At 51.9% G+C, this 65,157-nt stretch overlaps 1 protein-coding gene and 1 long non-coding RNA gene across 4 annotated transcripts; one reads left to right on the plus strand and one right to left on the minus strand.

The window, feature by feature from the left end:
- Positions 1-25,383: 25,383 nt before the first annotated feature.
- Positions 25,384-37,670, minus strand: LOC121491136. 2 transcript variants are annotated; one of them, XR_005987885.1, is made up of 5 exons: positions 29,751-29,874; positions 27,926-28,058; positions 27,753-27,833; positions 26,591-26,783; positions 25,384-25,560 (listed from the first exon to the last, which is right to left on the minus strand). It is a non-coding gene; the product is annotated as an uncharacterized LOC121491136 (long non-coding RNA). The 2 variants fall into 2 exon arrangements; XR_005987884.1 differs by lacking the exon at positions 27,926-28,058 and having other exon boundaries at positions 27,753-27,854; positions 29,751-37,670.
- On the plus strand, positions 28,443-60,239 carry ATOH8 (atonal bHLH transcription factor 8). Of its 2 annotated transcripts, XM_041755615.1 has the most exons (4): positions 28,443-29,942; positions 37,677-37,868; positions 51,741-51,815; positions 59,179-60,239. In XM_041755615.1, the coding sequence occupies exons 1-3, from the start codon at positions 29,142-29,144 to the stop codon at positions 51,744-51,746; spliced, it is 999 nt and encodes a 332-aa protein (XP_041611549.1). In that variant the 5' UTR covers positions 28,443-29,141; the 3' UTR covers positions 51,747-51,815; positions 59,179-60,239. The 2 variants fall into 2 exon arrangements, with proteins under 2 accessions (XP_041611549.1, XP_041611548.1); XM_041755614.1 differs by lacking the exon at positions 51,741-51,815 and having other exon boundaries at positions 28,448-29,942.
- Positions 60,240-65,157: the final 4,918 nt, after the last annotated feature.

Genomic DNA, 65,157 nt, shown 5'->3' on the forward strand with positions numbered 1-65,157 from the left:
TGTGGGGATCCCGATGTGGGACTCAATCCCAGGACCCCAGGATCATGTCCTGAGCCAAAGGCAGATGCTCAACCCCTGAGCCACCCAAGTGCCCTGTCCTGAAGCACTTTAGAAATAGAATTAAAGCATAAACATTTTGACTCTTCATCCTGTATTCTTTTCACATTTTGGTGATTTAAAAATACACCCACAAATTTCTTGATATTCCTCTCTCCAAATGAGGAAGCTTAGTTCCCTTCTCTTTGAGTGTGGACTAGACTTAATGATTCATTACCAATGAGTAGAATATGAAGGAAGTGACAGTTGTGATTTCTGAAACTAGATCATAAGTGCTCGGTCTTTTGGATCACTTGCTCCGGGGCAAGTTAGGTGACATATCCATGAGGACACTCAAGCAGCCTCAGGGAAAGGCCATGTGATGACTCTGAGGCCTGTGGTCTCCTGCCAGCAGCCTTCTGAGGGTGCCATCTCAGAATCAGATTTCCTAGCTCCAGGCAAGTCCTTGGATGACCATAGTTCCCCCCAACATCTTGACTGCAACCTCATGGGAATCCCTGAACCAGAACCATCCCACTAAGTCACTCAGTTCCTGACCCATAGAGATGATGAGATAATAAACATTTATTGTTTTAAGCAACTAAGTTTGGGATAATTTGTTATACAGCAGTTGATAACAAATACACACAACCACCCTAAAATATTGTTCAGAGTCAGTTATATACACTTCAAGCACCAACTCTAGTAGAGTGGGGGAAAAGAATTAAGGGTATACAAAGTACACTTGAATTTTCCATCTAAGGGAGGATGACACAGGGGTGGCAGGGAAACCATTCTCTATACCAATCCTTTCTATTTATAGAGGCTAGTGGAAGGTAGAGAAAGCACAGTGGAAACTTCAAGGTGTCTGGCTGGTCTTTGTTCTGCTGATGCTCACAAGCTAGAGTAGATGACCTTCATTTTAGCAGAGCTCACAAAGCAGGGCTGGGACTGAGAAGGGTGGGGAAAGAGCAATAGAGGAACTTTTAAGAATCCCTGTGCCTGACATTTCATCCTATCTGATGTTGGTGTGAGGTGGAACTCCTCTGGTCACCTCTAGGCCTCCTGTGAAGTCTACGGCCTTGGCCTTGGGGGGAATCCGGGGAGGCAGCAGCTGAGTTCTCTGTGTGGGTCAGTGCTGGGCTGGAGAGTAGGAAGAGAGTCAGTGGGAACACAAGGCTGGGGATGAGAGGAGGCTGGAGCTTAGAGCCAGACAGCAGAGAGATCCTGAAGCTAGGGTCAGGGCAGGTCAGGAAACAGAAGCCATTCTGCATCTTGAAGACTTTTTGGCCCGAAGCCCCGGAGTATGAGGGGAGAAAATGACCTGAAGGGGAGTGCTTGGAGGTCTGTGATGCGTCTGCATTTGGTGTTGTGAGTTGTGTACTATTCTCACGGACCCATGTGCATGGGACCTCAACATGCTCTCCACATTTGGGCTGTTCAGGGCCTGCAGGGGGTTGAGGACATTCCAACAGCTTTCACTTGGGCTATTGAATGTCCCAAAAAGGCAAAGCATATTTCTAAAATAATAATCATCATCATCACTCCGTCTTTCATTCTTTCCTAATTCCTGTATCTCCTCTGCCTACTGTCATCTGATTAGTGGGGAGCTACCAGGTGCCCACCCTGTCCTGTCCTATTTAAAAGAACAGCCACTTACCTCTGTCGACTCTTCTCCACCCTCCCCAGGTGCCTGATTTATGTCCTTCCTCCTTCCTCCTAGGCTTCTGAGAAGCTCTGAGAGAAGGGATTCTGGGAGCCCTGCTTGGAGCAAGTGGCCAGTGAAGCTTATAGCTGAATCCACCAGGGTCCTCCCTTATTAGAGGAAGAGGGGGTGTTCGTGGGGTGAGGGCTGCAGTATAGGTGGCCAGACCAGCTGTGAGGTCTGGGGGTGAGCTGGGCAAGCTTGCAGAATACCCAGGACCAGAAGTGACAACAGACATCTCAGATTCAGTCAGAAAAGAGCTGGGCCCTGGGGAAGCCAATGGGGCAGCCAAAGAGGCTAAATTATGCTCCCAAGACCAGAGAATAGGGTCGGAGTCCACAGGCAAAGAGCCCTCCAGAGCAAGTGACAGGGGGTTGAGATCAGTCCCAGGACAGAGGCTGTGGGACTCTTATTAAGAACATCCCCTGTTTGGAAGGTTCTGGTGGACTACGGCATGGAGTCTGAGGTGGGACTCTGAGAGGGAATTTGAATTCCAGTTCATCCATCAACTCACACTATGACTTTGGAAGAGACCTTTGACTTCTCTGGGCCACAGTATCCTTATCTGTGAGATGGGAGAAGGCCCACCCTCCACACTTCTGAAGTGTGCTGGGAGGATAGGGGTTTGGAAGCCTGGGGCTTCTTTGTGAGCAGTGATGAACACAGGGGTCTGTGAAGGGGTAGCTGGAAAATAGGGAGTTCCAGACCAGGATCAGTGATCCCAGTATCGGGTGGAGGGGAATCCAGGACTGGAATCTCCCCAGATTCATGTATCTGTAGAGAATGGAAGCACCCTACCTTGACCCTGGGCTATTTCTAGAACTGGCCAGATCATTCTCCATGATGGCAGCAGCTGGCTGCCTCTTCACTGGTGTTGGCTGCCCACTTGTCGGCCCTTGCTGGACCCTCTCCATGCTGGGCTGTCACTGGGTGAGCTGTCAGAGCTGAGAGGGAGCACAGAACCCCAGCTGGGTCCTCTGGAGAAGCCCTGGTATTCAAGAGGCACTTCTGCTTCTGAGGAGAATAAAAGACCTTGAGAGGAGTTTGAGACCCTGTCACCTGTGAGAGGCCAGCCCCACAGGGCAAGTCTTAATTGGTCAATGATATTTACCTTTGTGTAATACTTACCCTTTGCAAGGGCCTTCTATTCACTCATTCCCTCATTCAACAAATAGTTATTGAGGACTGAGGGCCCCCATAGTGAATAAATAAGTAAATAAATGTGAGAAATGAATACAATACCAGCTGGTGGTAAGAGCTAACGAGGAAAGGAACAAGGTAAAGGGGCAAGGCACCTCCCAGAGGAGGTATCATTCAAGCTGAGGCTTGAAGGAGAAGGAGCCAGCTCTGGGACTAGTGCAGGAAAGTGTTCCAGGCAAAGGGAAGAGCATCTGTGAAAGCTTTGAGGCAGGAAAGGCTCAGTGCCTTAGAGATCGGGAGTCAGGGGGATTGGACCTAATGAGGAAGGGAGTGTAAGAGATTATGTCAGACAGGCAGGCAAGGCTCAAATCTTATGGTCATAGGAAGGAGTTTGGATTATATTCCAAGTACAATGAGAAGCTACCAGAAGGTTTCAAGGAGGGAGTAACGGGGTCTAGTGTACATTGCAAGAAGGTTACTGTGACGGCGTAGAGGGAAAGAGGAGTAGAAGCAGGGGGCTGACATAGTGGTTTGGTGGGATGATGGGACTATATTAGTGTATCAGACAGGATGGGCTAGGCTGTGCTGCAGTAACAAACAGTCCCTAACCTCAATGGCTTAATATAACCAATACTTATTCTCCTTCAGGATCAATATTTTGTGGGTCAGCAGAGGGGCTCCACTCATCTTAATCATTCAGGGATTCAGGCTGACAGGGTCCTCATTTCAACAGGATTTCCATAGTCCCCATGGCAGGAGGAAGGGAAGTGTACTGGCTTTTAAAATTCCCCACCAGAAGCCGCAGATGTCTCTTCCTCTCACATGCTTTGGCCAAGGAAGTCACACGGGCATGCCTCACTTCAGCTGGGGTGGGGAAGGTGCCATCCTATCACGTACCCAGGAGGAGAAAAGCTGGCCCACTATCCAGGCCGTGCCAGTGAAGGTGGACAGTACATGGGTTCAAGGTACATTTTAGAAGTAAAAGTGACAGGTCTTATTGATGAGTTATATGTAGAGTAGGGGAGCAGAGAGAAGAATGATTCCCAGGTTTGTGGTTTAAGCATCCAGGTGCTTGGTGGTCCCGTTTGCCAAGCAGGATACACAGTGTGAAACAAGTTTTGAGTGGAGGACAGGATGAAAGGTTGGGAATTGACACACTCAAGTGTGGCAATTGAATGATACAAAATTTTGGGAGCTCAGAAAAGAGGTTTGGGCTGGAGACAAATCGGGGTGTCATCCAGGATAGATAGCGATTAACACCTTGGGACTGGAATGGCACACCTCAGGAGAAGGTGTGGACAAATAAGAGGGTGCAGGAATGAGCCCTGAGAACTCCAACACGGTGAGGCTGGGGAGGGAATGAGAGCCAGTCAAGCAGAAGTGGAGAGGCTGGAGAAACCATCGGGAAGCTGGGGAGTATGCTTCACACAGCAAGAGAGCGCAGGGTTTCTAACAGAGGGAGAGGTGGCTAAGAGGTGGTTTCTGATGAGGCAGAAAGAAAAGTGCCTCTGGCTGGGACATGAACAGGTTTGTGGGTCGAGAAACAAATGGGAGGAGGCCCAGAAGTGGATATGGTATGTGTGGACAATCGAGTAGAAAGTGCAGCCTCATCGAGGCCCAAATGACGTCCCTAGAACTAATTTTCTTCCCCATTCTTTGACTCTCATCAGACAGGCCTTCCCCCAGGAGGTAAGAGAGTAGCCTCAGCTTCAGCTCCATTTCCCTTGTGCGAGCTAGTAAGAGAGATCCCTAGGAATCTCAGCAGCATTATCATTGCTTGCATTGGGTCATGTTTCTTTCTTTGCCTGAACTAATCCCAGAGCCAGGGAACTGGGGGCTCTGATTGTCCCAGCCTCACGGTACTGCTCATGGCTCCTAGAGCAAAGGGTGGGGTCAGTGACCCCAGAAATTTCATGAGGAGGTTGATCCCAGAGGAAAATTAAGGCCCACATTCCAGAAGAATGAGTTGATACAAGGTGGCAAAAGTAATAGAGGCTCCTGAAATTGAGTTAAATCTGAATTTCCCGTGTCGAAGCTGGTATTTGCTGTTACCATTTATATAAAAGCCGAGAGCTGCCAGGGGAAGGAATTGCCAAATACATTTTGCTTCAGGCCACTCTGCACTTCTGTGCAGAATCATTACATGTCCAGAGAGGCTGTAGCCCTTTCAGAGCCTGGGGTACCTGAGACCCCTGGCATGCCCCGAGGAGGTGCCAACTCAGTGGAAAGTGAAGTATATATCCTGGCCACTGCTCCTAGAGGCAGGAACCCCTGGAATGGATGCCCTACCTAAGTCATAGAATTAACAATTCGGGATTTAGTAAAAAAAAAAAATCCAAAAGGTATGGATCTATGGGGAAATGTAACCTCAGCCCCACCCCAACTCCCATCTGTCATGTCACCTTCCCATAGTCAAACCTTGTCACCTGTCTCTCATGCATCATTTCAGAAATTGTCAGTGTGAAGGTAAGCATATATGAGTATCTTTCCAGCCTCTCTCTTTGTGTCCTTTTTACAAAAATGATTGCATCTTGTATGTACTTTTCTGTACTTGCTTGTTCCTTCTTAATGTTACTTGGCAATTGTTCATCTCAACACGAATATAGTTGCCTTATTCTGTTAAATGACTGCATAGTTCTTCATTGTATGTATGTATTATAATTTATTTTAGTCAGTTCCCTGTTAAATTGGTTGTTTTCAATCTTGTGCTGGTAAAATGATGCTGTAATGATTTATGTGCCTTTGTGCACATGTGTGAGTGTATGCATAGGGTTAATTCTTTAAAAAAAAGTCAGAGTATGTGCATTTACAATTTTTATGGTTGTCAATATTTCCCCTTGATACTTGTTGTTGTTGTTGCTGCTTTATCAGTTTCCCTTTTCATCAATGATATTCAGGACTCCTGTTTCTCTATCCCTCACTGATGCTGACAGTATCTGAATCCTTGTGACTGTTTTAGAGTTTTAGCATAGCAGTAGAAAGTCAGAGCAACAGGCTCATAGGACATGTAGTTGAAGGGGTTCATAGCAACGGGTTCATGGACTTTCCTTGTAAAGAAGGATAGCTCAAACTTTCTGGGTCTGAAGGATCAGGTTTTATAAAATTCCAAACATGATATTCCAGTGTTTTGGAAAATGCAATAAAAGCAAATTACTAGAAAAATGAAATTTAAAAAGACATTCATAATACAAACCCCATTTTAAATTATTGGGCCAGGCTTGGTGCATTCACTTGTCATCAGATTTTGGTTTTGCAGATGTTGAGGCCACCATGGGCATCATAATTATTTCCTTGGGTGCAGATTCTTTGCCAGCACTGGGAGGTGGTGGCAGGCAGGGGATGGGGGTGGGGGAAACAGGCTAATGGAGAGAGGGTCTCTCAGAGAAAGGGGATGGCAGAGAGAAGAAGTGGAGCGAGATGGAGGGCCACGAAGGTTCTGCTATAATAATAGCAACCGTTACTTCTTTGGGTCTTTACTACATGCCAGGCACTGTGCTAAGTGATTTTCATGCATTATCTCTTATAATTAGCACAAAATTCATATGAGGCAGGATCCATATTATTATCCCCATATTACAGATAACGAAACTGAGGCTTGGGTGAAGGCCACTGAGTATCATACCATAAGTTAAACTGCAAAGCTCTTAGTTAAAAACATCCAAGGTCCTGTTCTTAGCTATTCCTGGTGCTATGTTGCAAAGAGGCATTTCCCAGACAGTTGCAAAGTGTGGCTCCGAGGATGGAAACAAACAAACAAACAAACAAACAAACAAACAAACACCTTTTTATTCAGTTTGCAGGGCAGGGGTCCTGCAAGTTTCTCAGAGAGCAGAAGCTGCGGTCCTTAGTCTCTGCTCAGCCGGGGCTCCGGAGGCCACCAGGAGGCAGCAGAGGCCTGCACTGGCGGGACTGCCTTGTCCCCAGCTGACTGCAGGCTCCCAGCAGCTGTCCTGAGTCAAAACCTGAACCGCTAATGGCCAAGAATAGCAAGGGGCTATTCACATGGGTACTCCTTCCCAGGGTTTCGAAAGTCCCTCACGTCATCCCTATCATTTCACAATCCTGCTCACAGAGAGCTTTTTCCATCTTCCTCAAACAGGTCTTATCTTGGCCTGTGAGAAGAAGGGCTTCGGGGACACACACACACTTCCTGCAGATGGCATCTTCCATGCTGGGTTGTGTGCTGGGATTAAAAAACAAACAACCCCCCAAACACTGCAATAGGTCTTGCCCCCAAGGCAGACTGTCATGTAAATAAATAACCAGGGTACACCGTGTACAACGCAATACTAGATATGCATGTGAAATCTGGTGGCAGCACGAAGTGGGAAAAAGAGGAGTGGAATTATAACTTAGCCATTTAGCTCACAGGGAGCGCAGGGGAGCGTGCCTGCCTGCGGAGTCACCTTTCTTGTGATCTGAAGCAGAGGAAAAGGCTGAAAGCACTCTGATCTAGAAGGATGATGGGTAAAGGGTCCCAGGTTGAAAAGTATTAAATGCTAAGAGGATGTCAAATGCTCTACAGATCATAAAGTTTTCATGTTTTAAGTCCTTGGTCAAGGTGTGGGCTGGGGTAGTTGAAGCAGGCCTAACCTGGGCTCAGCAAGACGGCACAGAGGGTAGCGGAGTGTGGCTAGGAGGTTATTACATGGTCCATTGACAAGGTCAGTGAGCTCCAAGACCCAGCAAAGCCAGTCTGGACGATATCCAGCCTTGCCTACCACCTCTTGCTTACCATAGCAGCCACAGTCCTTCATCCCCAAGGATGTTGGGAAAGCCGGGACCAGCCCAAATGCTCCTTACCCTGAGCCAATGGTGCAGGCTCTCAGGCTTATCCAGGGGGATTCCAGGTCTCCATCCAGCCCTGTATCCCTTCCCCCCAAAAAAGCTTGAAATGGGCCTTGGCTGGGTCTTTGACAATCTGGACTCTTTCTTGGTTGATAACCTGGGTGTGGTCGCTGAAGCTCTGTCCTCCTCCAGGATTGTTCCAGAAGGGAGTGGGGGCGCAAGGGGAGATGGGGGGACACTGGAGGCATTGGCACAGCTCTGTCTACCCCCTGCAGCCCAGCAGCTTCCTGTCATGCCCTGTCCCTCTCCATGGACACAGGTGTGCTGCCCCAATGCCACAGGAGTGTCCGTGTCACATGGGACACCCCTGGCTTGCCAATCTTTAATTTTATTCCCAGGCAACTTCCTTCTTGGCAGGCTGATCTCAGAGGGTGGCTTGGGGCAGCCATTCTCAGCACAGCCTGAGGGCCAGGGAGAGGGAAGAGCTCCAGGGCCTAGGGGCCCAGCACACAGTGGCCCCATCACAAGCAAAACATTTTGTTGACCTCTCATGCTTTTTTCTTAAAGTTCACATGACTTGCGCCTTCTACTTTTTAGTGTGTCTTGGCAAGTTTTAACATAAAAGCACGTTTTAAATGACTCACCGTTCAATATAAAGTGAGCTGAATGACTGGCTTGTGCTTTCGGTTCTAAGATGCTGTCAATTGCAAGAGCACCATGGATTTAAGAACATTAAAAAAAAAAATTAGGAGCAAGAAGCATAGTTGAGTTAACACACCTATCAATGTATTCAGAATTTTTAGAAATGTTTATATGAAGAAAAATGCACAACTTACAATTAGGGAAATTCTTGTTGGTAATTTTTAGCCTCAGGGAAAAAAACACAAAAAACTTGAGAGTGAAAATTGGCTCTCCTGGAAGATGTGTGATGTTTGCCCTTGGCTTCATGTCCCCATTATGCGGCAGTGAGGGGCACAGGGTGAGGTCATGCTTGTTCTGAGCTGGCTCCTGGGTTTTTCCAGAGAGAATTTTTTCTGGTCCCCCAGAGTGCTCAGAGGCTAGCATTCAGTTCATCAAACCCTTCCTGTTAAATGAGGGCTACTCTCAACACATTTAAGAATTTTGACTTCTAGTGGCACTTGGGTGGCTCAGTGGTTGAACATCTGCCTTTGGCTCAGGGCATGATCCTACCTAGGGTACTGGAATCAAGTCCCACATCAGGCTCCCTGCAGAGAGCCAGCCTGCTTCTCTCTCTGCCTATGTCTCTGCCTCTCTTGCTGTGTCTCTCATGAATAAATAAATGAAATCTTAAAAACAAGACAGAATTTTGACTTCTAAAGTTAGAAATAGTTCCAAAAGAAAATCTCACCAATAAGCATCTAATGAATACCTAATATGGATCTAGCTCTTTCTCTTTATGTTGACCTCTCTATAATATTAATGGATTCTCACTTCAAAGGCTAATGATTTCATGGAGGTCCTCCTGGCCACCACCAGTGACACAAGTTTTCTAGAATTAGAAATTAAAGAAATGGAAGGGGGGAGTAATGAGAATCTAAGCCATTGGTGTGTCATAGTTTCCAGCCAAAACTTTGTGTGCGTTGTCTCGTGTGATTCTTATAACACCAAGAATCCTATTACCATAAACATTCTCATCGGACCAGGGGAGAAATTGAGTCTCTGACTGAAGAAACTCCTTGCCTGGCACCATGTGGCTAGTGAGTGACAGAACAGGCCTTCCAATGGGCTCTCTGGCATTGGGTCCCCAGGCCTGTCTCTTCCACATGTGGCTTCTGTGGTGTGGGAAACACCTGGGCTGCTTTTGTTTCATTTGTTTGTTCCAACAAAACCAGAATGCTTTTAAAAGAATCTTTCCCCTACACTGAGGACCAACCCTCAAATAACTCTAAGACATTGAAGAGAGAAAGAGAGAGAGAGAGAGAGAGAGAAGTGCTACAGAGCTTGGGGATATATGTGGGTACATGACAAAGGCCTGTTTAAATGCATTTAATTGATAACTATTTGTTCGAGTCCCACCTGTGTGCCCACCAAGGGACACATGAGCACCAAAGTGGGCTCCCTGTTGCCCTCAGCTGTCTCAGTGAGTCCTGAGGCCTGTCTGTAAACCCCCAAGGGCAGACCCTGGTGACCACATGAATGTCAGAGGATGGGGTCACACCTGAGCTCCGCCAGGGTCCAGCCTGCCCTTGAGGCACTGCTTGTCCTTTGGTAATGGGGAAGATGGGCAGGTAGGCTGTGAACATGGCCATCTGCTAACATGGCCGTGTGAGCTCACAATGGTTGAGATGTTAGAGCAGGGGGGAGTTATATCACTGAGGAGGTGACATTTGAGCTGCCTTGTGAAGGATGAAAGAAATTCACCAGGTGGGTGGAGGGCATTCCTGGCAAGAGAACAGCGTGAGCAGAGCTCAAAGGCTTGGGAGTACATAGCACAGAGAGGGTGGTATGGGAATGAAAGTGTTTGTGTGTGTGTGTGTGTGTATGAGAGAGAGACAAAGAGGGACAGAGGCAGAGAGAGGCAGGCTTCTATTTGGGTCCACAGGTCTTTCCTTGGCCTCTGGCTCCCAGGGACACCCTTCCCAGAGCTCTTGGCCTAGCTCTGAACTCTATGGGCCTCTCCCTGCTCCACTCTGGGCTCGGAGCTTCTGCACTTCAGCCCCACAAGTGTTTCCCTGTTCCTGCAGCAGCTCCCCGCCTGGACTTTGTTCTTCCGAAGACTGCCCTAAGCTTGGCCTCCAGAAGGACACTTGATCCCATCCCATGGCTGGCAGTGGCGCGCAGCCCTTGGAGCAGCTGCAAGGATGGTGTTGACTCCAGATGGAAAGTGTTTCGAGAATTCTGACGTGACATCATCACGACATTGCACTGACAGTAACTGATCTGGGAGTGGCCAGGTGAGCTATTCCCAACTTTGCCTCTTGTCAAGGGCTGGCTCAGATCAAGGAGCTCAGCTTGGGGGTGGTAATCTAGAACCAAGGCATAGCACATGGAGAGGCCTTCTGAGACCATTGCTGAGAGCAGCCTGGAGGCTAACAGACATCCTGTATCCATCCTCTGTGATTTGAGCCAAGTGAGGGGCACACACTCATGCCACTGGCTGTGGCTGTGAATTTGGTGTCTCTAGGCTCTCCTACGCCACCCTGGGGCCTAGACCAGCTCTGCTCCCAGAGGCCAGGCCTCCACTCCCAAAAGACTGCCAGGGCGCTGCATGTGGTGTCTTGCAGCTCAGCCCTCCAGCCTCACTAAGCCCCCCTTAGCCAGGTGAAGAGCTGGGGCTACCCCAGCCACACGCTGGAGGATGAAAGGGGAGTGCCCTGCCACAGCTGACATCTGCACCCTGGGCCCACACCCAGGACTTGTCTTCACGGCACCATCTGTTGCCTGCCAGAGCTGAGCAGGGACAGAAGGCTGGCACAGAGGCTCAGGGGACAGAGCTGGGAGGGGAAGTCACAGGGGCCCGTGCTGCAAGTTTTGAGGGCTGCCTGGGAGAGAGCACCTCTTTGCCTCTTCTGCCACCATCATCCACTTATGCAAAGTTTGAAGGTGGGGCTGAAGAGTAAAGGAGCTAGAATTGGTCAGCCCCCATCTCGGGCTGGCTTCAGCTTCCCTGACATCTAAGAGCATTCCCTTCTGGGGAAGCCAGAGGGCACAGCCAGATGGTCTCCAGCCCAGGCAAGCATCCAGTTCCAGGCATCACAGCGGTCACCGTGAAATCATGAGACAGGAGCCGGCACTGGGCATCAGGCCATGGATGGGCTGCTTGGGGTTGGTGCCCTGGCTGGCTCTCTGCCCTTCCCTGGGAGCAGGCCATCCTCAGAGCATAGAGCGGCACAGGGAGAGAGGCTCCCCTGGGTGGGAACAAACCTCTGCTAGTCAGGGCCCTTGGCACCGGGGTCAGGGCATGTCCCAGCGACTGGGGAGAGGAGGGCCACCCACTCCTGCTACTTTGGAAGGGGCCAGTGCGTTGGAAAGAAGACAGAAGGGGAAGGTGAGGGGATTTGAAGATCGGGAAGGAAAGTGAGAGAAAAAATGTGAGAGGGGAGAGGAGGAAGAAGGAGAGGAGAAGTAAAAAGCAGGGTTGGTTGGGCTCCAGGGAACTGAGACCCCAAAATAACAGTGGGTCAAAGAAGATGGCAGCTTCTCTTACGCAAAACTGTAGGTTCAGGACTGGCACCAGAGCCTAGGATCCTTCTCTTTCTACCATTCCCCAGACTACAAGCTGCAGCGTGAAGGAAATGGTGGGCCAAGGGCACTCCCCTCACTTTTGGACCCAAGTGAGAGTCGCACACACGGCTTCCTCTGCCATGGCATGGATCCAAATGTAGTCACAGGACTGCCTCCAGCTGTGTCCAGAGCAGAAAGCTCCATGAGAAAGGAGACAATGGATAATCCCTCCAGAGGGAAATAAAGAGGAAGAGAAAGGAAAGACTCTTAGGAGCAACTTGTACCTCTGGCCAGACCTGACCTCCCAGCACATTTGACCCACTCCCAGGGGTTTGTCACAGGCAGGCTCTGTGGGGGCAGGAGCTCTTGCCTTTCCTCAGAGATGTATTAACCTTGCTCCCTGGGCCCAGACCTGACATGGGTTGGGGACACCTTGGCAAGGGTCTCTGGAGAGGGGTCTGCATCTAACAAAAGGAAACAAGATGAAGTGCAGGGTTTTTACTTCCCTACTTAGCCAAGAAGAGGTTCCAGAGTGTACTTTGGTCACAAAGAAGGATGCAATGTCATACCAAGTAATATTCTTTCAGGATGTGAGGAAAGAACTTGCCCAGTTTTCTTCAAGATACATGAAAGTACGTGAAACTGGGATCATTTCACATTTCAATCAGGTCACTCTGGGCCACAGAAAACCCAACCAAAATGTTGGATAAGAGCACTTATTCTCTCTCAAAACAAGAGTTCCAGAGGAGGGCTCTTCTGAGATTGATTAAGTCAACAGCTCTATGATGTTTGGGCTCTGCTTCCATTTCCTGGAAACTCTCACAGCTCTTTTTGGTTGTAACATGGTAGCTAGACCCCCAAGCATTATAGTCTCCTAAATTTGCTTTTAAAGGAAGGAAGTATTCTCCTCACCAGAGCCATCATACCTGTGAGGGAAACCTTTTCCAGAGCCTCAGCAATTCCAGAGAATTGTTTGGAATTAGAATCCTTCTTAGCTAGGCTAGGTTACATCTCTAGCCTTCAACTAGCCATTGGCAAGCACTGGTGAATAGGGTCACCTCTTTGCATGGGGTGGTTGGTTGAGGCCACTCACAAGTCCTCATCTAGGGCCCACCTTCTCTGAACACATTGCAGCTGGATCCTGAACAAAGACAAATTATCAGAGAAATAGGGAGCTGTGGCTGCTGGTTAGGCTCAAGATAGATGTTAATAATCAATTATAGCTCTTTTTCTTAGATAGTCATGCCAATCAAACGAAGTTGGCACAGAGACAAAGCATATGGGGTTGTCATATATGGTGTCATCTCAGCCTTAGATGAGGGAAAGTAAGGAAGCCATAATTCAGGGCATCATTGGTGACCCAGTCATCTTGTCACTGCTGCTTGTGGGGTCTTTAAATACATCTACGAGTCCTTTTACAGTCCACCTTCAAAGGGTGGCAGGCACTCCCTTTGAGTGTGGTCTTGATCTAGTAATTCATTTCTTGTGAGCAGAAAATGGCAGAAGTGATGATGTGTGGATTTTGAATGGTGTTATAGAAGGCAGTGTAGCTTTCACCTTGCTTTCTCTCAAATCACTTGTTCTGGGGAAGGCCAGTCACCATGCCTGAGGATGCTCCAGCAGCTCTACGGAGAAGTCCGTGTACGGAAGAGCTGAGACCTTCTGCCAATAGCTGTGTGGAAGTCATTTCAGACAGACATGGATCTTCCAGCCCCAGTCAAGTCTCCACATGACTAAAGATCCTGCCAACATCTTGACTGCAACCCGAGGAACCACCCAAGCCAGAACCCCCCAGCTAAGCCACTTTCAAATTCCTGATTTACAGAAGCCATGAGCTAATAAATGTTGATTGTTTGAAGCCACTAAGTTTTGGGGTGATATGCTATGTGGCCAGGGCTGGGACTAGGGTGAACTAGGTGAGGAACCCAGGGCACAAAATTTGAGGCCCAACCCTGAGAGTGAGCTCCTCCTTAAATTGTGTGCTTTAGGTTCCTCGCTCACTTCCCTGTTGTCTCAACCTTGTGTCTGGCACTACATCACCTTCCATGCCTCTTCCCATTTCCCAACATTCTCCAGCTTGCCCTTGGGGATCCTTGGGGTTCTGAAGAAGCTGACCCCATGGCTGGTTCCAAGGGTGGGGTTTGTGACTAAGCCGGTCCACACATTCCAGTAGCCTTAGGTCTCAGCGACTAGATCAGCTGTGGCCTGTGACCTAGTCCTGTCCAACCACAGGAGAGAGCATTTTGTGAAGGATGCTGGGACAGATATGATTCCACTCTTGTCATCAAACAAGTTAAGTGTAACTGTGTCAGAGGGCTTCTGGCAGCCTTTTTGGAACCTGGGAGGAGAAGCCAGTTTTGGGATAAAGCTCCTAGCAGGGTACAAAGGGACTGGATCCTTGGTGACATTGTTTAGCTGCTAGGTTAGTGCTTATCTGAAGCCAGCCTCATCATCTCTGGACTTTTCAGCCCAGTGAGCTAATAATTTCCCTTTAAAAAATTTAAGCCCATTGGAGTGTGGTTTTCTGTTACAGGCAAAGGAGAGCACAAATGTGATGTTAAACACACAGAGGAGACCCCACATCAGTTACTCATACAGATGCTGCCAAGGATCCAGCTGTTTCCCACTGTGCAGAGTGAGTATCCAGATGTTCCGAAAAAGTGTTGTTTCAACCAGATGTTGAGTATCTTGTAGGTGGAAGGTTAACATGATTTAATGCTTAAAGACAAACTTCCTTACCACCCCCTGCTCCACACCCCTTGTCTGGTGCCTGCCCACTCAGAGTCCCTTCAGGTGGCCATGTCCCCTCCCCCCCCAAGTCCTCAAGTAGGTGTCCCATTTTGTATCCTGTGGTACACCCCCCAGTCCATTTGTCCTCTTCTTCCACAGCTATTTGGATTGGGGATTGGGATCCAGCCCAGAAAGCCAGTCTAGAGGCCTGGCATGAAGGACTGAGCTGGGCCAACTGGTCTTTCTTTATCTCTTGGAACTAAGACTTTCTAAAGAAGGAAGCAATTATAGGCAGAGCTGCGAAGTAGAGATGGGGCCGTGGGAGAACAATAAGCAAGCAGAAGTTGTGTGAGGGCAGAAAAGAGGAGCAGGTGAGGCTACAAGGAAAGAACAACCCCAGGTGGCCCAGTGATTGAACGTCTGCCTTCGGCTCAGGGCGTGATCCCAGATCCCAGGACCGGGTCCCACATCAGGCTCTCCGCAAGGAAACTGCTTCTCCCTCTGCTTATATCTCTGCCTCTCTCTCTGTGTGTTTCTCATAAATAAATAAATAAATCTTAAAAAAAAAAAAAAAAAAAAGAGGAGCCCAGAGCCCAGGGCAAGAATAAGCTGGGTAGGAGAAAAGGGTGGGATTGATTCACAGAAAGAATAAACACCCTGAGCAAGGGAGAGCACCACCGAGGAGGCAGGGAGCAATTAGTCAGGATGGGATGGATGCAGCTGTGAAAATGAACAGTCCCAGATGCCGGTGGCTGACCCGGCCAATTTATTCTTGACCACACACTACCTGTCCCCCAAGGCTCAGCAAGGACGTTGCTGCATGCTCTGGTGCCAGAAGAGTTCAGACCTACAGAAGCTTCACATTGGCAGGTGCTTCCATGGTTGCAGAGGCAGGGGAAGGAAATTCAGCCAACTGCTCATCAGCTATTAAGGCTTCTGCCCAGAGGTGACACATGACCCTTCTGCTTACAATTTACATCTGTGCCTGATTTTAAAGGTGGAAGAGTCTTGCCATGCTACTGTGTGCATGAAAAGAGGAGAAACAGGAATGTTTGTGGCCACCGTTACTCATGGCCAGAGAGAGGGCAGCTGCTGGTCCCTAGAGCCACTTCAGGCTCCAGAGGTTTGGAGTTCATGAGGCTCTGCTGCATTGTGTCCTGGTTTGTACTCACACAAGATCTTCATCACCCTTACAGCCCCCATACATGCCTTACAAAGCCCACCAGCCTCTACACACACCTTTGCTTATTTCTTGTAACTTAAGACCTCACTCCAGGGACTTCATATTTCCTTTGAATGCTCCTTTCTCAACTAGGGACTCCCTCTCTCAGAAACCTAAAGCCAGCACAAACCACCTTTGTGTCTCTGTTTTCTAGTAAGGTGGGGATCAACGGGTCTGCCTGCCTCAGGAATGTCAAAGAAGATGCTAGAAACTCTATTTGCACACAGCAAGACTTTGTAGGTTCCCCTGGCAGCTAATAATACAAATCTATTAACATTTTCTAGTGCTTACTGTTAGTTAAGCACTGTGTTAAGAACTTCATCTGAATTCCTTCATTTAAAATATTTTCAACATCACTTTGTGGGTGAAGAAACTGTGGCATAGAGAGGTAAGCAACTCCTGAGACCTCCAAGACTCCAAGACCTCCTTGAGGTCTGATTTTTTAAGAAATCTGTGCTCCTCACATTGTAGGACGTCACAAGAGATGGTGAAGAGGGCTTTTGGGCTGATGAGCCAGTCCTGAGGGACTGAGGCTGATCTTTGGGGAGGGAAGAAAAAGGGTAGAGGCTGCCCCAGGTGGACAGAGAATTTACTTCCAATGAGGAGACAGTCTGGGATCCAGGAGAAACACACTTAATGGAGCAGGGTGTGGTATGCTTCAGATGCCCGTGGGCTCACACTCAGGTCCTTCTTGGAGAAGATTAAGAAACTGGGGTGGGGGGAGGAGCTGTCTTTGAGCATATATAGTGATCACATTGTGGTCTCTAAACATCTTTACTCACTGAAAGGAACCAAGGCTTCTTGGAGGATGGGCTGTTTCCAGGCCTGGAGCAGGAATATACAAACAGAGCCCAGAACAGCTTGTACCAGAAGCCAAGAAAGCTATCAAACACCACTGGGATCATGTCAAAAGGACACAGGTGCAAACTTGAAGTAGTTCCTAATAGATGGAAAGGGATCGTTTGTGCATCAAAATCAAAACTAAATAAATAAAAACCCTGCAATGAATTGCAGCATATCAAATATTTTAAAAATCCATAAATTCAAAATGATAATAATAAAGACATTTGAAGGATGCTTACAGAAAACTAATTCACTATTCTGAGAACTGATAAATAAAGGGAAAGAAGTTTTTTATTTTTTTAAGATTTTATTATTTATTCATGAGAGACACACACACACACACACAGAGGCAGAGACACAGGCAGAGGGAGAAGCAGGCTCCATGCAAGGAACCCAATGTAGGACTTGATCCCAAGACTCCAGGACCACGCCCTGGGCAGAAGGCAGACGCTTAACCACTGAGCCACCCAGGGATCCCCAGGAAAGAAGTTTTTTAAAAGCTAACTTTAGGGCCTCCCAATAATAAAGTGAATTTGAGGCCTAGTTGGAAGGCTTCTCATGTACTCCCAAGACTCTCCCTCTGGCTTTCTCCAGGCCTGAATATCCACCATTAGAGATACATTTCTTTGGGTTAAGAGATGTCATGAATCAAAGCCAAAGTACCCTTGAGAAAGGTTTGTTAACTAATTCCCGCACAGACTGTGATAGAGGAAAAGTGGAAAGTCCTATGATTTCTGGGTCTAGAGAGATAGAAGTACAGCTAGAGAGGAGGATCAGGGAGGATCAAAGACCTTGGCAACATCATGTAAGGCAAGAATTAGTCAACTTGAACGTGCACAAGAACACCTCAAGCTGTCTCTCCAAAGTTTAGCTTCTTGGTAGCCCAACCAGATGGCATCTGTTCCATCAGGTGGAAAGAAAAGCAGAAGTGTTGATTTGGACAGATGTAGTTCCCAAATGATTTGGACACAGGTAGTTCTGTCCCCATTTTCTGGGAGACACTGGGCCAGGGCTCCTGTGTGACATTCTGCTCCAGCAGTGCTTGGACTGTCCCAGCTGTGTGCTTCCAGCTTCTGCAAACCTTCGCAGGCCCCTCTCCCTGGGACCCCTTTACCACTGCCAGGTCCCTTTAAGATGCCAGGCCCTTCCCTGTGTGGGGAAGCTGGCACCATGGAGAGGGGACCTAGTCACATGGGTGTGAGCTCGGAGTTGCTTACTCTTCCCCTCTCCCTTGGGTTCCTGAGCTGTCCTGACATGCCCAGCCTCTCATGTGATGGCCCACTCACTCCTAGCCCCTGACAGTTGACAACACTTGGGCTCTCCTGAGTCTGGGACCTTGCATCTCAGCTGAGGGATTCCTCTTTCCCCCCCTGATGCCCTCACAGTACCCTTGTCCCTGGGCAAGAGGTTCTTTACAGCCTGGCTGATCAGCTCTGTGTCTCAACCAGATTTAGGGTTACTCTGTCCTCACTCTGGAGGTGGCTGACCACCTCCTGCTGTCCTCTTTCCCACTCTATCACCTGACAAGCCCCCTCCTATCCCTTGGACCTCTCCCAATCCCTCCCTCCTGCTTCACCGCCCTCCCCTGCTGAAAGGAGCACCTGTGTTTCAGGCCTGAGCCCATCCCTCAGGTAATGCCCCTCTGCCTACCTCTTCCCCAGGGACTGAGCACCCGATCCAGGCTTGATCTTCCAAATCCCAGCCCCACACACTCGGCCTTTGGCTCACGGCCCGGCTGAGCTATCCTCTTCAGACACCTGGCCTTCGCCTGACCCCATGGGCAGGCCTGGGCACCAGCCCTGGCCCTCCCTGGCTGGCCTGTCCCCCTGCCACCCAAGCCTAGGTATGACATCTTTGCACCAAGAGGCTCTCATTTGAGAAGGCAAACACGGTGGTACTCTCGGGCTATGCTCACGCTAGCATACGCATACACGCACCCCTTCCTCGCACTGACACCTCACCCACTGCCGTGAAAATTTGGCTGGCCCTGTTTATTTTCCTTCCTTTAATTCCCCTTTAGAACAAACGCCAGTCCTGTAACACCGACCACCCTCCCCTCGCAGATCTGTGGCCTCCCCACCCTCACCCTGTCCTCCCTCGCAGCTGTGAATGAGAACAGAGTGAGTCTTTTAGCAGGAGGCAGTGGCCTGAATGAATCGATCACAGCCTCCAAGCCAGGAGGGGAGGGCTCGTGAGCATGTGCCTTTGCTTCTTAGAAACTCTTTGCACATCCGAAGCTCATATTTTTCCATGTGCCTGAGAGCAAATCGCCCCCCCACCTCACCCTCCTCCTTTCAAATTTTATTTTAATTCATTTTTGGTGCCATGTATTTTGTTTTCTGTTTTCTACAAGGGAGCCTGAATCAGGGCCTCAGAAAAACAAGGCTGAGCTGCCAACTGGAAATGTTTGCTCTGGGGGCGAGTTCGGAGGCTGGCGTCAGGCGGGGCAAGATCCGTGCCAGTGGAATGTGATTTGGGGGGGAAGCTGCAGGTCACTCAATTGCTGGCAGCCCGCCCAGGAGCAACTGGATGCTTTCTGGGCTGTGTGTGTGAGTGTGTAGACTTTTTTCCCTCATGCAAACAGAGCCCTGGAGATGTGGAGACAGAAGCATTAGGAAGAAACTAGACAGGGGGTTGGAAAATCAGGGAACTGGGGAGATTAAGTGGGTGGGGTGGGAGGCTGGTGCCAGGATCTGCACAGCCACTTTATCTAGCACCCATTGTGTTCCCAGCCCAGAGCTGGGGGCTCTTGGGAGCGAGGGGAGATACAGATCACCCCGCTCCCAGAGACTCATGGGCTCTTTGGGGAAACAAGGCTCCCAGTACAGAACACAGCCAGGCCAGCCTGGAAGGTCCCCCAGAGCAGGCTGCAGGAATGACCGAAGGTGTTCAAGGAAGGCTTCCCCAAGGAGGTTTGATAGGGTCCCAGCCCTGAAGCATGAAGTATTGCTCTGAAAGGAAAGGAGAGGTGTTCAAGTTAATGTTTGTGGCTACCACGTGCCAAGCCCTTTATGTTGACAATCCTCTTCAGTCCTCCTAGCAGCCCTACAAGGGTCACTGGTCTTTCTACCTGACTTTGCAAACAAGGAAACTGAGGTCTAGAGAGATGAGGGAACTTTGCCAAGCTCCCATCTTGTAAGTGGTAAGCCAGCATTCAACTAAGGGCTGTCCCACTCTAAAGTCCCACTTCTCCCCACCACACCGAGGGTCATTTTCCATTTAGCCAAGTTCCCCCAGGTAACGGCCTATCTTTGCTATTTTGTTTTATTTTTATGTTTATTAATTAATTATCTATCCCCAGAAAGAAAACTGTCCAATTCAAAGTAGGGATCTAAGATGTAGATTTCCAAGAGGCAGCGTGACAAGTACTTGGAAGTCAGAGAGGACCCTGCCTGGCTTCACGATTCCCAGGAGGTGGTGGCTGGGGCCCTTGACAGTCCTGCCAGGTCCCATCCCAAGCCAGGCCTTTCCTGCAGCCTGAATCACCTTACCAATGACACACATCCCCTCCCATAGTCCCCAACATACCCTCTTCACAGGCCAAGTTCTTTCCCACGTCAGGTGTTCACTTTGGGACCATCCACTCTGGGGGTCTTCAGAAGCTATGTATGCTACTCTGAGTGGTGCGTGAAAGTGAGGTGAACCAGACAGGATGGATTTTTCCAGAGCCGTTGCTCTGACTGCAGCATGGCCCTAGAGTCAGAGTCAGGGGACTAAGATGTCTAACAAGTCCTTTCTCTGTTCAGGTCTCCATTTTTCTCAGTTCTACAGTGAGGAGTGATCTGGATGGCCTCTGAGCTACCACAGATGGAAGGAGAGAATCTAAGGATGCAGAACTGATATGCAGGTGTGTGGGGTGGGAGGTGAGAGGAACTTGTCCAAGGGGCCAACCCACTGCAGAGACAGTCCCTGGCAGAGGAAGCAGAGTCCATAATAAGCCCAGGAGAGAAAAAGGAAATAAGCCAGGCTCAGCAGACAGGAGAAAGTGGAGTGAGGGAGGTGGAGTCATGCTAGGATGGTTAGACAGCAATCTATCTCATTAGGGTGACTCCACTGGCCATCTGAGGACGTTATGGTCCTGAGGCCAAATAGTTGGTTAGTCTCCCCCATTGGTTCTTTCTGACCTAACTAACCACTAGTATTAGGTAACCACTGGCTTGGGATCACTTGCGCCTGCCAGATGACCTCCATTGGTTGAACTGACTTGTCAGTTCCACAAGACAACTGATCTTACCAATCGTTTCCAGAAAACAGGTAACTGATTGAATTCACCAAACCCAGTAATTGTTCTGGCTTTTCAGAGATAGTCTTTAGATCCAATATCTTTGGTCCTCAGACACATTTAGGCTACCTGCTACTTACCAACAACAGCCACACCCTCTGAGAAGCCTGGGGAAAAAAACCTTATGGACAATAAGCTCTGGGACTCAGTCTCTCCGACAATAAAATGGGAAGGTTGGAGTAGTTCAGAGTGGCAAACACATGGCGTGAATGCTACGACCCTTCCTTTCATCCATGGCAGACATTGCTAATCAATTACAGCCACTCATTCCCATGGGATCCAGATGCAGCTTCAGAATCCTTTTCAACACAGGACTTTGGGCAGCCCCTACCAATCAATTAGATTTGGCATGCATGATAAAAAGCATTTGTCCTCTGGGCAGTAGATGATCTCCAAGCCTCCCTCCAGCTGTGCTGATCTAGGATTGCAACTGATTAGGTGTCTGAGCGCTCAGCCTGGAGACCACCAGATCGACAGCTGTCCCTGGGGCTTCCCAGGTCTGTGGAGCTGCCCTTGAGCTGGGCCATGGCTGAGCTGGTGCCTTATTAATTTTCCTCACTGCTAATAAATGTGCATTGCGTCAGCTCCGCTCTGCCCCCTCATGTTCTCCGGCTGCCGCCAGCAGCGGGGACTTTTTCAGAGAGCTGTAAAAATAGTTTTTTTTTTTAAGGAGCCTGCACAGAAGAAGCAGCCAAGCCTTTTTTGTTTCCTTTCTTTTCTGAGGGAATGGGGGAGATGGGTAGGGAATACTTCACAATGAAGGAATGTGCTCCTTGGGGAATTTAAAGTCGTTTTCCTTTTTTTTTTTTTTTTTAAGTTGTTTTCCTTTTTTTTTTTTTTTAATCACACTCTGGTTTCACATCTAGCCACAGAGCATGTCTGTAAGGATTGGTAACCGCTCCCAGGAGATCACCGGCTTAAGCCAGGTCTTGTTAGGCTGTTGACAACTTGGTGCTGATGAGCAGAGCCCTAATGAGCTGCTCACTTGCTCGCTGCCTGCTCCTGCCGGCTGATCCAGCTTCGGTGCTCCAGTGGGCTTGATGGCTCCAGGAGACAGCTTTTCTTGCATGTAATGGAGGTTAGGCATGCAGGAGAGCTTTCTTTCCAGCGAGTGAATGTTTTACTTTTCCCCACTGGTGCTCTGGGTTTTGAAGAGACTTATAGCAAATGCTGAGATGCTAGGGATGGGAGATTCTCAGGAGAGGTAGGTTCCAGGTCCTCCTCACTCTTCCCATTTCATAGGTGGAGAGACTGAAGCTTGCAGTGGGTAGAAGGACAGGGGAGGCAGGAGCCAAAGGGAAGGGGACTACTAGCTGATACTGGGAAGAGAATGCATCTCTTACCTCCCAGACCAGCAAGTCAAAGCTGCAGAACTCTGACAGTGTCTAGCCCAGAGCTTCTTGAACCTGAAAAATGTATGCCGTTGTCTGTAAAGACAACACACTGTCACAGAGCCCTATGACATAATTGTACCCTTAGGCTTTATGCTCTTAAGTTCTTATATAACTATAAACAAATCAATACATTAATAATACAAATTAATACAAACAAATCAATAAATCAATAAAACCACAAAGGTGGTAAAACATTAATGACATTAAGTTAGTATGATGGGTAATGCTGTTTCGCTGAAACAGGACCCATGGGGCATAGAGGAGGAGCAGAGGAAAAGCAACAGAAGACCCTGGGCCTTTCCCATCAGGGGCCGTTAGAATGAAGGAATCTGGAGGGACAGTATGAAGTCAGGCTGAGGGAAGAAGACAGGAGAGGGCAGGCCAAGTCAGATGCTGGTCAGAGAAAGCTGAGAGCCTGGAGACACAGGTTGTTCAGGGGGGAGCCCTCATCTCCTCTGGAGGTGTATGTGCTCAGCACAGCTTGGCTACCAGTGCTGCTTCTTTGGGCAGGTCTCCTTGAGGCTCAGATAATCCCCTTGCTTTTCAGCAAATTCTCAGAGTCCAGGCAGTACCATGTGACCATCTCTTCTCTCCTCTGCCATCTTGCCTACCAATGGGAAGAACTCTTGCTGGGCTTTGCAAGGGAGCAGGTGCTGCTGCTCCTTGCTCCTTCCTATCTCTTTTGGTCAAGAACGCAGACCATGAACATAACACATAAGTAGAACATATAGTGTGTTAACAGCAGGAAAGGGCTGGTGGTTCAGTTGTAAAGGGATGGTAGGAGTAGGCCTCAGCTTGGAAGTGACATGACAGCAAAGGCTTGGAGGAGGCGAGGGAGCAAGCCGTGGGTGTTTGTCAGGGACTGTTCTCCAGCGTGGTTTAAATGTCCCTTTCTCCAGGCAGTCTGGTCCCACTGCTCTCCAATGTGGTTTAAATGTCCCTTCCTCCAGGCAGTCTCCCAGAGCTGTTCTGCCATGCTCAGAACTCTCACAGCTTTTCCTACAGCATGTAACACTTCACACTGTGTCTTGCAGCTCTCATCAGACTTGAGTTATCTTTCTCCCGGACCAGGAGCCTCTTGAGGTGGACATTACCACCCCTCCCTCCACAATGTTTACCCCTGGAGAGCAAGGGTGTTTGCTCTCCTCTCTGCTGTATCCCTAGCCTCTGTTAGTGGTCTACAAATGCATACTGAATTGTCAAAGGTGGACCTAGGAGGCGATGGGAATGGTTCGTCATTTGCACTGAAGCTCCTGATGTGGACACTTCAGCACTTTGCCCCCGTCCCATCATGAGACCTGAATGGGCCCAAGATTTGTCAAATGAATGGATGACCATTGATTAAAACTCAACGTCCTCCACTCAGTTTATCAGTTCAGAAACCAAAAGTCAGAGGAAAGAAACTGAATCTGATAGGACCCCCAGTCTCTGGTAGTCAGAGCAGCCATTCCTGTGATATGATTAACTCTGCTTCTGGATCCATTGATTCTTCTGTCAAAGCAGCTGGTTGAGCAATAGTTGAGCAAGCCAAGGTCTGAACTGTGCAGTGGGCCTCTGTTCATTCAGTAAGTACATTCTGAGTGCCTACTGTGTAGAGGCTGGGATACAGCAGTGGACAAAGAAGGCAAAAATCTCTGCCCTCATGGTAACTGCTTGAAAACTTAAAGCAGGGAAGAAAGAGGTAGAAAGGAGAGGAATACAAACTTTACATGGATGCTCAGGGACAGCCTCACTAAGGTGACCTAGAAATAGCAGAAGGGGTGAAGGAATGAGCCATGAAGATACCTGGGGGAAGAGCATTGCCAAGGCAACAGCCAGTGCAAAGGTCACTTGGACAGAGGAAAGTAGAAGGAAGATAGGAAAGTGAGTCCAGAAGAGCTTCCTGTCTGGGTGTCTTATCCCTGTCCTCTGGGTCAGTGTCCTGTTGATTAATGGTAGCAGTGTGGACACTGTCACTGGGAGACAGGGAGAGGCTTTGGGGCCATCAGGCTGATTGTATTCTACTTCCTGATCACTCCCCTGGGTGGTCCTATCTAGGGCTGCTGCAAGCACTACTCTGGGTGCTCTAGTTATATGTACCCCATTTCCTTCTAGCATAGTTTCCACTTTCCCTCCTTTCTTGAATGGGTGACAGACACATCCACTTTGGAACAACTGGGGCAGGCAGCAATGAGGACTCTAGATTCAGGAATATAGGATTTCATGTAGCAAGTGTCCGAGGTTCTAAGCCATCCTGCTAAGAAGATAGCAATCAATGAACGTCCTCCTGCCAACCTGTCCTATCCTCACCCATGGGTGTTGCATGCACATCAGGGAGTTGCTGGGCAGGTTCCACTCAACCATGCTGGGAGGGCACCAATGCTGGACCCCAAGATCTGAGATCCATATGCCTGAGGCCCTTGAATGTCCAGAAGTGGTGCCTTGCCATCTGATCCCGACCTGGAAGGAGCTGGAGGCACACCAGGGTGGTTCAGTGGCTTCAGCTGACAGGTGGACAGCCAGGATGCTAACAAGGTCAGCACTATACGTAGCCTAGCTGCTCAATCCCCCAGATGCTAGTCCCCGAGGTTTCAGGAGGCAGCAAAGCACAGGATTCAAAGCTTGGGGTTTTGAATCAGTTGCCCCGGGTTCAAATCTCACTTCTGTTATTTTCTTTCTGGTGCAAGTTTTTCATCCAGGAACAGTTTATGTATCTGTAGAATAGAATGGGTTTGCCTTCTTGGGTCATTATAATGATATAGAGAAATAGAGCCTGTAATCAATCCCTTCATGGAAGTAATGAATGCTGCCTGGCTGTGGAGCATTTGTTCCCAGGAGCCTAAGCCCTGAGCGCTTGCCTTCCTTTCCCTTTCTAGCTTCGTTCTTGTTCCTTGGACCAGTCATTCAGGGCACGTGGACCCTCCCAGTGGCACACTGTGCCAGCCCCAAGGTAATATCAAACAGTTGATTCAGTGGGGGATGTTTTTAATGTAGGGCATAGGTTTTCTTGGGGTGTCTGTATTGTGCCATCCCAAGCAGAGCCTTGAGCCTCAATAACCATTTTATCCTGGTAACTCTCTGGATTCACAAAATCTATTTTACTGTCATTGCAGGGCTACCACAGGCGACTTCAAAATGAGGTTCAAAATGAGGTTCCTTGCAGGGAGATGTGCAGTACAGACAGTGTCACACCACCAGGGGGCGCTGCCCAGCTGGTATCTTTCTCCTTCACGCTCTGCCGTGTTTCTCAAGGAGGCTGGGAAGACAGAATCAGGAGCCCTGGGATGCAGGTTTGCCCTTAGGCTTCGATTTATGGGCCCCTAGCCTTGACCTTGAAGATCTGCCACCTGGTGGGCTGGGAATGGCATTAACAGGAACCCTCCACAACTCCTGGACCCTTTACAGTTTGCTTCCTGTTCCTGTACATGCATTCCATCTTATCCAACTAAGGGGATAATGCCCAGATATTGAACTAAGGCTCAGAGAGGTGAAGAGGCTACTTGAGGCCACACAGCTGGTAAGTGGCAAAGCAGAGATCCCTCCTAGGCTTGCATGATGCCAACCCCTGGGCCCCAGTGTCTGAGTGGGGGGAGGCAGCACAGTGCGAGGGGAGGGGGAAGCAGGAGGGTATCCCAGGAGACTGGAGCCAGCTCTGAGTCTTGCTCTACCTCCACTCAGCACAGCTGACTATTCCTATCCATTCTCTTCCCCTCTCCCCACGTGGGATTTCAGCGACCATCTCCAGTTTGGGGGGAATTGGTGAGGGGCTCAGGCAGCACCAGTGGAGCCCTCGATGTTCAGCCAAGATATATGCTTTTTCTAGAGCACAGCTTGGCTTCTTAAGGGATGATTTTCAGTCCTGCCAGAGATTTCCACACTAGCCATCCCAACTAGCCATAGACACCTCAGCCTGCAACTGTACCCAGAGTCTGGGGCCAGATGCTACAATGCAAGGAGCCAAGGCAGTGTGCTAACGGGGGATGCCTAAAGCCACCTCTCACGCTACATCGTCACTATGCTCAATGCCATACATGCAGCCTAATTTAATCCCCGTGATGGCCCTGTGAAAAGATTATGATCTCCATTTACAGGTGAGGACACTGAGGCTCATAGGGTACCTCTGCAGCTCTGGAGAGCAGTGGGCTGGCTTTCCTCCCATGCCTGCCACTGACCGACTAGATGCACGAGGAGTGGGCAAGCACAGATCTTAGCCTCTGCTTGAGTTCTGGAGAATGTAAAGGACATGAGAGCTGGCTGTCCTTCAGCAAACATCTCCTGAGACTTACCAGGCTTCCAGGAGCTCACAAACCTAGGGGGGTCCGCCAGGTCCTCAGTGGAGAATAAACTGCAGCCAGACTTGTGAGTGAGCATGTGCAGAAGCCAGTAAGAGTAACAGGGGGCTCTGGTGGTCAGTTGGCCAGGGTTTACAGGAGGAGGGGAGACTGGAGCCAGTCATCAAAGGGTGAGGGCGAGCACGCTCTGCAGAGGGGAGGTGTGGGAGACTTGTGAGCAAAAGCCAGGTTTCCAGGGTCCTGCGGCTGAGTGGGGAGACACAGGTGAATGAGGTCTCCTCTCTGGGGCACACCTTTGGTCTTAGGAGATAAGATGCAGGAAGATGCTGGGTGTCCATGGAGGGGGGTACCTCAGGGAACACATGCATTATGATGATCCATCTCAGTGAAAAAGATGAGGTTTTGGATTGACTATAGGCAGAAAACTGGATGCCTCCATGAGTGTGAATGTGTACACACGAGCGTATCTTTGAAGCCCAACGTCAAAGTCGTTGACCTACCACCCTGAGAAATTGACTGGACAGAAATACCATCCTCAATGACAGAGGAGAAAACAGAACCCCCCAGGGTCCTGGGGCTCAATAGTGGAAAAGCCAAGGTCTATCATGGACTCCTGGTCCCAGCTCTATGCCCCTGTCTCAACCTTCTGCCTAGACTGCCATCCTATCTCTCAGGGCCCTGCATGCCACAGGCCACCATGTCACCTGCCTCCCCCTGCATTTTCACAGGAAAAGCCCCATGGTGGGTCTGGGAGCAGAAGTGAAGGGCTGAAACCAGAAAGAGGAGGATCCCAGTAGCTGCAGAAGTCAGAGCCCAAGACCAGGGTGGAGTGGCCATCCTCTTCTCCCAAGCTGCTTAAAGTGCCGCCCACTGCCTTTAGGAGGAAGTGCCTCAGAGAAAGGACCCGGGAGAGACAAAGCCCTGGGCTGGTTCTCCAGGGAAGGCTTGGGTAAGGGCTCCCTAGTTTGACCTCTTCCTTCCAGAGTCTTCAGTGGGATGGCACTGGGAACCGAAGGTCTGGGGAGTCCACCTCTGCCCCCTGCCTGTACCAGTGGGCACTTGCAAAGCTCTCCCTTAGGGCCAGGCACTGCTCTGGGCACCTGCACACATATTCTCAATTTCCACAACCACCTCAGGGGGAAGGTATAATTATTACCTCCGTTTTACACGTAGGAAGAGGGAAGCACAGAGAAGTTCCGTGACTCATCCAAGATCACTCCATTTGTAGAGGGTAGAGCTGGGGTTGAACACAAGAAATCTGCCTCAAGGAGAGGCAGATCTGGTCATTAATAACAATAACAAGCAAAGCCAGTACCATTTGACCAGTACCTCCTGTGTGCCTGGGGCTTCAATCCTCACAGCAAGGCTGGGACAGGGGCACTCCTCATTTCATAGATGAGTAAACCCGAGCTTAGCAGGCGGCCAGGGGTGAGGCGCCTGCAGAATCTCACAGATGCTAGGTCTGCCCAAAACGGAAGGGTCCCCTCTCAGCCTCTTTGCAGGCCTCCTTGACTTGCTGTGTGACAGTGGGAACGCACATTCCTCTACAGAGCCTCAGTTTCCCTATGGCCTAGGCCTTCTATTCCTGGCCTCCCTGCTCCAGCCGGGATTGCGATGTTGTGGGAATGTGCGTCTCCTCCATGAAGAGCCTTTGCCCGCCCCCCTGCTCCGTACCCACTCCCCACCCCACACCCCTCCCCCCGCCGCCCAATAAGTCCTCGCTCCGTCTTTTTTTTTTTTTTTTTTCTTCCTCGATTGGTGAGTTGGGACCGGAGGCGCTGGGTGCAGAAGGTCGCTGCTGTGTCACCCGGAGGTCAGCCAGCCTGGGTGGAGAGGGCCCGGCTCAGATCTGGGGCAAGGGTCAAAGGGCCCAGAAGCCACGTGCTCGGGGCAGTTCTGCGGGGAGCGGACCGTCCTCCCGGGGGAAAGGGAGGCGCCCCGGACTTGAGGGGGGGGCGGGGAGGGAGAGCCGGAGGAGGCAGGTTCTGGACAGAGGGATGGGGGTGGGGGGAGGTAGGAGGACGCGGACAAAGGAGGCGGCCGGCAGCCCAGCTGTTTTGAAAAATGCTTCCTGTTTCTTTAAAGGCGCTCGCGGCCCGGGCGGCCGGGGCTTGGGAGGCGGCGGCGGCAGGAGCTGCCTCCTCTCCGGGCGGCGGCGCTGACTGATCTCGCGAACCGGGCTTCTGTGTAAACTGAGGCTAAACAAACACAGATGGAGCGCAGCGGGCGTTCTCCAGAAACGCCGGCGAGGCGGCAGCGACTTCAGACGACACTCTGAGCGCTCCGCGAGCGGGCAGCCCGGCGGCTTCGCGGAGCCCGCGGCCAGCTGCCCCGGGCGCGGGGCGAAAGGGAGGGAGGAGCGCGGCGGAGAGGGGAGCCCGAGACTCCCCGGCGCGGGGCGCGGCGGCCGCGGGCAGAGCCGGCTCGGGCGTGCGGAGCGAGCGCGGCGGGCGCGCGGCCCGGGCAGCCCCGCGGCAGCCCCCGCCCCGCCCCCGCCGCCGCCGCCGCCGCCGCCGCCGCCCCCGCCCCGCGCGCCGCCCGCGCCATGAAGCACATCCCGGTGCTCGAGGACGGGCCGTGGAAGACCGTGTGCGTGAAGGAGCTCAACGGCCTCAAGAAGCTCAAGCGGAAAGGCAAGGAGCCGGCGCGGCGCGCGAACGGCTATAAAACTTTCCGATTGGACTTGGAAGCGCCCGAGCGCGGCGCCGCCGCCGCCGCCGCCGCCGCCGCCGCCGCCAACGGGCTGCGCGACGGGACCCAGAGGCTGCAGCCGGTCGCGGCCCCCGTGCCAGCCCCGGCGGCGCCGGCTGTGCCCTCAGGTGGGGGCGCAGACCCGGCCGGGGAGCGCCGGGGCGCCCGGGCGCCGGAGGTCCCCGACGCGCGGAAACGCGGCTTTGCCCTGGGCGCAGCGGGCCCGGGGCTCCCCACGCCGCCGCCGCCGCCGCCGCCGCCGCCGCCGCCGCCGCCGCCGCCCCCGGGCCAAGGACCCGGCGGCCCCGAGGCGCAGCCTTTCCGGGAGCCCGGCCTGCGTCCGCGTATCCTGCTGTGCGCCCCGCCTGCACGCCCCACGCCGTCGGCGCCCCCCGCGCCCCCCGCGCCCCCCGAGGCGTCCGTGCGCGCAGCGCCCCCCACGCGCCCCGGGGAAAGTTCTTACTCGTCAATTTCACACGTAATTTACAATAACCACCCGGATTCCTCCGCGTCGCCTAGGAAACGGCCGGGCGAAGCGACCCCCGCTGCCTCGGAGATCAAAGCCCTGCAGCAGACCCGGAGGCTCCTGGCGAACGCCCGGGAGCGGACGCGGGTGCACACGATCAGCGCCGCCTTCGAGGCGCTCAGGAAGCAGGTACCGGCTCCCAGCCGCGCGCTCGCCGCGCCCCGGGACGGCTGCCGAGTGGGGGCGAGCGGCGGGGAGGTCCCAGGGAGGCTGCGGCTGAGCGTAAGGGCAAGTGGTTCCCGCCCGGTCGGCCCCAGGGCCCAGACAGGTTGCAGCTCTCCCAGGGCAGTAACCTTTGCCACGGCGTTGGTACGGATCTCAGCTTGCAAAGTGCGGGCAAAGGTCTGGTTCTCCCCGCTCCCCGCCGCCTCGGCCCCCGCCCCCGCCCCCGCCCCCCCCCCGGGGGCGACCCTTCTGCGCATCTGACTTCAGCCCTCACAGTTCACTTTTATGGCAGCGAGCATTTGTCTTCCCCAGCCCCTTGAGCGCGGTGGGAAGTGGAGAGAGGGAATGTAGGAATCTGTCCCTGGCAAGGGAGGGGGGAGGGGGAGACCCTTCCTCTTTGGGCATTGAGCGTGGTCTGGGTCTTGGGAGACCCAGATGCTGCGGAGGAGTGGACCTGGTTTTACCTTCCAGAAGGGATACCCCTACACTCAGGCTGCTTTGGTGCCGGGCACCGCATCGCCCTGGTATCCTTAAGCATCCGGGCTACAAGCCCGTATCGTCTCCCTCCCCAGTGGCAGCCTCAAGAATTGGCTGGTGAGAGCCTTCCCAGGGGATACCCTCCGCCGCTGACCGTCAGCTCATGGTGAATGAAGCAGGCAGATCTACTGAGGGGACCGGTTAGTTGGGGGATCTTAAGAGTCTAGTTCTGGGGTGGGCCACGGGCTTCTCAGTTTGGGGCTGGTGGGTGCTGCCCTCACCAGACAGCGTCCTCTAGGGGGATGGAGAAGAACAGTTATCTGAGAATTACATGTAGTGGGGAGGAGCAGTTTTGCAATTACTTTAAACAAGACTGGGACTGCCCTGGGGTATTCCAGACTTCTCATTTTCTTAGAGAGAAGGGAGATCTAAGAAGAAGGTAGTAAGTGCCCTCTGCCCCCACCCCCACAGGGAATGGGGGAAGGATTAGGGGTGGATGGGACTGGTTTGGACTTCAGGTTTTTGGCATGCTCTACAGCTGACTTCCTGTGTGTCTCCAAGAAAGTTACTCAACGTCTCTTGGCTTTAGCCAACAACAAAGCGTTTTAGAAAACATGATCTTCTTTCTGGATCCCACTCTCTTCTTTTTCCTGCGGGTGGAGAGGACAGGTGCGTGTGTCCATCTATGAGAAGGGGATTGAGCCCCTGGGAGAAAAGAGGCTCTATGAGTCGAGCCAAAGTGTCTTGCTTGGATTTGGGTAAGATGCTTGGTCAATGAGGTGGCCAGCCTTGCCAGTTGGGTGACTGGGCAGTGTGCCCAGTGGAACACTCAGGCTTACTCTTGGGCAGCAGGTCTGGGTCTGAATGCCTGGAGAGGGTGGCATCCTACAGAGCATCTTGCAACCTACTCGCAGGATGGAAGGATGACAGGTGGGTAGAAAGATGCCTGTCCACCTGCTTACCTTGCAACTAGGTAAATGCTCTCAGTTTGGGGAGGCCACATGCCCAGAGGGTCACAGCTGGTGAGAAACAGGGCAGGGCTGCCACCTAGGTCCTTTGACTACCAGTTCATGTCCTCTTTTGATCCTCTGGCTGCCTCTTTCATTTCCAAGGAAGTATTCATGGTCTCCATGTACTGAACTCAGCTAAACTTCTCATTTACCCAGTGGTTTTTCAGTAATATTCCATCCTGTTTGAACTCAACATCCTGTCAGGTTGAATTACCCCCATTTAATGGAATGGAAAACTGAGGCCTATAGAAAGAAGGAAGGAGACTTGTCCAAGATTGCTTTGTGGATTAGGGAAGATGATAGCAGTTTCTAGAATGCCTGCCTGGCCAAATGCTTCCCACAGTGCCATCTGTATCTGTCATGTTTATTAACAATCGGAAGCTGGTTTCCACATGGCTGAGTCTGAGATGAGATTATTTAAATCCTAGTCTCCTTTCATTCCTACCCTTTCTATGGGGAAGTTCTACATAAAAAGGGCAGATTCAGGGACATACCTATGTCTAGACATAGACATATGTCAATGTGGTCATTACACATGGCCAAGAGGACACACAAATACACAGACCCAGAGGTGCATGCTCCTGTCTGTTCTCTCCTTGCTCAGACCATTCTGTCCCTTTCCCCAGAGAGCTGCCAGGCCATAGTGGGCATCTGCCTGCCATCTAGGAGGGAAGGAGATAGAGGTAGGATACTTGTGATCTCAGAGCCAGGGGCTGAGGCTGCACCCACCACAGCACCCATCTGATGGAGGAAACCCTACGTCCTAAAGGAGCTCCTTCCTCCTCTGGTCCTCAATTCCACATGTGAAAGGTACAGACATGCACACACATGCACACACACATTCTCATACCCCGATCTAGGTAGGCTGTAGCTCTGGATCTAGGCTCGAGTTTGACTGTTTGAAATGGGCCCTTGGCAAAGAAGAGAAAGGAGGAGGATGATTCTGCCTAAAATGAAGCCTCTGCCATCACAGCACTGAGATCAGTTCTGGGATTATGGCTCTGGTCTGGAGTTTTGTGTCCCTAAGCAATTTTCTGACATGGTTAAAAGAGCACTGGATGAGGAGTCCAGAGGCCACGGTTTGAATGGTGGCTCTGTTGCATGCTTTCTGCATAACCATGGAAAATTACTTTCCCTCTTTGGGATTCAGTTGCTAAAGCTGGAAAATGGTGATAAGGCTCACCCCCCACATAGCTTCTTTGCAAAGAGCAAATGAAGAAAGGCATGGGGGCTGGAGGAGGAATGAACATTCCTTAAGCATTTATAGTGTCCTCAGTGCCAGGCAGGGCCTTGAGAGATGTGGAAATAAACATTCTGTATTCATTTTAACAGCACTCATAGAAACTACCATTTATCAGATGCTTGCTTTGTGCCGAGCACTGTGCTAGGCACCTTATGTATGTTACAGTGATATTGTTATTGTTATTATTATTATCTCCCCCTCATTTCACAGATAGTGAAACTGAGGTTCAGAGAGCTTCATGTAAGTTGGCCAACTTCTCGCAGCCTTTTGCAACCACGTGGGGCCTTGTAGGTTTTGCACTGTGTAGCTCCTTGGCATACCATTCACTAGATTTGAGTGTGCTGTGCCTCCTTGGCCTGGTGCAGTCACAGCCTGCATAGCTGTGTGCCACCGTCACTGTAGAGCCTGGATTCTAATCAGAGTCCGTGAGTCACTCCAATGCCCAGGCTTTTAAGAGCTCTGCCTCTCAGCCTCTTGAATCCATGTGGGGTCATGGCCCCCTGGCATCCTATGGGGTCTGAGACTAAGGGAAGTGTAGGTTTCGGGGCACCATCCCAATGTCCCCTCACAGCCCATCCTGAGTTCTCTTGGTGAGGATCCCCTGGGAGACTCCAGGGGCAGCAGAGAAGAGGACCCAGGCTCCACTTGCTTGGCTTCCCCTTCCTGAATCTGTATCTGTCAGATTACAGCAAGGCCCTGAGGGTTGTTCACTGCCACCTTGGGCATCTGCCCCGAGAGGCTGCTATCCCTCCATAAAGGCTGAGGGGCTTCAAGTTTTGAGGGGAGAGAGGAAATCTGCACATACACCAGATGTCCCAGTGTGCTGCCAGGAGGCCAAGGCCAGAACTCTGGCCTCTCCCTGCACCCAACCAGCAAGGCCAGGCTTTCTTTTCGACCCCCTCCCACCTGGCCCTGGAGCAGCCCTGCACCCAGGCCAGGCCCAGCTGTGCACACATGGCCTTCACATGAGGCGGCAGGGAGGGCCCTGTGCAGCTGGGCTGGTGGCATGTGCTGTGGCCTGACCATCTGCCCCACACACACCCCACCCCCACACCAGACCAGAGGGCCTCTCCCCCACCTGCACTTCCTTGGCCAAGCAGCTCCCTGCTCTTCCCTTCCTTGTTAAGAGCATGGTGGGCTGGACCAAACAGAAGGCTTCCCAGTGCTGACGATAGACAGCAGGTCCTTTTACTTTCCTAGAAGTGAGGCAATCTGTTAGGAGTTGAGGGCAAATGACCCTGCTGCCTCCTTTGCCCTGTGTCCTTTGGTTAGGGGAGCCGACAACTGCTGAGGGGGTCCTCTGCAGGTGATGGGGTGGCTGGTAAGCACAAAGGCCAAAGTCCCATGGGATTATCAGCCCAGAACTCACCATCCTCAGCTTCAAAGGCAGCCTGCCCATCCCCTGACCTAAAGACTCATCCAAATCCCTAGTCCTTCCAGCTAATTGGAAAGAGCCCAGCTAAGGCATCAAGTGTTTCTCTGTAAAGTGGAAGTAATCATTTCTACCTCACTGGGCTGTTTAAAGATAAATATAGATATTGTATTAAATATACCCTTAGTTGATCACAATAAACAGCCAGGGGTGGCCTGGTCCCAATAATCACGTAGGGACAAACAATGTAGGCATTGTTGTTCCCAGTCTCCAGATGAGGGAACTAAAAGCTCAGAGAGCTGAAGGCATTTCTCAAAGTCACTGGTAAGTGCCTGCAGTTCAGATGAGCTCTTTCCACCCTTCCTTCACCTCCCAGAACTAGGACCTGCTGCCAGGCCAGGCCAGGGTACTTCTTAACCGGGGTTCCGGGGCCAGAGGGCTGCATCCTGGGGCATGGGCACCAGGAGGGAGGGTCTGGACTTACCCATGTGAGCTGAGGAGCACCTCCCACTCAGGGGATGGGGAAGAGGAGGAGTGAGCTGCCCAAAAGGTGCCGCTAGTGTCCTACATGTGGCCAGCTGTGGTGGAGGGAGCCTGGGGAACTCAGTGGCCATGTACCTTCCTTGGGTAGCTTCAGGTCTTAGCTGAGTGACTGGGGCCCAGTATGTCACCTCTCTGTTTCTTCATGTACATTTGGGATATCAACCTTTATTTGGGGGAAGGTTTCCAATGGGACAAACTACCTGTGAATAGCTACCGTAGTACCAGACACACAACTAGAGCCTGATAGATGGTTTCCTTGTCAGATCTGGGTTTTGATAGAAGCAATCTGGCCCAGAACCTGGGCGGAGCCCCTAGGTTGGTCTTGGCCTCATCTTTTGCTCTGCAATCCTGCAGTGATGCTGGATCCCCATGTGCAGATCCTTCCCGAGATCCCTAGTCCCCACTGGCAGAAAAGCCCATCTGTTCAGGGGCCAAGGGCACAATGAGCCAGGCGACTCCCAGCCTGGCCCCTAGGTGAAAACAACAGTAGGGACCTATGTCACAGAGCTGTGCCCAGCACCCAAGGGCCTCTTGCAGATAGGCACTCCCTCCTGGGGTGCAGAAGAGGCGGAGGTGCAGGGCTGGCTCTTGAGACACCCTTCCACTGTGCCAGGACTCCCGGGAACCTTTCTGTCCCACAGACCTTGTTTATTTGTTCAGGCTGATAAAAAAGATTCTCTGCACTCTGGTTGGGAACAGGCAAAGTGCATTGTTCTGCTGGCTTTTCTTGGCTTTTCTGGGATGAGTTTGGAGCCACAGCCAGGGCTGAGTGAATGCACAGGTATTGGCATTCTCTCTGTCACCAACCTGCCCCTCCTTCGGCTTCTTTGTCTGGTAAGGGGCCACTCCTTGGCTGCTGGAAGATTTGACAGCAAATCTTGCCTCTGAGATGGGTGCCATTTCAGGACCCCAGCTGGTGGGGGGGGGCTAAGGGAGGTGGTGATGAGCAGGCATTGTGTCCTGGCTCCAGCTCTCCTGCTTCTCATTTGCTCTGGAGCCCCTCCTTGGAGACAATTCTGCAGCCCCCAATCATCATGACTCATTGACTTGTGCCAGGGCTTACTCCGTGCCGTGTGCTGTCATCTCACTTAATCCTACCACACTGTGAGGGCAGCCTGTTAGCAGGTGAAGAGGAAGCCCGGGCTTGGAAAGGTCATGTCAGCTGCCTGGGGTCTTCTAGCCAGGGAGAGCTAGAGTCGGGAGTTAAACCCAGATGACCAAAAGGTATGTGTGATTAAGTTCTACACTGAATAGCTTGATCTTCATCCTCTGAGAGAGGAAAGGGTTTTGAGCACATTTCTAAACATTCTGGAGCCACCTGGAGAACATGGAGATAAATCATTCCTTTGCTCAATCATTCTCTCCTTCAACAAACCCTCTTGTGGGCCTGTTGTGGGCAAGACCTGTCTAGGTCCTACAGACCTGGGCCTTCCCCAACAGCTCACACAGAGACTGACCTATAAATGAGTGACAATAATTGGGAGTTAAGGACGGTTGGGGGGGTTATTAGAGTATTATTAAGTACAGGTGCCTGCTCCAGCGCTCTTCCCCATGCCCCCTGGTTTAGGGTTGGGTGGGGAAGGTCAGATAGCTCCTGGACAACGTGAGAACAAAGTGGATGATGCATGTAGGGTCTCCATCTGTGGTGACTGTCTTATTTGTACTTTCTCAGTCTCTGCCCCAGTGACAGTTTGGGCTGAGCATTTGTGTGTGGTGGGGGCCTTCCAGGACCCTGTGCATTGCAGGATGCTTAGCAGCATCCCTGGCCTCCAACCAGTAGGGTCCAGTACCACCTTCCCTTCACTGTTCCCTAATATTGACAATTAAGAATGTCTGCAGATACTGCCAACACTTCCCCCGGGGAACAGAATCATCCCCAGTAGAGGACCATTGGTCCAGAGCCATGCCTGGTATATGGAGGATACTCACCAAATACTTGTTGAATGGACATGCTGCGGTGACCCACTCTGTGGGATGACAGTTGATGAGTACCAGAATCAGTGGTAGAGGTGGATGCTGTGTATGAATCCTGGAGAGCCAGGGAGAGGAGGAAACCAGAGCCCTGGTGGCTGGGTGAGCACAGTCCAGCCATTTACATGAATGGTAGGTATATCAGAGGAGCAGTAGGCTGTGTCAGTTCGCACCTGTCAGATGGACTTGGTGGAGTCATTTCCATGACTCAGCACAGAGCTCAGCTGTAGTTTTCATCGCTTTTTGCTCATGCAGTACAAACATTGGTGGACAATGTAGAAAGATAGAGACTCCATCTCTTCACCCCATACAAACCCCTATGGAATTAGTGAGTGTCCACTTGGCAGTGAGTCACTGAAAAGCATGTCAAATCTGGTTGGGGCTGTCAATATATATTATGCACCTGTATGCCCAACAGCGACCCTGGTCCAGAGAGCATAAAGAAAAAGAGAAAGGAAAAAGAAAGCCCTCATAGCTAAGCACTGGCACTTTCCTTCTTGTACATTCCCACCGTGCTGGGTACCTAACTCTGTTATGACACTGTAACAGCTCTCTTGAGTGTGAGTTCTCTGAAATCAGGAACCAAGTTATTATTCACAATTGGACCCCCAGTGGCCAGCAGAACAAGTGTTGCTGCAAAAGTGAGTGAGTGGAATATGAGAGCTGAAAAATATGAAATATGTGGGTTCTCTCAGACAGACTTCTTTTTAGGGAGGGCGGGTGGACAGAGCCCTGTGATGGTGGGAATGTGCATGCTTCATTTCTAATGCCTTGTGGGCCTCAGCTGAGCTTCAGTTTTTTTCCCCTACAAGATGGGAACGTGGATGCCTCCCGGAGTTTGTGAGTGGATGAGTTGAGATGTGTGTTTGAGATGTGTGTGAGGAAAACAGTGGGTGCTTAGATTAGAAAATAAAATCTAGGTCAAAGGATTAGACAGGCCACGTCTGCTGCCTGGCAGTCCCCTCTTGGGCAATGAGACATCATTGTGGGTGGCCCCACGCCTATCTGGTCAGGGTGCCCTGCTGGGCCCTGCTCAGCACAGAGACCCTGGCAGCCCCTCCTGATGCCTTCTCAACCCCCAGGTGCCGTGTTACTCATATGGGCAGAAGCTGTCCAAACTGGCCATCCTGAGGATCGCCTGTAACTACATCCTGTCCCTGGCGCGGCTGGCCGACCTCGACTACAGTGCCGACCACAGCAACCTCAGCTTCTCTGAGTGTGTGCAGCGCTGCACCCGCACCCTGCAGGCTGAGGGACGTGCCAAGAAGCGCAAGGTATGTGCCAGCCCCTGGGGCAGCAGCCTCTGGAGGGGGACAGGAGAGATGGGAACGGAAATTGGGGCATCCCACTCTCACTCAGGCTTCTAACCGGGCCAGCAAGATGAGCCTCTTAGAGGTTTTGGGGGTCGCTCCAGCTTCAGAGCTCCTCACACAGCTGGGATTATGGGAGGGACGCTACTCCTGGTAACGGGGCTAGCGGATACCTTGGACAGTCACCCTGAGCCTCTGGGCCTGGGTTTGCTCACTTAATGAGGAAGATGGTGTATCTGAAGCTCTTTCTGGTTTTCTGTGGTGCTGATTTGCCCATGTGGCCTCTGAGAGATGTATCAGAATGAGCAGAATGAGATCCTCTGAGCAGGGTGACAGCAGAGGAGAGCTCTTCAGCATGTTTGGGAGTACGACTTGGCCTGTGGATTACCTGAGGCCATGAGTTAAGGCGAGTGATATTCGTAGTTCGTTCATTCATTCGGGAGAGATTTGCTGATCCCCAGCCATGTACCAAGCATGTGGACATGGATGTAAAGGTAACAAACCTATGGTCCCAGTCCCCATGAAGCTCACAGGATGGTCAGAGGGACCCCGCTGCCAGTAGATACGGGTGGTATGGTATGGCAAGGTGGTCTTAGAGGTCTGTCCTGCCTGGTGGAAGGCTGGGCTGAGGAGGGACAGGTTACCTCTCGTGCCCAAGGGAGTTTGAAAGGGCATCTTACTGTAAGTGGTATTTGATCTGGGCCCAGGACCACCAGGAAGTCACCAGGAAGATGAAGCAGGGCACAGCATCCAAGACAGAGGAAACAGCCTGTCCAGAGCTTGATGTGTTTGGAGAAATGTGTGCAGGGGGAAAGGTGGTGGGCACAGCTCTGGTCCCTAAATGGCCTGTGCTCCCACCCTTTCCATTTGGGGGTCAGTGCCAGGCAGTACTGAGCAAGGCTTATGGAAGCCCTCTGGATCTCTGTTCCTATGAGGCTAGGGGAAGAGACACAGAGCGTGGGACCTAGTCTGTATCCATGAGGTGGGTAGAGGCCGTGAGAGATGCCTGGTTCCCCTGGGCATCCAGGGATGGAGAAGGTGGGGGAGCCCAGTGACTGGCATCCTACCTCCTTCCTTCCACCTCCTCCTTCTTCCTGGTTTGCCTTTCCCTCTCATCCCTGACACTCCTTCCCCAGCACCCCCCCCCTTCCCATTCCAGAAGGCTCCTCTCTGGGTTCTCCAGGTTTCCCAGAGGCCTCTGGGCCTTGGGCCAGGGAGGCCCCCCATGGACTCTTCTGCCTCTGCCAGGGAGGGCCATGCATGTCCCCGCCGCCAGCTAGCCGCTGCTGCTGCTGCAGTAATTGTACATTGCATTCCTGGGAGTGATTTAACGTGGACCAATTAGATGAAGTCCTCATCAAGTAGGTGAGAGGAAGCACCACTGGCTGCTGGCAGGGCAGCTTTCCTCTGGAAAGTGACACGGGTAAATTAAAGGCGTGATTGATGGCTCCATGCAGGGCTCTGTGACAAAGGAGGTTTGTAAACTCTGGGTGAACTTCCCTTGGCATTCGGGCAGCCTGGAGGTGTGGGTGGGCAGGATGGGCAGGCGCCATTTGCTCCAAATCCACCCCTCATCTCCTCACCTCCTCACCCCCCCCCCCACACACACACACACTTCTCCTCATGCACTGAGACAGGAGTGCTGAGGCCCCTTTCCTTCCCTGTTCCTTGATTAGAGCAGGTAGTGGCCTGGGCTGGGGAGGACAGAAGGGGAGTGGGGTGAAGATGTCCAGCAGAGATGAGGTTTTGGCTTCCCCTGAAATCACCTCAATTCTGAGACACCTTAGAGACCATCTGGTACAACTCCCCATTGTCCAGATTGGGCGACTGAGGTGGCAGGTGGTGGTTCAGGGCATCAGAGTCCCTCCTTATCACCTACCAGCTGTGTCATCATATGCCATCCCATTTCTTTACCTCTCCAAGCCTCGGTTCTGTGGCTGATGATTGGGCGTGGTGGGAACGTCAGTCATCAGTGATTTCTCAGGCACTTCCCAGCCTCTGCATCCAAGTAGAGGTCTTGCCTCACCTCAGAAGAGCGTGGGGTTGCTTGCATTCCGTGACCCCTCCTGCTGGGTGGCTATTCCAGGGCTGCTGTCTCCCAAGTGCTGTACCTATACATAATCAGCACTGTCAAAGGAACTTAGATGGACAGGGTTCTGGAGTTGCCGGGACATCTGAGGACTTGTCCAGCCCCAGCACTCAGCCCTGGCAAGCTGGAGGGGTTCACAGGACCACCCCATTTCTGTGGCTTGTGCTTTCCTGCATGTCTGTCACCGTGCAGGTAGGTGAGTCCTGAGGTGTCCTCAGGGATGGTCTCCAGACCATCCAGTGGCCCTGAGTAGCTGGGGCAGGCCACCGTTTTATTGACCAGAACCAAGGGGCCTGGTGTCCCTGGAAGTTCACTTGATCGATCATTCATTCATTCATTCATTCAGTGTTTATTAAACACGTGCAATGAGTTCCACACTGGGTCTTGAGCCTCCGTAGTCCCTGTAGACAGAGTAAATGGATTTGGAGCTCAGATCAAGCCTCTGTCCCCCTCCCCTGTGGCTACTGAGGGTTTGGGGATGGGAATGAGCCAGGCTCAAAGAAGGGAAGTAGCTAGAAAACACGTGCCAATGAAAGTGATTGGCTCAAGTCCTCTGTAAATGGCAACTATGACAGTGGTGACCCTCACCAGCACCACTGATAGGAATTTCAGCTGTCTCACTCAGTGGCTTGCTCACAGTTAATGTGTCCTCAGGAGGCTGGGCAATCCTTTCTCGGGTTACCTCCTTGAGAGATCATGTGCAACGTCTTCTGAGATCCCTTGTAGCTCTAGTGAGCTGCCTTGGTGCCCCCACCTGTGAAGAATGAGCTGGAAAGTGAATCAGCTCCCCGCCCCCCACCACCACCAGGCTCCAGGTACCATCTTTGGCCCATTTCAGCCCTTCCCTGCCAGGTGCTAGAGACCTGCATCCCTTGACCCGCGCGTCCTCTGTCTCTGAGCCTCACAGGGACACAACTCTGAGGGTTCAGAGCCTCATTTGGAAGCCTCCATCGTGCAGTGAGGCCTGTGTAGGAGGCCGCCCAGCCCAGAGATGGGGGTAGGGGTTGGGGACGGGTAGGAGTGGATGGGCCCTGGAGAGCTCAGTTCTGACTCTGGCTGTAGCTGGAGATAATGCACGCTAAGCACCTGGCTCTGCGCCATGTTTCTGCAGCTCCTGTTTTTAAAGCAGCAACTCCTAGGAGCTTTGGAGGAGGAGGCAGAGAAGAAAGAGGAAGAACAACAGGACTGTTTCACACCTGGGCGGGGGGTGGGGGTGTTTGCCAGACCTTCAGAATAGGAAAGGACTTATTTCCCACAATCCAGGATGCCCCTTTCCAAAAACTTTAACCTATGGAGTAATAAGAACAGCTACTAACATTGACCTCATAGTTTAGACCCTGGTGCTAAGTGGCTGGCAAGTCCCTGCCCTCAGGTTGCTTGCAGGCCGTTTGAGGATGGGGTAGAAGACATGGACGTGATGCCCTGAGTTTAGGGTATTCCAGAAGCCTGGACAGCTGGTAGGCCCCCCCGGGCTGTGCCGGTGGCTCTGCAAGGCTGGGTTGCTCCTCACCCTGTGGGTGATCTGAGCTGGGGGAAGCCCTGAAGTGGGTGCAGCTCCACCTGACTTCCCATCTTCCCTCTTTTCCTGCTGCTTTCTAGGCAGGGGAGGCTTTTCTTGGTGATGGCAGGTCCCAGGGCATCCTGACTCCTTTTTGGAAAGACATCTCATGTGCAGACTTCGGTAGCTTTGGTGCTGGGGACACGCTGAGGTGGTACATCGGTTTTGGGTTGGGGGTCATTGGGAACCAAGGGTGTTTCGAGGGGCCCCTTTCTGCCTGAGTGACTGAGCCCAGGCCTCAGACAGGACCTGGTGGCTCCTGCTGTTTATGTGGACTATACCCAAGCCCCAGAACATATGAGGCAGAGTCTCAAGCAAGAGCTCCTGCTCCGGCTGGGTCCAGCCACCTGTGTCCCCAGAGTGTCTACCAAGGGGCACTGTCCCAGCTCTGTCCCCACCTGCATGTACATAGTCACCCCCACTGAGGCCTCAGTGTCCACTTCTATAAGGTGAGTTGTCATCAGAAGTGATTTCTAAGGCCCTTTCGGGTTGAGTTTTCCAAGCTGAGGTCACCTTAGCCCCTTTTCCTGTCTGAATGACTACATGTGTCACTCTTAACTTTCCCAGTGCCCTTCATGGGCATTTCACACAGATCTGAAGTTGCCCACAGGAATTGCTGGGACCCCCACGCAGTGTGTCCCAAGAACACTGATAATACCTGAGGTTCTTAGAGCCTAGATTACAGGTCTGGCATGGTGCTTGGGTCTTGTGATGGATCACCTCGTGACTCTTCCCACCAAGCCTTCGAGGTGGGTGCTGGTGCCGTCCCATTGCCCTAATAGTGAAGTTGAGGTTCAAAGAACTTGACCAGAGTCCCTTAGCCAGTAAGAGAGGTGTGTGTGTGGGGGGCCCCTCTGGCCCTTTCCTGTCCTGCCTCCCACATGGAAGTGGGTATGTGAGAAGAGGTTCTATTGCCAAATCTTCCTGGCCAAGTTACTGAGTTAAATACCATTTGCCTTCAAAGCCCATAGAATCCATCTATGCTGGGAAAAAAGGGGGGGTGGGTGGGAAACCACCATCAAATTCCCTTCTAGTCATAAAAATGGATGCAATTTATTTTTTCTGGCATTCCAATTACATAGACGTTTGTCGCCAGCTGTTTGCTCTAACACAGAGTGTTCTCTCAGCTGCCGTTTCTGCTCTCACATTTGACATCATTAGTCCAAAAGTCTGGCAGGGCCTGGGTTGGAGGGATCATTGGCTGGGGAGCCTCACAGGTGAGCTCAGAGCCAGCTTTCCCCGGAAGGCGGAACTCAGTCCTCTGATGTTCCCCGGGTGGTCCCAGCGGGTGGGGGTAGAGGTGGGGTGCTGCTTTCCCTCCTCTCTCACACTCTCCTCACCTTCCCTCCTGTCCCCATCTCCAAATTGCTCCTCTCTGGACATGCACTCATACATTCCTCCCTTCACCCCAGCATGCTGTGCGTAAACGAAAACCCGGAGTCTCGGGCATAACAAGACAGAACCAACCAACCACTTATGATCAGAAAATCACAGAGACATGGGAAGACCCCTCTGATGCTTGAGCTGATCACCCTTGGGGATGCAGACATCCTTCAGAGAACCCTTTCCTCCCTAGGCACCTCTTTGAGCCAGAGTGTCCCTCTGGAAATCCCTGCAGAAGGTCAGTGACCCCTGGCCCAGGACCCTGGAGAAAGGGTATCTGTGTAGGTGGGTGTTAAGTTGGACCTTGCCATTCTTTTCAGTTCTCTGAAGTGCTGGCATTGAACCTTAAAGCATACAAAAGCCCAACAGGGAGAACCTCAGCAAGACTGTGACATAGAATCACAGTATAGAGCTTTGGGGCCAGAGACCTGAGTTTGAGTCCTGACACCGGCACTTACTAGCTGTGTGACCTTGGGCATGTCACTTAACCTCTCTGATTTCTCCCTCCTCCCTTCTCTCATCTGTAAAGTGAGAACCCACATGCCTTCCTTGCCACCTTGCTGGAAGAATTAGACAAGGTCCCACTTAAGAAAGGGCTGGTTTCTCAGTGAATGCCAGAGAGGAAATCTCAGGAATTTATAATAGTAAGTAACAAGTTCATATATAGAACCCCATGAAGGAGTATATCAGTAAAGGGCAGTGCCTGGGGTGGATCAGTCATTCACTGATCAACCAAAAGGCAGATAAGGATGAGTAGTTCTGAATGGAGGACCCCTCCCTCTCTAGCACTTCAGCCCAAACCCCTGGTCCTGCACCCATAAGGGGAAGGGAGTGTGCAGCCAACCCAGAAATTCCTCGGGCTTTTAAAGTTCATGGATTCATACCAAAAAACATGCATGTTTGGTTGGGCACGGTAATAATTCTAATAAACTCGCCAACAATCGTGTCAACCAGGGGGTAAGTGCCCACTGTCTGCCAGACACCTCACATACATTATCTGTGCCTCATATCACAGTAACCCTGCAAGTTAGGACCACTCCCCCCTCGCCCCCCCCCCACCCCCCGCCCCATTGCACAGAGGGGAACCTGAGGCCAAGGGTGGGAGGGCACTTGCCCAGGGCCACGTAGCTAACAAGTGGTGGAGCCCTTTGGAGCCTGTGTCTCTTTGGTTTCAAACTCCATGCTTCTCACCTCTGGAGGCCTGTGGGGCCCTTAAGCTCGCACACTGCCCAGCGGGGTGGCCCGCACCCACAAATGCCGGGTGCAGCGCCTTGCCCCAGAGCAGCAGCTCTTATGTAAGCAGCTGGGCTGCAGCACGTGGAGGCTCCATTTAGCTGCAGGGAGCCAGGAGCCCACTGGTGGTGGTGCTGGGGGTGGCGCCGGGCGGGGTGGGGGGAGGCCAGGGGTGTCATCAGCTCTGAGCACCCCCAGCGCTGCACCGCCAGCGAGGCCTGACACCGGGTTAAGTCGCCTGGCGGCCTCTGGCTGCAGCTGGGAGCACGCCTGGTTCCCATTCGGGGCGCTGTGGTTTTGATTAGCTGTTCTGCGAGGCGGGCCTGGTGGCGGAGTCCATGGGAGCTCCGCTGGAACAGAGGGTCCCCCGCCCGGCCGCCGCGGCCCCCCCTCCTGGCAGCCCCAGACTCCAGATGTTCCGAGCGCTCGCTGGGAAGGCCTGCTGGCGCCACGGAGGGCAGAGGGCAGGGAAAGCACGCGAGCTGGAAGCCCAAGCACTCAGTCACCGCAGGCCCTGGCAGCCCGCCCAGCCCGCTGCTGGCACATTCCCCAGCTCTCCCCTGGCCATCTGTTCCCAAAAAACCCTTTCAGAGCCTCATCATCACTCAGGATACAACAGCGCGAGCAGCTGGTTTGGAGGCAGAAGGGAAAACCGTGCAAAAGGTCCTTTGTGAGAGAGGAAACTCACTTATGAATAACAGGGCTGGACGCCGTAAAAGTTGGCGGCTGGGATCCTTGTTTCCCAGGCGCCGCTGTTTTCTCTGGACTTTTTATCTCTGGTTTTTATTTTGTTTCCTCTCGTTTTCTTTTTATGTTGTTTCTCCCTCCTCTTACACCACTTATGACTTTTGTTTCTCCTCTAAGGTGCCTGAAGACCACCTCATTAGTTCTCCTGGACGCTGCCAGACTCTCTTCCTTCTCCAAACTGTTAAAATTGGGGATAGTTGGAAGTGCCTGTTTTCACAAAACCTCAGCTGGAGGGAACAGACGAGCAGGAAGGTGCCCGGGAGGGCACGCTGTGGGCAGGGCCCAGGTCGTCGGTGTTCAGGGCTTGGACAAGAGGCGCAAAGACACAAACAGTGTCAAGGGGACAGAGATAATGCGGAGACCCCCGTGGGCTCGTCAGAGAGCGACACGGAGATGCTGGGGGAACACAGTGGCATTGATAAACACCCTTGTGCTTGGGCCCCTCAGCTGATTGCAGAATGACATGAAGCCTTTTTTAAGAACTGGCTGCCTCTGCCAGAAGCTTCTGGGAGATGTCTGCCTGGAATCCGGGCATCTCCTGGGAGCAGTCACCGGGTGGCCTGTCCAGAAGCCCCAGGGTGCTGGGGCAAAGCTGGCAGCTGGGACACCAGCATTGGGGAGGAAGGGAGATGGCGAGGCTCTGCCCGCCTTCCACACAACCCTGGAGCCCGGATGAGGAGCTGGGAGTCAGGTGCAGGAGGAGGCTGGGAACGGGATGCCTCCTGAGTGTCAGAGGCTGATGATTTCATGTGGGAGGGGTGCACACAGGTCAAGGCTAGGAACTGGGGGGTCTCCCATTTCCTTTCTCAATTCCCTGCACCCCTTTCCCACCAACCTGCCACCCCAACAGTCCCAGAAGCTCAGGAGCCCCTCACCACAGCAGTGGGGAAAGCCTGATGTCCTGCATGGGTGGCTGCCTCCCTTAGAGGCCAGGGACTCTGGGCATTGGAGGGCGTCTGTGTGTCTCATCTACACTGTACCCAGTCCCCTACATTTATTTCTGTGCCCACTTTCCCCTCTTCTTCCTTCTCCATTTTAGTTGGAGAGAGGTAGCCTGGAAAGGCCAAATATTTATGTTTATCGCAATTCCAGAGCCAGTAATCTCACCATCTGAAGGGCTCAGAGTGGGCTGAGACCCACCCTCTCCACTTGGTCTCAGTGAGCAGGTGTCTGGGTATGGACTCTGAAGCCAGCTCAGCTCTGGCCTGGGGCTGTCTGTGTGACTGGGTGGCCTTGTTCAAGTGTCCTATCGGGAAGATGCCCAGCCTGCCTCCCAGATCTACTCAGGAATTAATGCACAAACTATGTGAAATTGTTTTGTTAACTCCCTCCTCCCTCTCATGTCTCTGCCTGAGAAATTGGCCTTCATGGGGCCAAAGATAAGGAGGGCCTGGAGAAAGAATGACTACTGGCCCCAGGCCTCTGGTTATAGTGTGGAGTCGGCCCAGTGACCAGAAACTGCTTTCCAGCCCTGTGGCTTCCAGAGGACAAGGGAGGTGGGACAAGTCTGCCCTCCCTACTGCTCAACCCTGAGCCCCTGTACCCAGCACAGTGGGTACAGGCCTGGATCAGAGGGGTGCCAGCAGGCCCCAGTCCCTTGCCCATCCTTGAGCCGGTCATCCACTCTCCACGTCCCTGCCCTAGCAGACCAGAAAGTGGTTCTAGGGGAAAATATTAATCCTTGCCTTCCTTGAGCTTCCTAGTAACCCTGTTTCTGGAGGGAGAAGTAGGGAGCTATTCTTTCTTTCAAGACCCTCCTGTTCTCTGCCTGGAATTGACAGCCACCTGGGACCTGGCCCAGCTGCTCCAGCTCAGTGGGCCCCCACCTGAGCCCCTCCTGACAGTGCTGCCAGAAGCCAGGTCTGACCACCTCACTCCCTGCTCAGGACCCTTGGGGGCTCCCCCTAGGCCATGGGTGGAGGCCACACTCTTACCCCCCAGTGACCCGGCTCCAGCTGGTCACTCCCTGTGTCCCAATTTATACTCTAGCAACAAGGAACTCCTCGCCCAAAGGGGCTATTTTTGGCCTCTGTGCTCATGTCCCTTCTGCCTGAAATGCCCTTCTCCCCTGTCTGTCTGGCTAACTCCTGCTCATTCTGGAAGGCTCAGTTCCTCCTGGAAGCCCTCCCTGACCCCTGCCGGGTCTCCTCCTCAGGGCCTCACAGCATGCCTCCTCCGCATCATGGCCGCTCTACTGCCTTCACCTCGGGGATGTGTCTAGTCTAATGCAGGAGCGTGTCTTGTGATACGCTATGAAGTAATGATATAAGATGTTGTATTATGTGATATACTGGAGTTCATGCTATGTCATTACCTCGTATTTTTAGCTGGTACGTTATACGATATATTATGTGATATGTAACCCCAGCACTACATTACATTACGTTATACGGTGTTTGTGTAGTGCCTGCTTCTCTAACCAGACTGGGGGCCCTTTCAATTTGCTGTCCCAGCTTCTGGCAAATAGTAGGCCCCCAAATAATGATACTACATTCCTTTAACTAAAATCCACATAGCTGGGGCTGAATATTCCTATGCTGATGGCCAAGACTCTAGGGAGGGGTAACCTAGGGGCTTCAGGACAACCAGGGAAATGTCCTGGTGCTCCCTCAGGCCCCTGTTTGGGGAGTTTGTATCCTTGTTCTCTTGAATCAGTGAGGAAAGCTTTGCAATGCAGATCACAGAACCCCCTCAAGCAGCAGCTTAAACTAAGTAGGGCCTCCTGTTTCTCAGGACAGGTGAAGGGAAGTGGCTGCTCCTTGGGCTCCAGGGCTTCTTCTTATGGTCTAGTCTGCCTCATGGCTGCATAGTAGCTGCCACAGCACTGAGAACTTCATACTCCTGCTGCATACAGAGGCAGTACAGGGACTTTGCTATTTGCTGGAAAGAACATTTTTCCTCATCAGTTCAGTCACCGTGCCCAGACATCCCCTACCGACCCTGGAAGAAGGGGTGCTCCCCCTGAAATTGAGAAAGACACAGGCTCTCTTGGCCAAGAGTGCAGCAGGCTTAAACAGCCATATGGCTCATCCCTGGATGATTGACCCTGATTTGTGACAGTGGTTCTCATCTCAGTGGGGCTAACGAGCATTACAACCTTAACCATAGTTCCAGAGCCCCACTTCCATAAGCTTGTTCACTCTTCACCATGACTCTGCAAAGTGAGCACCAGTAGCTCCATTTTCAGCTGATAGCACTGAGATTAAAAGAACCTGAAGGACCAGGCCAGGCCACTAGTGACCTTGTACCTCTCTGCACTGTGCTTTATGGTTTGCAGAGCCCTCTTGTGTCTATTACTCACTTGACTCATACAGCAGCCTACATGCACATTTCTTACCATGGCAGCTAGATCGGGAGGCTGGGACCCAGAGGTGAAGCCACCCAGGTCATACAGCTGGGCAGGCTGGGCAGGACAAGTTAGACTCCTCAGCTCCAGGACACAGGTGCTTCTGAATCTAGACCATCGATGTCCTCTGCTGCCCCCAGGGTGGGAGTGTGAACTGCAGATGGTGTCTGCCAGTACAAGGCCCTGGGGCTGAGAGATGTGGTTCTGAGTGGCAGCCCAGCCACTCATGAGCTTTGTGATCTCAGGCACTTGCCTTCTCTGAGCTCTGCTCCACCTAAAGCATGGAGGAAAGTGGCCATGGGTGAGCAGGCTTCAATGAAACAATGTCTGTGAATGGGCTTTGTCAGCTGGAAGGGGTTCCTGGGGCACCAGGAAGGTGGGCAGAGGGACCCCCAGCATCCCCTCCCTACCCAGTGATTTAGAAAATGGATACCAGACTGGGCTGCCCACCGAGGACTTGATGCCATTGCCAGGCAGAAGACACCCCCTCGGCTGTCGTGTGTATACACACACAGGTGTCCTGGAGTGGCTGTAGGCACCGTCCGTCAGGGTCACACGAGGTGGGGGCTCCTACATGGGTGGGTTGAGTTCCTGTCTAGGGGGTAGAAGATGCTGCTGAGGATCACCCACCCACTCCGTGACACAATGATGCTCTCCTGCCACCGCATCCCCCCCACCCACACACACAGGATGCAGGTGGACAGCCGGTGTGGTTATTTGCAAAGGTTGACCCACTTGGACCCACCGACCCCCTTCGCATATACACACAGTGATTCTTACTTGTTCAGTCTCTTTAGTCATATAAGCAGAAAAAGATGAAGAAACCATTAGGGCCCTGCACATTTATTTAAGAATAAATACTTTTGACTGTTTCCTATGTACCAGGCATTGTTCTAGGTGTAGGGTCACTGTGGAGAACAAGACAGAGGCCCCAGCCGGTGGAGTGCAGAGCTCCAGAACACAAAGGCCATGCATAAAAAGCTCATAGGAGAGCCCTGGGAGGTGGGGGGCATTCTTCTGAGCCCCTTATTCTTAATCTGTGCACAGCTTTTATGAGCTTGACTCCCTGGTGCCTCTGATCAGAGCAGCTGAACAGAAAGAACCTATTGAAGTGGGAGACCAGCTCCTGGAGCAGGTGCTGGCGACAGCACCCGGAGTCACAGCCAGTGGCCCGATGGTGTGGGAAGAGACAGAGAAACAAAAAGAGCAATGCCAGAGATTCAGAAGAGCCAAGAGCCTTGTGTCATTTAGTGTTGGGGGAAGGGGCCCCAGAAGCCTTGAGGACCTGGGGAGTCTCCAGTGGCCCAATGTTTTTGGGCTTGACCTTGGGTTGTCAAGAGGAAGCTAAAGTACATCCAGTAACTAGTCTGACTAAAAATGCAGGGAAGTGCATCAATTATTGGGAAGGGACCTGTCCAAGCTGTTTGGCACAGAAAACACGAGGCTTCCTTTCTCTAAAGAAGTCTGCTTCTGTGGAAGGGCTGGTTCTAGGATGTCAGCGTGGGGAGGGCAGGGCTCCTTGTCTGTTTTGCTCATTGCAGGATCCCCAGGGCTTCAAAGCGAGCAGGGCATGGTCTAAACACTCAGTAGATATATGCCGAATGAGTGGAAGAATGGAAGCAGAGGGGAAGGAAGGGTTTCCACTTGTCTTTCACAGCCTCTCTCAGGTGGCTCCTCTGTGCCCAGTACTGAGTGAGAGCTAATGGACAAACAGCAGGGAGCCCCCAGACATACAGACACACACGTGTGCTCTGACTTGTGGCTGCCCAATGCTGAGTACTTTGCATTGCCACCATTGTGTTCAAGCTGTAGATTACTGTTATTACCATTTTATAGGTAAAGAAACTGAGGCACAGAGAGGTTAAGTAACTTGCTCAAAGTCACACAGCTGGTAGACTGGGGAAACCAGGATTCAAACAGAGGCTGTGTGATGCCACAGCTGGCTCATTCAACCCCGGAGCTGTATTGCCTTCGAGTAGGTATTTTACCCATGCACGTGGGTAAAATACTCGTTTCTTTTCCTGTCTTGGCCTTTCCCTTGTGCAGCTGGAAGCTACTTTTGTGATGTCACTGATGGACAGGGTGGCAGTGAGTAAAGAGCCTTGATCAGAGATGTCCCACCCTTGCCTGGATTCTGATAGTGCTTCCAGAATCTAGCTGAGTGGTCTAGGGATGGTGAGAAGGGGGAGGAGGTGTTTTTCTCACCTTAAAGCTGCATTTGCACAATTTTTGTGGAAGTCACTTGATTTGGGGGGGCTGTCTGGGGACTTCATGACCACCTGTTGTTTCCCTCACTGGTCCTGAAATATCCACAACTAGACTCCTTCCTGGGGGTCTCCTGGACAGGGAGTCTTTGCAAAGGCTTGCTGGCCAGCGCTTGAGCATGAAATGGCTTGTCTGCCTGGTGCCCCATCACTGGCTGCCTTCAGTTGCGGTAAGGACTGGGGAGGGGGGCACTGAGAGATGCAGAGGAGTGACAGAGAGCCATCCCCAGCTGGGGAAGAAGCAGGCCTGACAGGGACCTGTCGACACAATGGCTAGGTATGCATGTCTGCGTGTAGTGTGTGTGGGAGCGGGGAGTAGAGGGGAGCAGTGAGGGTCATGGATCAGGGCCCACCGAGAGGCGGGGCCTTCCTCACCTGGCCAGGCCACCTGTCTGGCCAGCTGTCTGCTCCCCTCGAGTCTGAGCGCCTCCTCTGGCTGTGGGGCAAGGTCATGGGCTCCTTGAGCTCCTGGGGTCTGGAAGAGCAGTGTGTAGCCAAGTGGAATTGGCTGGACAGCATCACAGAATGGGAAGCAGATGGGAAGCTGCGGCAGCTGGGCCTCCGGCCCTCTCCCAGGCCAGCTCGACCCTCACATTGCCTTGTGCTCGGGGTGGGGGCCGAGAAAGACAGATAGGCTGATGGACAGGGAGAGAGAAACAAAGGAGAGGCCAAGAGAGAGTTGGCACAGAGATGTACAGGGGAAGCGTGGAGAGGGAAACTGAGAGATTGGCAGCCAGAGAGAGTGGCCTGTAGCCCAAGAAGGCGTCAGTGTGGCGGGGGCTGTGGGCTCCCACTCTTGCAGGCTCAGTGGGCTCCTTACAGGCTCTGGCTCAGGGAGTGCCAGGCCTCCCACTGCCGGCCACCTTTCCCTTAGGCTCATGGGACAGAGACTGAGATTTTCTTAGAACCAAGGAAGGTGGCAGCTGAGTGGATGGCCTGGGGACCTGCCAGTCCAGCTTGCCAGTGGAGAAGCTGAGCTCTCCAGAAAGTGGTCATGGGGTCTGTCTTGCCCTCCTGCCTCCCAGCAGTGTGGCCCTAGGGAAGCCAAGAAACTGTGCCAGCCTCCCTCTCTTCATCTGCAAAATGGGAACAGCTGTGGCCACCTCCTAGGGAGTAAGAGCACATGCAAAGGAGTGTAGCATGGCACCTGGCACGAGGCCACCCTTGGTCAATAAATTGTAGCTCTAAGCACTAATTCACTCCCTTCTGTCCTTAGGCCTAGGAGGACAGGGGTGCTGAGGACGACATGGCCCCTTCCTTCCCTCAGGAGCCGGTGGTGGAGGTGCTTGGGGTGAGCGAGGGGATGATGGCAATCATACCAACAATAATTCGTGGCGGGGGGGATGTAGGAGTTCGCATACAGTGCTTCAGGAATGCACAGAGAGGAGAAGCACACTTTTCTCAGCCTGCAGTAGAGGTGGGGGCTAAGCGGTTGACACTGGACTCTGGTTATCCCTGATTATCCCTGACTGGGGAACAGCAGGGACCTAGCCCCCAAACCCAACCTTCCCGGAGTATATGGTCCAGCAGGTGGGAGTAGTTCCCAATAGGACTTTGGGGCAGTGTGGGGTGTGTGGTCAGCGCTCTTTCGATGCTAGCCCAGCACACCTGGGACTCAGCTCTGCCTCTGGCATCTTAGCACAGGAGGGGACCCCAGGGTCACCTGCTCTCATCCTCACCATTGTCTGATACAGTGGTTCTTTCTTACTGGTAGGAGGGTTCTTCTGTTTATCATCAACTGGCTCAGGTTCTGATGGATCCACTGGCTTCAGTGAACAAAGGGCTTAGACTGCCAGAACCACCCATGCTCCCGGGCTGAGGGGCTGGGGCACCCTGGGCAGACAGCTGTCCACACACTATAACCTAGAGCCCCTGGCAATCTCTGCCACTCCAGTGAAGAACGAACACAGCAGGGACCAGGCAAGTCGGCAGTGCGTACCAGCAGCAGTGGTTTCCAGCCTCACCCTGGAGTTACATTATCAGCTGCCCCAGGGCAGGGACTCTGACCCCTTGCTTGTCAAGAGGCTGGCACCCAGTGGGGACTTAGTACATCTCTGTTGAATAAATGAATTCTCCAATTCATGGTCCCTAGCAGGATTCTCCTGGCTCACCAGGGGCTCTGGCCCATAACTTTGCAACTCTTAGATGGCTGGGACCTCAGAGGGCCCTCCCAGCCCGGACACAGTGGGATCCTTGATTCACACCATGCTCCCGCCCTCGGAAAATAGCAGCCAACTCCAACTGCTCATAAATTTCCTGCCTGTCACCCCTGGCGCCCAGGCCAGGCGGGGCAGGAGGCACTGGGGGTGGGCTGGTCCATACCTGCTTCCAGTTCCCTGGGAAGTTGGGAGGCCAGAAGCCCGGGCCTGTGAATGTGCCCAGAATAACCTCAGCAGAGCCTGGCCTGCGGAGATGTGAAAGCACATGTGCCAAGGCAAAGGCATACTGGCCAGAGCATTAGAACACAAACACCAGCTTACGGTGTGGTTTGCACAACCTAATTCCACTTGCATAAAATTCTCTACTGGCAGCAAGGATACGTAAATCATAAACATTAAAAAAATAAGTAAATAAATACCCAAACCAACAACAAATACTATATAGTTGTGTCTAAGCCTGAGAAAAGTAAAGGAACAAAAGTCAGCCCGTGTTACCGGGGTTTGCCCTCAGTGGGGAGATTGAGGTGATTGAGATTCTTTTTCTTCTGTTCACTCTTCTGTATTTTCTAACCTTTCTATGATTAACAGGTACTACCTACCTAATTTTGTAAAACTTCACTGCTTTATTGAGATCACATCAGGTTCACCCACTGAAAGCGTACAACTGAATGGTTTTTAGTACTTTCACAGCTCTGTGCAGCCATCACTACAGTGAATTTTAGAACTTTCTTCCCAGGCCAAAAAGACACCCTGGATGCTTTAGCTATCACTTCATACCCCACAGTCTTCCCTGCCCCCGACCCCCAGGGAGCCACTAGTCTGTGGGTTTCCTGGCTCTGGACATTCCGTGTGAATGGAATCCTAGAACACGTGGTGTTCAAGACTGGCTTCTTTTGCTTAGCATGCTACTTTCAGGGGCCATCCACATTCTAGCCTGTATTAGTACCTCCTTCCTTTATTAAGGCTAATATTCCATTGTATGGATCCACCACACTTTGGTTATCCATTCATGAGGTGAGGGACATGCCTTATGTAATTTTAGAAATGATGTCTTGTTTTTTTTAATCCATTGAAAGCAAATTGGTCAAGATTCATGTAGGAAAGGCGTTAGGTTTTGAAGCCAGTAGCCAAGAAAGAATTCTTGAGATGTCTTTGGTGCAAAAAGGTGGTTTTATTAAAGCACAGGGACAGGACCCATGGACAGAAAGAGCTGCACCAGGGTCGTGGGGAGTGGCCCATTATAGACTTTCAAGTTGGGAGAGGGTTATGGACAGCATAAGAGGTATTTTGACAATAGGGTCTCCAGGATTTGAGGAAGCTAGCTATTATTAGGAAAAGGTCATTTATTACTGTTTAGTAAACCTTCAATTGTGACTCTTCGGATGTATATCATGGGTTACGTGCTTGGAGGGTGATTGCCAACATATATCTTGAGAAGTACAGATAAAGGAAGTTTCCAGAGAATTTCTAGATGTTCAAGTAGATTTATGGGATCTTGGTGGTCAGTCTAAGATTGCCTTTTGCCCTTAACAAAGTATTAACATCGAGGCAACTGAGTCCCTAGAGGAATGTCACTCTGCCTATTTCAAGAACTTGTCAATGGACTGTAGGGAGTAAAGATATTTAATAATTTCTCTTCTGCCTTTGTTTCCCACATCAAAAATGACAGACGGTTGGTTCAATGTGACTTTTTCTGATTACTTGAGACTCTTCAGCCTATGATGCCATTTTATGTTTTCAAATACATGTTAATCACATAGAGGACCCAGTTCTTTGTGGGGACATGAGCCAGCACCTTCTAGTGCCTCTGGGGTGTGCCAGGCCCTGCAGGGGCATGGCTCCAAAGTCTCATTGATTCTTGGCAACTGACCTGGAAGGTGGGTACCATTACGGTGTCCACTTTAAAGATGGGGAAATGGAGGCATGGAGCGATGAGCCCACCTGCCCAGGGCACCATGGCCTGCTGATTTTGGGGCCACTGTGAACCCCACTGTTCTGCATTTAGAACAAAATACCCCCTTCCCAGCCCATAGGTTGGTGTACTCAGAAGTGAAAGATAAAATAATACCTGTGGGTCTCACTGTGTCCTCCCTGCTTGTCTTTCATATTTTTGTTTTAAAATAACATTGGAGGGGATCCCTTGGTGGCTCAGTGGTTTGGCGCCTGCCTTTGGCCCAGGGTGTGATCCTGGAGTCCTGGTTCGAGTCCCGCATCAGGCTCCCAGCATGGAGCCTGCTTCTCCCTCCTCCTGTGTCTCTGCCTCTCTCTCTCTCTCTCTCTCTCTCTCTCTCTCTCTCTCTCATAAATAAATAAATAAATAAATAAATATTTTAAAATAAATAAAATAACATTGGAAATCGGACTGTTCTTTTTAGGATAAACAAACAAAACCTGTCAGGATTTCAATTTCATTGAATCTTCTTCTGCACATGGAAGGCTATATCCAAAGTGCTAAAATATAAAAAAGTGGATAATTAGGAAATAGTAAAAAAAATAGTCAAGTAGGTAAAGTGGATTGAAAACGAATGTAAAAATCATAAAATGAATTTAAAAGATAAGATGCCTTAGAAGGCAGATTAGTCATTTTTAAAATGCCCCTAGCATGGTAAAATAGCAGTGCAGTTACACAGAAGTGATCAAGAGAGGAAGCCAGTCCTCTTAAAGCCAGAGACAGACTTGTAAGCAGAAGAGGTATAATTAGAAAGAAAAAAAACAGGAAGTGAACAAAAGCGAGAAAGGTGTGGAATTGTTCGAGGATTCATGACAAATTACCCACTTTCCCTGAAGTGTGGGCCTATTTACAAAAATGCTAAGTTACGTTTGAAACAGGAAACATATTCCAGGTATAAAAGCTATAGTAAATAAAATGCTTGTGACTGGAAACATTTATTCGCTTGTTCAACAAACATTTATCGAGATGCTCCCGTGTGTCCAGGCTGTTCTAGGCTCCGAGGCTACATCAGCAAACAAAACAGACCGTGTGGACGCCCGGGTGGCTCAGCGGTTGAGCATCTGCCTTCGGCCCCAGGGCCTGATCCTGGAGTCCAGGAGTCGAGTCCCACGTCAGCTCCCTGCATGGAGCCTGCTTCTCCCTCTGCCTGTGTCTCTGCCTCTCTCTCTATCCCTCTCTATGAATAAATAAATAAATAAATCTTTAAAAAAAAAGGAATGGACAGATAAAAAGATGATTTCTAAGTGTAATAAATTCAACCACTTTGCCATACTGACTAAATCACCTCCGTTGAACTCAGCACATCAGACCCAAAAGGGACCCGAGAGGCCATCTTGTCTGTCATGTTCAAAGTTTATTTTTGCCGCAGAACCTGTTTAAAGGGTGTCTTTTATGGTAAGGGGCTGGGATGTAGAGGCTCCTTAGGGCCGTCAGCCAGGAGCCTTTCCCAGCTGTACCCAGAGCTTTGGCCCACAAAGGAAAAACCACCCGCAAAAGACCAGAGCTGGATGGAGTCTGAGAGGCCCTCTCAAGCTGTGCTTCTTACATGAGGTGACACAGGCTGTTGCCCCCGGTTCCATGAGAAGGGGACTGTAATATTGTTGTCACAGTGAAGAATATTTGCCAGCTCTCTTCTGTATTTGTAATTACCTGCCTGTAATTAATACACACACACACACACACACACACACACACACCCTGTCCCTTCTGAAGGGGTATCCATGGGCTTGTCTCTATCCCTTATGCATAACTGGTCTATGGAAGAAATCTGAGAGAGACTGTACCAACCTGCTGCCTCTACTGGGCATTTGGGTTGGGATGCTGAGAGACTGGGCCAGATGGTGAGGCAGGGAAGAAGCAGATACTTGAAGTTCAGGGAAGGGCCACAGATTGCCTCAAGGTGCACTTGTGATCACAGGATCAAATGAATTCAGAAAACAAGGAGTAAATAAAGCCAGGCAAATTTCTTTACTGCAGGACTTCTCAGAGCCTTTAATATGCTAACATATATAGTGACTTTCCAAGTTGGAGCCGAGGTCTATGGTATTTCCTAAACTCATGGGATCTACCTCACCCATCTGTGTTCTCCAAAGGGCCCTCTTGGGGAGAGTACATGTGCATGTATAGTATTTGTACTTGCTGTAGAAGTGAAGGAATTAAAGCACAGAGAGGGAGCGTGAGTTCCCCAAGGTCACAAAGCTGGTTAATCACAGAGGAGGTCCTGGCACCTTAAGGCCTCCTCGTATTCTTCCCACCACACCCTATTTGACATAAGACTTTCTTGGATGGCTGGTGCCTGTGTTGGGATTCCTGTGCCGAGGTGGATGGTGGGAACACAGGTCCAGTGTAGACACCAGGGCAAGGGTGGGATGGAGAATTGAGGGTCAGGCTTTGGCGAGAGGACACCCGTCTCATCTCCCTTGCTCTTGGTTGCTTTTGGGTGGTAGTCATGGCTTCCACAGGGTCAGAGAGCCAATAGAGGGCTTGGGACAGGGCCCCGGTGCCCCAACGTAGTGGCCAGTAGGACAGCTTGGGCCTCCTGCCGAGCCCGCTTTCTGCGCCTTCCCCCAGACCACAGGCAGGCTGGACAGAAAGGGCCCGCCCAGGCAGCTAGCGCCCGGCTGACGCGGGCTGTAAATCACCCCTGGACCACAGACCCTGTGCCATCCCCTTGGGTTTCCTTCCCGCCTCTTAATCCTCCTCCTCAGACTCAGTAACAGAAAGCAGATTCCTGATTCCTGCCGGGCCAGCCGTGCACCGCATCGTGGGCTCAGAGGACGTGAGCCCGGACTCAGCACTTTGAGATGCTCCCGCCTCCTGCGTTCCTTTTTCCCTTCTCAGCCTCTCTTAGCTGGGGGACACCCCCTCTTCCTGGCCCAGCTCTCGCCTGCCCTCCTCGGGACCCCCTCCCAGCCTCACCCCGGCCTCAGCCCCTGGCTGCGGGCCAAGCCCAACGTCCCAGGCCTGCGAGGCTCACTGGGGCCTGCGGTTGGCAGGCCCTCCAGAACCGTGGTTTGGCTCCGGCCCGGCTTCCCCAGCCTCTGGTTCAGCAGGAGCAGCTTTTCTGTGGTCGAATAAACATTGTCGATCTGGATTCAGATCCTGCCGTGGCCAGCGTCTAGCACTGCCCCTGAACCAGCGATAGCTCACCTCTGAGATGGGGGGAGGCAAGAAAGCCCCCTGGCGTGGTGGAGGTGCCTGACAGATGTTTTGCTTCAAAAGCAAGTAATGTAGCTGTTTGTTCAGGGTCATTGCAAGAATCACAGGGAAGCAGTATGTGGAGCTGCTTTAGTAGGAGTGTGCTGTGCCGGGTTGAGGCGCCGCTGTTACTCTGGCATGTTCCTTCCCCAAAGCTCTGACCTCCCCTGAAAAAGTCCCAGCAGCCCCTGTGACCTCTCCCTGTCTCCTGTCCCTTCCTGGTAGCAAGTCACACCCCATTGTCACTTTCCTCATGAGCAACACCAGGTCCAGTTGCTAGAGCGAAAATCCCAAAGGTCAGCTCTGCAAGCAAGGCAGTTAAAGATGGGCTGACCTAATGGTTCCCAAACTGTTTTACCTTGGCACCCTGAGTTCTCAGAGATGTCCCAGGCCTCACGTTGGAGGGAATGCACCCTGTGACCACCACCCCGCCCTCCAGCCGTGTCCTCCCTACCCTGCCTCTCTAAATACATGGGACCGTGTGTATCTGCTTTCTGTGTTAGGGGTCCACAGGTCAGACTTCATTTCTACTGCCTAAGAGAAAGTTTGAAAATTACTGACCTGTTCCAGCTGTGTCATTTTATAGATAAGAACATTGAGGCCCAGAGAAGTTATGGGACTTGTCTTAGGTCACCCAGCTGGCAGGTGGAGGGGCAGCACCTAGAGTTGGCCCCTTGACTCCTGGTATAGTGCTCTTGTCTGAACAGTGTCGGGGAAAGAAGCTGCAGATGGCCATTCCCATGGGGGGCAGGCCTGCCTCTGACATGCCTCAAAGGTGTGACCCGGAGGATTGTGTTATCAGCTCAGGTGTCCCTGAGCTCCCTCTAGCCCCAGCAACCCTGCCCATTTCCTCAAACCAACAAAATCAGCAGTGGCTCTGAAATGTAGAGTGAGGGGCACCTGAGCGGCTCAGTCAGTTAAGCATCTGCCTTCAGCTCAGGTCATGATCTCAGGGTCCTGGGATCGAGCCCCACATTGGGCTCCCTCCTCAGTGCAGAGTCTGTTTGAGATTCTCTCTCTCTCTCCCTCTCCCTCTGCCCCTTCCCCATTCACACTTTCAAATAAATAAATAAAATCTTTAAAAAATAATAAAAATAAAATACAGAGTCAGGAGGAAGGGGCCAATGTGGGCTCTGGGGACAGCCAGTCCTGGGTTCAGATACTGGCTTGTCACTGAGCCCATCAAGATGTGGTCCCCTGCCTGGGTCACACAAGTCCCTCCTGGGGCAGCAGCTAGGAGTAAACGAGAGAGGTGCTAAGGGTGCCAGTACCTGGGGCCAGTTGGCCTTTAGGAAATAGCAGGCAGGAGAGCATGGTTTCTTCTGATGGTTGGTTGTTTCTTTCAGGAATGACTGGCCCCAGGCTAGACCAAGGATGCTGCTGCAGGCCCTCTCTGGTCAAGCCTGAGGAGAAGGTGAGCTCTCCAAATCCAGCCTTGTCTTCTTCTCCAAGATGCCGCCAGATGCTCAGACCACTGCCTCTCAGGGTGGGGCAGGGGCACACCTGCCTCCCTCTCACCCTCCTGTCCCCCCTCAGCCACTCTGGTGACTCCGCACTTTGCCCTCTGCCTCGTAGAGAGGGGAGAGCTAAGCCTCCCCCTTGCGTGGGGCTGCAGAAATTCATTGCCAAAGATTCCACAAAGACACTGACAAATTGTGGTGATAAAACCCCACGGTGAAAAGCCACACCGTGGCTCTATGACTTTCGCTCCTCCTATTGCCTGAGTTCCATCCCAAGCCAAAGACAAGTCAGCAATCCCACTGGAAACTCATGGAAGGGATGCACATTTGGTGACCATTGGAAGTGCTCAACCCTCTGACCTGGAACTCTCTTCCTACACCGGGCCCTGAGCTGGCTGGGTACAAGATAAGCCTTCGGGGGGTTATGATAGAGGGCTGGGGGTTCTTGTATGGAGTAGGATATGAGATCCTGGCCCTCTTCTTGCCCCACCCCCAATGGCTGCCCAGGCCTGTAACTCTGATTCTCAATGTTCCCTGGGTCCAGGCTCCCTAAGCCCTGAACATCATGACAAAGGAGTAAGAGGGGGAAGAAGCAATATTGACCACCCTGTACCCCACCCCAGGGGCTTGCCCCATGGAGGTGACTTGCCTAAAGGGTCTGTGCTCCCCAGCCAGCCCAGCCAGCTACTCCTTGCCTGTGGCCCACCCTCCTGGCTGGGAAAACAAGATGGTGCCCTGCATGAAGGCCAGTAGTCTGTTCCTGGTCATGTAGGGGGGCAGAGAGGGGGAAGGGACCAGGGGAATGGGCCAGTAAGTTGGGGAGGGCAGGGAGGCATGTTCAAAGCCAAGGCCTGTTCCTTCCTTGTGCTCAAAAGGCCAAAGCTGTTCACATCTGTGCTCAACCATCTGCTTCAAATTGAAGTAAAAGCCCCAACATATAAAGAAAACACTTGCTCGTGTTGAATGGATTCTGTGGGTGACCAGGACTTTGGCTGGTCAGTGGAAGGGCGGTTGTGGGGAAGGGGAGAGGCCAGTCTTGGCCTAGAGGTTGAGAACCCTTCAGGAAGTGGGCAGTGTGTGAGTGCATGTTGTCTGTGTGTGTCGGGGGTAGGGGGCCCTCACCATGGCCTCAGCCTGGACTAGTAACCAGGAAGCCTGGTCTGAAACGTGGGGTCCTCTTTCTACATCACACCTCAATCTATTTGATGAGTTTATGAGGTGGGAACTGTAGTTTTAATTCCATTTTACAGGTGAAGAAACCAAGGCCCCAAGGAAATAGTGATGGAGCTGACCCTCCAGTCAGGGTGGTCTCACACCAAATCCTGTGCTTTTACCCCCTTTTCAGTCCCATAGTCCAGTCCTGGACCAAAGTCTTTGTATCGCCTTGTCACACCACTTCACCTCAGTGGGCCATTGGGGATGGGGAAGAGGTAATAGGATAAGAATGAGGACAGGACTGTCAGGGGCAGGGCTGGCCACAGAGAAGGGAGGTGATGAGGAAAGAAGCTGCACTCCTGCAAGATGCACATTAGTCACTTAATTCAGCTCAGGGATGCCCTGTCTTGTCTGCTCCTGAGGCTCCTGGGCTGGGGCTAGAATGTCTGCAGGCCCTGCCGGCAGATAGGAGCCTCCTCCCTTTGCACCAGTGTTTTCCAGGCACAGCCTTTTGTCAAGGACCAGGTTGTTGGGCTGACCTGGATCTGGGACAGGAGCAGGGGACACAGATGGCTCAGGGCACTGCTCAGAGCAAAGGTGCCTTGGAAGCCAAGCAAACAGAATGGACTTGGAATGGGGGGATGGATAAGGAAGGTTGGTCACCTGGGGCGTCTCGGTGGCTCAGTGGGTTAAGTGGCCAGCGCTTGATTTCAGCTCAGGTCATGATCTCAGGACCCTGGGATCAAACCCCGAGTCAGGCCCTGTGTTCAGTAGGGAGTCTGCTTGAGGATTCTCTCTTTTTCTTCTTCTTTCTCCCTCTCCCTCTGCCCTTCCACCTGCTTGCACTCTCTTTCTTGAAACAAATCAAGAAAGAAAGAAAGAAGAAAGAAAGAAAGAAAGAAAGAAAGAAAGAAAGAAAGAAAGAAAGAAAAGAAAAGAAGAAAAGAAGAAAGAAAGAAAGAAAGAAAGAAAAGAAAAGAAGAAAAGAAGAAAGAAAGAAAGAAAGAAAGAAAGAAAGAAAGAAAGAAAGAAAGAAAGAAAGAAAAAGAAAGGAGGGAGGGAGGAAGGAAGGAAGAAAGAAAGAAAGGAGGGAGGAAGGAAGGAAGAAAGAAAGGAGGGAGGAAGGAAGGAAGGAAGGAAGGAAGGAAGGAAGGAAGGAAAGAAGGATTGGTCATCTAGAACTCCAGGCACAGTCACAAGCCCCCCTCACTTGTCTCTTTGAATTTCTGAATAATGCTAGTGGCACTTCCTAGGGAAGCAGGACATGTGGACCAATCAGCATCAAAATTATTGACATAAGAGGACACTTTCTGTTACTATAAGGTGAGAAGGTACCCCCATCCTGCTGCCAGGGGACCAGATCCATGCCCCTACTACCCAGAAACAACCCATGGCCTCCACTGCCCACTCCTCTCTTGTTTTTGGACTTCACTATGTACTTCCCTCTCTGAAGCATCTATTGATCATCAGCTGCTTATGAGACATTAAGCTAGGTGTTGGCAGTAGAGAGATGGGTCTCACATAGCACCTGTCTCCAGAGAGGTCCTGTTCTCTACAGACAAGCAAATAATTATGATAACAGTCCGATGTCTAAGATGTTTTTGGGAACTTCAGGAAAGAAAAACACTAACTCTCCCTGGGCAGGTGTCTGGAAGAGCTTTCCCCCAAAGGACCCATAGGAAATGGGTCTTTAAAGGATGAGTTGAAGTTTTCTGTACAGAGGAATGGGAGAAGGACTTTCTATGCATAGGACTACTTAGCCTGAAAGGACATTGGAATCACCTAAGGAGATTATTAAATATTGATATGAAGTATTTATGCCAAAGTCCCATCTCCAGAAATTCTGATGTATTGGTCTGGAGGGTTACCTGGGCTTTGGGATTTTTAAAAGCTCTATAAGTGATCCAATGTGCCAGCAAGGTTGAGAGCTGCTGGTTTAAGTGAGCTCAGGTCTCAGGAAAAAAAAGCAACTTAGAATCACTGATATGGGATATAGACTGGGTCAAGAATGTGGATGGATGTGTGCTTGTGTGTGTGTGTGTGTGTGTGTGTAGATGTGTGTGTGTATGCACACACAGATATGAATAGGAATGATTAAAAGTCCATGCTTTTCTTTCTTTTTCCAGCTTTCACACTAGCACAGCAGCTTGTGTTTTGCGCACACACACAGAAACATACACTCCTTCTTGTGTACACATGCACACCCGTATACGTACTTGCATATATTCCCAGGGAAGGGAAATACATTTGAGATCGATTCAGATTTTATCAACAGTCTTTTAGACAGTTCTACGTAAGCAACCACGCAAGAAGACCCTCGCCAAAATAAAAATTGTCAAGAGCTACTCTCTTCATGCCCCAGTCCCGCTGAGGGCTTGGTCACAGAGTCCCTGGAGGTTTGTCTGTGGCACACCCTCCTGCTTTGTTTGCTCTGGCTCCTGGTCCCACATGCCCGTGATGGCTCATCAGTCGCCAGCCACAGAGCGCCCCAGAGTACCCGCGTGAGTGTGTACCTCTGTGTGCGTGCTGGTTTCCTGCAGCATGCGTGCTTCCTGCTCTCTGCAGGACAAATGCTACAAAGCTCCAGGACTCGGAGCTTCCAACTCCACCGAGCTTTACAAGACCCTCCAAACCCTGTGCACGTAGCTGCACTGCTTCCTGGTTCCAGCCTCAGACCATCCCAGAAGAGAGGCTTAAGTCCTGGGGAGGGCGGTCCACAAGTCCCAGGGCCCCCTTCTGGGCTCACAGCCTGGCCAGGACCCCGGGTTGATTCCGTCTCACCACTCCGTTCCCCCTTCTGTCCCCATGGCCCACTGCTCTGGCCTGAGTCCTCCTCCCCACCCTCCACCACCCTGAGTCCTCTAAAGCCCTCGGCTATCCTATCTGTTCCCCTTCACCACACCCCCCATCTCCCCTATCTCACCAGCCAGTGAGGAGGATGGGCAGATCCCAGGGGTGGGGAACTGGGGAGCTGCGTGTGCGGACTGTGCTGGGAGCTGGAGCAACAGAGCCCCTTGGTGCCTGCGATCCAGGGCAGCGATGTGGGCGCCACTAATTAGGCGGAGACAAGTGTGGTGCAGGGGTCTGCCAAGGTAGGCCAGCTGGGGGCTGGACCAGGGACTGCACTTGCCTCCTCTTGCCATGCTGCTTCCTGAGCCACAAAGTCATCACCGTCAGTGGCCCAGCGACAGTGCAAGACTTGGACATCTCCAAGTGTTTCCTCGAAGAGGATCTGTACTGTCATTCTCACCCTGACCTCTTGCTGACCTCTCAACCTCCTCAGGGGTCTGTTTCCAGGTTCCAGGAGGACAGGGAGGTATGGAGGGGGCCCTTGCCTGGGGAGCATGGGGGAGGGGGCGAGGGGAAAGGCACCTGGCTTCCTTCTCCACTACCCATCCTGGTTTTCACCTTGGCACCTGTCTCTCCTCTGAGATCCCTGGGCCCCAAACAAGCTCCGTCTGCCTTCCAGAAGCCATGCACCTCCAAGGAACTTGGATTTATACCGAACAACCTGGTTTCACAGATATTTGGGCACATGTTGAACCTCCAGATGGTGCTATGAATTCCTAGAGGGCCGAGACTGGGTCTAATTCATTTCCAAATCCTCAAAAAGGCCTTGCAAAATGTATATATTGGTTTCTCTGTTAAGTGAATAAAAAGTGGAAAACATGGTGATTCACGCATTTATTTTCTTCCTTCCACAAATAACTACCAAGCAACTAATTTGTTCAAGACCCCGAGAGAATGGGACACAGGCCTTTTCCAAAAACCTCAAAAGAGGCTCCAAGGGAGAAGGTCCAGAGCGGAGTGGGGCTCGGGCTTGGCAGCTTCTTGCTGTTTCTGCCACTGAGCCTTTGGGAACTGAGCCCCTGGCAGAGGACCCCGGCGGGGCACAGAGCAGGGCACCCTACTGACCGCGTGGATGCGCGAAGGAACATCCGTGGTGGCTCGGGTGGGGGTGGGGCTGGCCCGAGGCTGCCCCGAGGACGGAGCTCCCGACCGCGCTGCGGGCACCCACACCCACTGTAGCCCGCTGAAGGGGCGCTCCCTCTTTCGCTCCCCGGGGACGTTGCGGTGGGAACACCCTCAGGCCAGCCTCCGGGGAAGTTGTGACTCTGGCCGGGTCGCAGGCCGGCCTTCCTCGGTGCTCTTCGGTCCCTTGCGGGGCGGGGCGGGCGCCGGTAGAGACCCCAGTCCGAAGCCCCCCTGGGCGCCCCGGGCCAGCCCCAAGGCCAGGCTGCCGCGCCGCCCCCGCGGACCTGTCCCGACCTGTCCCGAGCGCTCCTCCTCTCCTCCCGCGTCTCCAGGGTCTCCCCAGGCCCCGTGACCCCCGCTTGGCTGCCCGGGGTGCTGGCCAAATCCCAGGCTCCTTTTCTCTGCTTGCCCACGAGAAAAAACATTCTTTCTGAACCCTCATGTTTGCTAAGGTTGTGGAAACTGGCTTTCCAATCGAACTTTCCTCTGCTTCGGGTCCGCCCAGGCCCCTGGTTCCTGGAACACGAGTTCTCTCAGTCCCAGAGCCTGGGCGGCCCGGATGCCTGTCCTCCTCCCGTCCTCTCTCCTGTTTAGATACAAATAAAAACACCCCCACCTCCACCCCATAGTCACAGAAGCCCAGCATCACCCTGGATCTCCAGGGTTCAAGGGGGGTGGAGGAGTATATTCCCATGGGTATGTCGGCTATGATCTCTTGGGTCCACTGAATTCATA

This window comes from Vulpes lagopus, chromosome 5 (assembly GCF_018345385.1).
Source record: "Vulpes lagopus strain Blue_001 chromosome 5, ASM1834538v1, whole genome shotgun sequence".
In the NCBI taxonomy this organism is placed as follows: Eukaryota; Metazoa; Chordata; class Mammalia; order Carnivora; family Canidae; genus Vulpes; species Vulpes lagopus.

Excerpts from the sequence above, each read along its gene's own strand:
- ATOH8 (XM_041755615.1), top strand. The coding sequence starts at position 29,142 with ATGAAGCACATCCCGGTGCTCGAGGACGGGCCGTGGAAGACCGTGTGC. Across the intron at positions 29,943-37,676 it reads TCGAGGCGCTCAGGAAGCAG|GTGCCGTGTTACTCATATGG; the intron begins GTACCGGCTCCC and ends CTCAACCCCCAG.